Genomic DNA, 72,089 nt, shown 5'->3' with positions numbered 1-72,089 from the left:
CGTGAATTGATGCTCGAGCTCGAGCTCGGCAATTGTCGAGCTGCTCAAGCTCGAGCTCGAGCAGCTCGATTCTTCGAGCTCGAGTTTAGGTTAGAATTTGAGCTCAATTTTGATCTTGAATTTGACCTGTTTGATTTAAAATTTAAACTACTTTGTTTTATGACTTTTATCCATACATAATTATTAAACTATTTTAATTTTCCTCCCCTAATTATTATTTTTATATACTAAATATAATATAATTATATTATATATTATATATTATACAATATATTATAAGGCTCGCGAACGGCTCGTCGAGCTGCGAGCCTACAATACCTAAGCTCGGCTCGTGCTCGTTTAATCCACGAGCTGCTCGAGCTCGAGCCGAGCTCAATTTTGACCGAGTTCGAGCCGAGCGTTGATCGAACTGCTCACGAGCGACTCGTGAGCGGCTCGGCTCATTTACACCCCTAGTCCTACATAGGCGTTTATCACATTTGAACTAAATATTGATACTAGAAATCTATCGTGTTAAAATTGAATGTTATAGTAACAAGATACCCAATTGGATTAGGTGGTTGGTGAGAGATGCCTTATCATTAATGTCCACTCGTAGAAGTGGATTAGGTAAACAAGATGACCTAAAGGCACAAAGACTTGTATTGTTATTGAAAGAGAGAGGGCTTTAATCATATCGCGTGGTTTACTTGCTCCAAGAAGAATGGGAATTACAAAAATGGTAGAGCTATTGCAACATGTTTGGTTAGAGGGAGTTAGAATTTCATTCTCCACTTAATTTGGATGGAGGGAATTAAAATTTCATTTACATATAATTCTGAAGGCAAGCCTTGTTTCGTTAGAATTGTAAATACCTCATTTTCACGAAATTAGAATCTCATGTCTCTCTCTCCTAATATTTTCAATTCGGCTGTTTTTGAAAAGAAAAATAGAAGATACCTTAAAAACAAAATTACTCTTCTTTTTTCTAACCTAAAATTGATGTTTCATTTGCTTGCTATAATAAGTATGAACATTTTGATCTTTATATTACTTATTTCATTTCAATTCTCATGAATACCAAATACTGGAATTAAAATTCTCTGTAATTCTATTCATGCAAACGAAACACTGGAATTTAAATTTTAACTTTATTCGAACACTATACTTTTACTGAATTGCAATTCATTTCTCTCTAATTCTTTCCTTGCAACCAAATGCCCCAACTTGGAATTTAATGGTTGGATTTGGGTTGATGTGCCAAGTCCACTCAACGGGCTTTTTGTTAGTCTATTTTGATACCTCTAATATTATATATATAAACTTCCATGCAATTAGTGAAGTTTGAATCCTGCAGAGCAACTTGTATGGTATACGAGCAAGTTGACTGCCTCAACTTTAGAAAGATAGTAATGATACTAGATGAGAACTAAAAGTTTAGATTAATTAACGAGGGAGAATAATACATATTATATATACAGTACAAGAGTAGAATCCTAATATAACAAGTACAAGAATAGAATCCAGTCTAACACAATAACAGAGTTCTAATCCTAGTATAACAAGTACAAGAATAGAATCCAGTCTAACACAATAAAGGGCAATTTATAAAGATGTAGACATACACAATTTGAAGGGATCAAAGTATTATTATTACAAACAAGGGCTGCAAAAGATTGGTGGAGAGTATCTTTCTTGCTCCGGCCGGCCTCTCCAAGTCAAATACAAGCACTTGCCGTGTCATAACACTCCAATACCAAATAAATATTAGTAGAGCACTATATTCCCACCAAACCCACAATTCTTGAAACCATTCCTCCCCATCCAGCCTCTTCTTCTTCTTCTTCTTCTTCTTCTTCTTCTTCTTCTTCACCTGTTCAACCAAGAAATTAATAATGGAAGGTCTGATTCCACTGGTTTGCAGGAGCATCAAGAGGAGCAAAACTCGGCAGCAATACGAGTTTCTCTCTTCGGGGACTGCTCACACTTTCAACAATCAAGACTTTTACCAGCAGACTGGCGGCTACAATAACCATTCATCACCTGAGAACATGGCTGTGGAGGAGGGTAAAAGGCACCGGCGGCACAAGTCCCTCTGTGCCGAACATGGTGGTGGGTTTTCGCCCGATTTTGCCACTGCTAAGCCTGAAAAACTTGTTAGGTTCAGGAGCCACAGGATGTTCTCATGTGTATCTGGAGCATAAATGCATTACAGAAGCTAAGGCTTAGCTTGTTCAAGAAAGAAAAGTACATGGTGTGTGTTAATTTGTATGTAGTTTGCCTTGTGATTAGAGTTGCAATTTGGGATGAAACTTAAGTCATGCCCTCTCAAAACTGTTAGCATACATTGGAATAGTCCAGCAAGGAGAAATTTGTTATTGTTATTGTCCCATCTCATTAAGGTTCCTATGACTTATACAATTAAGTGAAATTTTGTTGAAAGTTTTTTTTTTTTTTTTTTTTTTTTCAACAGTGATATTTTTTTTTAAATACTAATAATTCTTTACAATTAATTAGTATGTGCTTTATACTTTATCAAGTCTATTTCAACCCAAAGAATCAATGTTCCATGGTTCAATCTTGTGACCACTCATTTGGTGTAGGAATGGTAATTGAAATCAAATCAAATACTTGGTAATAATATATAATTGATTTAAATAGAAGAAGTCTTTTTGTTTGACACTAAATAGGAATTAAAATGCCAACTAGCATGTATTATGATGATATCTCGATTACCATTTCAAATGGGTGGTTATATTCAAACCCTAGTGGGAGCTTAAATTTTTTGGGATGTTTGAGAAATTATAAAACAGATACTACTCCGTAAAATAAAATCTAAATTATTAAGTAATTACATACAATTAAAATAAATAAATATATAAAAAATATAATATATATATATATATATATATATATATATATATATATATATATATATATATGTGTGTGTGTGTGTGTGTGTGTGTGTGTGTGTGTGTGTGTGTGTGTGTATTGAAGTTCTATATTTAATGCATAGACAATGATCTTTTTATTTTTTTCTTTATTTTTTATTCCATTATTCAAAAGTAAGGAATAGATAAGGTAATGTGTTTTATAATTACTAAGGGTGTGTTTAGTTCGAACATGGGAATGAGAATCAAATATCTAATAATGGGAATGAATTTTAGTAAAAGTATTTTGCATGTTTGGTAGTAAAGTGAAGTTTGAATGATTACAAATATTGATGTTTGGTTATGTATGACCCTACAATCAAATAAAGGTTTTAAAAATTAAAAAAAAAAACAAAACAAAACAAAAACAAAAACAAAAGATCAAGACAATTGATTTTAAGAGTCACGATGAAATAAGTAGGGAATGCAGCGAAGAAGTTGATGAAGTGAGGAGAGACGAGTGACGAGGCAATGAGGAGATATAAAGCTAAATTAATGATTTAAATTAGGTAATGAATTTTTTTAGTTATAGAGGTAATTAAATCTTATACATGTGTTTTAAAAAGTTGTCAACCAAATAATGTCTAAACTTTCATTCTATTTGAATGTAATAGTACTATAGTAGGATAGCAAAAGTAGACAAACAATGTAATAGAATCAGTAGCATTAGGTTGAGAAAGTATATTTAAACAGATACTATAATGTAATAGAGTCAATAGCATTAGGTTGAGAAAGTATGTTTGAACATATACTACAATGTAATAGAGTCAGTAGTATTTATTAAAAAAAAAAAAAGAATAGCAAAAGTAGACAAACAATCAATATCAAATATCAAATCTCATAATAAAGTATAAAAATCCCCAACCAAACACAAGTATTTAACATTGTGTATCACTTTCATTTAAAAAGGACCAAAAACACTTCTTCATAGATAATTTAGGAATCAAATGGCCATTTCTCTAAAAGGTAAAACCTAGCAGAAAACCTTACAACAAGAACCAAAAGCTCCACTTCACAAATAAGACCGAATATCAATTTTGGTCCCCACGAGTATTAGCAAAATGATAGTTTTGATTCACATGTTTAATTCTTACCAATTTTCATCCACGATTATTGTTTTAGTATCAATTTTCATCCACGATTATTGTTTTAGTACCAATTTTCATCCACGACAATTGTTTTAGTCTCAAAATTATCACGCCGGTCACGTCTTCGTTTAAGACATACCGAAATATGAAATTATTAAGGGTATTTTCGTCCTGTTCAAATTAAGATCTCAATTTGAATATGAATAAAGGGATTTAAGCCTTAAGATCGATCTCAATTCGCAATTCTCCTCCTCAAATTAAGGTAGGATGAGGAAGAGAACTGCAAACTGAGATCGACCTTAGCACTTGAATCCCTTTATTCAGGCTCAATTTAGGATCTTAAGTTGAAAAAGACAAACATACCCTTAAAATTTTTAGATTTCGGCATGTCTTAAACGGAGGGGTTACTAGCATGATGATTTTGACACTAAAACAATAGTCGTGAATGGAAAATTAGTACTAAAACAATAGTAATGGATGAAAATTGGTAGGAATTAAACATGTAGACTAAAATTGTCATTTTGCTAATACTCGTGGGACTAAAATTGATATTTACTCAATAATTCAGAAATAAAAGATAAACATGCCTATAACTCAAAGGGGTCGTTTGGTTCAAGGAATGTTAGATTACCTTAGAGAATGTTAGATTCATGTGTTTAGTTAAAACTGAGGTATGTAATATAAACCTGTTTGGTTTAGGGGTTATCATTTATGTTATACTAATTTTTTTTACTTTAATACCCTTAACATATTTTTATGTATTTCAATAAACTAGCTTCAAAATTAAAATAAATTAATTAAATAAGACAATGGTAACAAATATAAGTACATGATTTAAAAATAATTAAAACTTGAAATTGAGAAACAAAATTAATTTATAATATAGCATGACGTAATAAGAAATAAAATAAAGGGAAAATGACATTTTTTCCCCCTATGTTATATACTTATAGCACTTTTTCCCCCTCAATTATTTATGTAAGCACATTAGCCCCTTCAATTATTTTAAAAGTGGTGGTTTTTCCCCTGATATATTAAATTGACATTTCTACCCTTATAATAAACATTTTATTTATTTTACTTCTCCAACAAATTATTGCGTATATGTAGCGATGGCCATGGTTTGGTTCGAACTGAACCGGACACTATAGTAATCGAATTAAAAGTTTTTGGTTATGATTCAGATCTAAAACTCAATATTTGGATTTCAATTTATTAAATTTATGAATTAAAAAAAACTGGATACTGAACCGTGAACCGGTGGTTTCGGATCCGGTTCGCGATTTTGAACCGTCTTTATTTTAAAATTTTATTTTTTAATTTTAAAATAGTCTAAATTCAACAAAAAATTTATTTTATTTTTTTCAGTTCGGAACATGAACCGGCCATTCCGGTTCGCGATTTTAATAAACTCTAAATATCGCGTTTTGATTCTAAATTGTAATTGCAATATTTTGGTTTGGTTGCTTTAGTATCTGTTTGGTTTGAACCAAATTATAATAATAATTTGTTGGAGAAGAAAAATAAATAAAATATTTATTTTAAATATTTATTTTAAAGGTAAATATGTCCATTTAACATTTCAGGAGGAAAAAGAACCACTTAAATAATTCAGGGAGAAAAATGCTATAAGTATATAACTTAGGGAGAAAAAATGTCATTTTCCCTAAAATAAATATACAATTACAAAAATAACTAAATATTATATGTATAATAAGCTAACATAAAATATATATTTCATAATAATTATAATTAAAATGGCAAAATAGCAAATGTTCATGGAAATGTTAGATTACCTAAGATTTGTAAGGGAATCACATTCATATCCTTACATCATCTTCATTAGTTACCTCCCAGCCGCAGCGACGGAGATGTTCACAATCAGCCACGCCGCAGAGCAGTAGAAAGCCAAAAATTAATTTTAATTTTTTTTTGTTTCTTAATGCGGAATAAACTTAATTTCCAGCAGCCCAGACATACAATTGCATACAGATATTCAAATACGTATCTCAATTATACAGTGTATACAACATATTCAAATTTTATATATATGCAATTAAACAAACTAGGCAAGAGATTATTTATGGCAACTGATACCAACTGTTAGACTAAATATATCACATGCATCATATAATATGTGATAACAGGACCGACTAACCTCCAGCCATAGTTCTTGAGACAGTTGAGTGATCTGGACTGCTGCAGAGATAACGAGTATTTTGTCTCTCACTTTACTCAGCTCTCTCTAGATGGTGTATGAGGTATGTAGTGTGAGCAGTGAGAGGACTAGTGACCTTATATAACCACTGGGCATCATTGTAATTGATTGTCTTTAGGTCTCCTAAAGACTAACTAGACTCTTAATCATAATGGTAGTCTAGCTATTAGAGTATTAGTGTTGCACCACATATCAAACACTGAATATTATCATAACTTATCCTAATGTTATAATAATAGTAACGGATAAAACGTTACAGAGGATATATTACATTCCTTAGGGAAAGTTGCATTCCCTTAGGAAAGTAAGATAACATGAATCAAACATGGGAATGTGACATTCCAAAGCTCACATTCCCTTGGTTATGTTATATAACTTGAACCAAACACCCCCAAAAGGTATAACCCGGACCAAATATTTTCCCCAAGTATAACTGTCAAAGAAAAATCTTGGGTAGGAATATTTCATTTTCATTATATTTCATCTTAGAACAAATTGCAAGAGGATGGGGATGGGAGATGGTTACCAAACACTTAGAATATAGGAAGCTGAAATGGTCAACAGCCAAACTAACCAAACAAACAGAAGGCAGGGCTGCTAGCTCATTCCAAATCAAAATACAGAACAAGTCAGCCTGAGGCATCCAGAAGAAATCTGGACGACGAATTCTGCAGAAGAATCGAAATGCTGGTAATTGATTAATGCAAGCTAAAGAACTAGAGATGAATATGCAGAGTCTCAAATATCAAAGAGTGGCGAGTCTACAATTTTATGGACTATTTTGTTAAGGAGTTGAGGCAGCATTCTCGACTTCTTCAATTCGGTCCATATGTTTTTTTTTTGGTGACGAGGGAAACCCGCAACCCACTACTCGAGGGTGTACACTAGGTAAACTCCGTCTTGTGACCTTAGCCGGCAAATGACCACAAGAAAGTAAAACCAGCCTAGGTTGGCCATAGCTGATCGGCTCAAACCAAGAAGGCGGGATTTGAACTCGTGACCTTCTGGTTACAAGTTTGTATCCTTAGCCAACTTGGTTGGGGTTACCCCCAATTCGGTCTATCTTAACATTACAGCAAAGCAAGAACTGACAGTTCATAAAGACTAAGCTCAAGCGGATGATAATTCATCTTTTGCTCAGTTGATCTTTTATATAAAAAGCTGTAAGAGAAAAAAAAAAAAAAAAAAAAAAAATCAAGCACACTTGGTCACAAAAATTCCACCTTAGGGAAGGTTATAACAAGCTGTCTTACATCTCAAAATACTTTCCCCTTCTAGCTTACATCCACCCTCTAAAGAACTTCCTTCTTGATAAGCTTTGCTCAGACCACTACACCATGCATAAGGAAACAAATTAGTATGTAATGCGTTGCTAATTTGAGGAAAAGCAAACAAAAAGATTGCCGGTGATCCTTACCTGATACGGGCACCACAAACCGCCCAGAGAAGAAGTAACTCGACCTATAGAGATATGAGAACACGAGCAATATAAAGTGGTTCTCATATGCTCATTACCACCTCTGGCAACACTTAGTATGTCTTGTTTTCAGGCTTTAGTTTCCAGAACATAAACATCTAGCCTTGCTTATTGCTTATTTGAACGGTAGGGATTGTCTCTTCACCATTTCCAGTCACATTCAGAAAAGATGGCTTGGCTGCTCCATAGTAAAAGAATGCCATTATTTTTGACAGCTCATCTGCTGTTCGAAGCGCTACACGCCAATTTGAAAACAATCAGTGAAGAACTAAATTAAGATTCGAAGTTAAAATGAGTCTTGAATGGTTAAATGTATTTCTTTACCTTTTTCACGGTACAAGATCTTCCCAGATTTGGTGAATATGAGCTCAGGGAAAAGAGATACTTTCAGGGCAGACACCAAATCATGCTCAACAATAGCATCAACGGCCACGCACTATTTGGAAAACCATCAATGGAGTGTTCAAGGAAGGGGGAAAGAACACACAGACACACACAAGGAAGAATATCAGAAAGTAAAGTTTCAAATTCAATTACCCGAGGTGAAGGGATTCTGCAGTTCCAGATGATTTGTATAGCTTTCTCCAATTCATCCCGAATCTTCTCATTTTCCTTTGGCCTGCAGAGATTACATACATTCAGTTAAATAATAGTCAATTGATCATCCTTCCTAGAATCACAAGAAATTGTCAGCCAAGATATGGATTATATATTTTGCTAAACAAGGCGCATAAATGACTTATTTCCCCTTCTCTCTTACTAAATACAAATAAAAAGAGTTCCTGACATGAATTTATTCAGCTTTTTAACTTCAGGCCTGAGCCTATTAGTCTGTAAATATGGATTTTTTAGCAGGATTAGGTACCAAATCCTTCTTGAACTAAAGTTTTCAAGTTTAAATCTGGATTTAGTTACTCTGGTTTTTGCCTCTGGATCAAGGGTGTTACAAGTTCCCCCTGCCCCGTGGAACAAAGTCACAAACTTGACCTGATTTATCTCGGCCTAGAAAAAGATTATACCAGAATACTTTTTTTATATCTTAATTTCTTTTTATGGTCATGTATTTTCTTAATTTCAAACAAGTGAAACTAGGTTGGATTTGGATATACGTGTCAAACTAGGATTTCATCCTAGGTTAAATTCACGTAACAACGAAGTTAGGAAAATTAGATCTCTAGACATGTTGCTAAAATGGACCCAATTTCCCATTTGGCCAGTCCCCTACCACTTAGTGTGCTGACCATTGGGACGGAGGATTAGTCTTCTGGCTATCGGCTGGAGGGATACCTTTGGGCAACCAAAAAATGGACCCAATTGCCTACTCGTTATCCAAGTTGCTGAGTAAAAATGAAACTGACAACAATAAATTTTTATCCTTCTTGTAAAGTCTACAACAGGAATCGAGTAGGACTGGTGGTGAGAATAGGAAGTCAGAAACTACTAGATACGTTCTTCAAATCAATTGTCTAAGGGTTCTTATTTACTTATCAGATCGAATCTCGGGGTTCTAGTAGTCTGCAGGAAAGGCAAAAGAACCAGATGAAAAATAACACAAAATGGAGATATAGCACAAGCAAGGAGTAAAGTTCCATAGAATGCTACTCCTTATATCACTAGCAAGTAATAGCTCAGCTCAAGATAATAGTATTCGGGTTATCAAACCAAGAAAAGAGAACTGATAATGAGTGACACGAAACGAAACTGAATACGAGGTATACCTTCTATAACGATTATGAACAAGGACAATCAAGGGACTGAAATCCTTAAACACAGCCTCTTCCCATTCTGCGGTGGTCAAGTCTTTAATTGGACAAATATAGTCATCATCCTGCCACACTATATCATTCTCACTGTCGTAACCCTCACCATCATCGTTATCCTTCTTGACATTCTTAATGGAAATCTTGTTGAAGAACTGGTCGAGCTTGAAACCGCGACCATCTGCATCCTCGGGCCAATTGGGGTCTTCTTCGTCCACGATAAGAGGGTAATCAGCCAAAAGCTTCTCCATTTTTCTCCTCTTCTCAACAGGGTCTACCTCTTCCTCAACCTCAGGACGCATATCCATAACTTCCCTAATCTTTCTCCTCCACTCCAGCCTCTCTTCCTCATCCATTACAAACGAATCATCACCCTCCATTTCATCCCTATCGGATTCAGACCCTTCATCATCATCATCATTTCCATCACGAAATTTAAGCAATTCTTCTACTTTTGAAGCTCTCAATCCACTTTCCCTCAACCTAGCAACCTGATTTCATGACCCAATTTCACAAGGGCTAATTGCAAGACAAACGCACAAGCTAATAATAAGAAACAGAGAGACACAAAAAATCAGATAAGAGAAAAGGGCACACCAGACAAGGAGAGCTGAATAGTGATAGTGATAGTGATAGAGGTGGAGGACAAAAAAGCTGCAACCTTGAAGAAGAAATCATGGGATTAATCGGTTTGTTTCTCCAGAAAGAAGCTGTCGTTGTTGGGGGAGAGTGTGAAAATTGCGTTCTTACAGCGAGCTGCAGTTCCATTTCCTAGACAAGAATCATTCAAATAGACACTGAGACTAAAATGAAAATTACAACAGAAAGAGTAGTAAGTGAAGGAATTGAAATAGAGCAAAGATAGAATAGTAGACTATACTAGCTGCTTGGCTAGGGTCTATCAGATTCCAGTATTCTATAGTTCTACTGGACTAGTTCGCTTATAAAACTCGGCAATAAAGAAAGAGCTGTTATTTTTTAGGGGCGTTTGTAATCGTAGATTACTTGTGAGGTGTGATACGTTACTTTTTTTTTTTTTTTTTTTTTTCAAGTTATGAAATTACTTAATAATGTTATATTATTTTAAAAATTATGTGGTAATAATATTTCAAGATGATGAAATTATTCCATTTTGTTAGGTAATTTTAAATTATTTATATTATTTTAATTTTGTTCTCGTTAACTAATTCTTGTATAATAATAATAATAATAAAGAAATATATATATATATATATATATATATATATATATATATATATATATATATATTTATTTATTTATTTATTTATAAAATCAAATATACATGTATGTGTTAAGGATCTTGTGATCTAATGGCACCAAGTTAATTCATTTAAGTGGGAGGTTGTGAGATAAAGCATTAGTAGAAATGTGTTTTGGTAAGCTTTCAACACCCCCGTGTGCTATTTATAAAAGAGTAATGTTATTCATTCTATATAAATTTTCATCTTAACATGACATTGCTTAATTTGTTACTTTATTTTTTTTTTTTATTAAAAGTTAATAGGGTTAGTCAATTCATGACACCCAAAAATTATAAGTCATGTCATGTAGGAAAGTTAGAAGAGGAAAAATTAGGAGGGGTAAGAAGATTTTTTTTTTTTTTTATATAAAAAAAAAAGGAAAAATGGTAAAATACACCTTTAAACTTTATACGAAAAGCCAATTAAGCCATCAAACTTTTTGAAAGTTGCAATTAAACACGTAAACATGTCAATTTAGTGCATCAAGACCTAAAAACCGGTTAGTTACATGTAATAATAGGTCACTAGGATTCTGACGATGTTCTTGTTACTTTTAGGTGAAAATCGGGGACGAGCGACCAACTGTCCTGAGAAGATACCGCAGTTGGTCGCCTTTTCTAGCGATCCGAGATGGCGACCAAATTGTGACACCTTCTCCAGGTGATGGAGAAGGCGACTAACTGTAACGTTTTCTCTGCCGACCTACTAGTCGTCCATCATCAGTTTTCACCCGAAACTTCGTCAGACAACTGGTGGAACCCTAGTGACTTGTTATTACATGTCATTAACCAATTTTTGGGTCTTGATGCACTAAATTGACTTGCTTATATGCTTATTGCAACTTTCAAAAGTTCGAAGGTCTAATGCACTTCTTATATAAAGTTCGGGGATGTAATTTATCATTTTCTCATAAAAATATTAAAATAAAATATTTTGAATGCAACACATAAAAACTCAAAGAATAACTTCTGAAAATTATTTTTATTTTAACTTTTTCCGTGTTTGGTTATTAACGAAAAATAAAGTAAATATTCAATCCGGTTAAATGAAAATGACCTATTTTGACATAAAATGCATTCAAACTTTTTTACCTGGAAGATATTTTATGGATTCTTATATCATGCTCAGTTCTCTCTTTCTCTCCCATTGAGTGGCAATCGTTATACCCTACACCACGGTGCGCGTAGCACTGTGTGTCGCGCGCCTCCCAAAATGACGTCGTTTTGGAATGCGCGGTAGGAAGTTGCTGTGATTATGTATATTTGTTCATACAATTATGTATTTTTTTATTATGTACATTTTTTATACAATTATGTACATTTTTTATACAATTATGTACATTTTTTTATACAATTATGTACATTCGAATCAGGAAATTTTTGTGTATTATGCTAAGAGTTGATGTGTATTATGTTAAAAGTTTATGTTTATTATGTATTATGTTAGATTATGTGCATTATCTTTTAAAAAACAGTATGTATATTTTGTTATACAATTATGTACATTCATGTATACAATTATGTACATTCATGTATAATATTATGTACATTTTTTAACATGAGATTTAAAAAAAAAAAAAAAATTAACCGTCAAACACTGGGTAGCGAAATTTCAAAAAAAAAAAAAAAAAAAAAAAAAAAAGAAACTGAAACGACGTCGTTTTACATCTGGGCGCACAATGCAACGCGCGCTGTGATGCAGGATATAAATTGCCCATTGGTGTCAAATAGGCAGATTGACCCATCATTTTTTTAGTTATTATTTAAATTAGATTGGATTAGTCCAACTAAAATATGAGTATAATCGAATTGCACAAAACTATAAAAATATTTGACTCACCCATAACCAAAATATTTTTTTTAAAAAAATATTTTTTTTTTATTATAAACGAATTACATTATCACTCAAAAGTAATGAATTCTTTCTTAAAAAGTAATATATATTCACTGGAAAGTCTTACTGAAAATATTACATTTTTCTTAAAATATTTATTTTTTAATTAAAAACTATTACGGAGTACATTTTAACTTAAGATTATTAATTTTTTTTTTTAAAAAAAAATATTACATGTTAACTAAAAAAAAATTACTTTTCTTTTAAATATTAATTGAAAAGTATTATTTTTTAAAAATTATTATTAATTTACATATTTTTATTGTAATTATTATTAATCTAATCATAACTATTGCAAATTTTATTTTATAATTGTATTTTAATATAAATAATAATAATTATTATCATTAAAATAATGAATATTTTATAAATTTTAATTTTATATTAAATTTATATTCATGTTTTTAGAAAAGATTTAAATAGAAAAAATATAAAATTTCTAGTTTTTCGCCAAACAGAAAAAATCTCTTTGTCTCATTTTATCTATCATATTTACTATTTATTTGTCAAACCAACTATTTTTTCTTTACTTATTTTCTTGAATATTTTTTTTATTATTTTAAAATTTGATTTTTGTGTTTAATAGTATTTTTAATTTAGTTTATAAATATATTGATTTTTAAATACTAATATTAAATTTAACATTATGAAAATTTGAATTAAAAATAATTTCAGTAATCATTGTTAATCGAACCATACACCTAAAATAGGACAAATGGAGTACCATTTTATATTTTGATGACTTTAACCAAACACTAAAAGAATAAAAATATTTTTCAAAATATAATTTATTTTCAAAAATACTTTCCGTGCATTAAACGAAACCTAAATATATATATATATATTTTTTGTTGAAAATATATAAGCTAATTCATTAATCATAGGTTTGAAACGTTTACAATAAAGATAGATGAAATGTTTAAACATTCCTTACAGTCAGACATAGAAACAACTTCCGTAGCAATACTCGAGAAAACTTGATTCGCATATTGTTTCACAAATTTTAATGTGGATTCTTTGAAAGGAACTTAAAGCTTCTTTAATGATTTAGTTAAACATATCCAAGACTGACAGTGGTTGAATAGTTTTGCACACCACCTGAGTATCTATTTCCACTATTCTATCCATGGACAATATCTCCATCAGGCAGAACTGCATATCATAATTCAGAGAAGTCCCTTTTCATTATCATGTTTGTCACCCAAGATGAGATTCACATACGCCATGACCAGTTATATTGTTTCACGCTTTATGAAAAAATAACTCACAAAGTAAACAAGCGAAAATAACTCGTCAAAACAACGAGAAAATACAGAAACGACAAATAAAATTAAACGTAAAGAGAAATAGGGCGGGAAATGAAAGAAAAAATGGTGAAGGAATAGAAAACTCAAAAACTCAAATATGATCAAATTAAAACTCAAAAATAATATGTGAAAATATGACAATAGTTACTAGATTAAAAGTGGAATTTGTTTGATATTTTGAAATCGATTGGACGGCGAGGATCAAAATCTCTCCAAAAAAAAAAAATAATAAAAAAAATCCAAGCCTTTGGTATGACCACGTGACCCCACAACATTCACTTCAAAAACCAGATGTAACGGCTAGGCCTCCACTTCCCCAATTTGAAATCTCAAAAAATTTTCCAATCTTTTCTGAGCAGACCCAAAATCCCAGTTTCCGATCAGCCCCACCTCTCTCGCATTCCTCACTCATTGAGATTGTTCGGCGCTTCGAATTTCTCTGGTGATAGATTCTTCTGGATTTTTGGAAGTTCAGTAAAAAAGATGGAGATTTCTCGTGAAACTGATGATTATATTCGAGAATCGATCGAGCACACTCTTGGCCTCCCCGTCTCGACTCAAACTCTTCAATTGAAGCTTCAAGCGTCCGAACAATCACTTCTCCTGCTCCGCAATCACTGTCTTTTCTTGCAATCGAAACTAAAAGAAAAGGATGACGTCGTTGAGCGCACTAGGGTTTGCATATTCTCCTCTTTCGCTTCTCTTTTTTATGGGTCTCTATAGTTTTTTTTTGAAGACTATTCAATTTTTAGGCTGAGGCGAGTATGAATGCGGCTGCGTTGAAGAAGTTCGTGGAGGAGAATCAGAGACTGGCGGTGGAGTGCTCGAATTTGTTGGCGCAGTGCAAGAGATGGGAGAGAGAGTGCTCGTTGTACGACCGTGACCGAGAGGCATTGATGGATTTTGGGAATGAGGCGGACCAGAGGGCCAAGGAGGCCGAGATACGCGTGCGCGAGTTAGAGGAGGAGGTGCAGAAAATGGAGGAGGAATTTCGGTTCTACAAGTACGAGGCCCAACAGGTTACTGGCTGCATTCTCTTCCTTCCTCCCCCTTTTCTGTTTCTAATTTTTTGCAAATTTTATGTGCAATTTGGTGTTGATTTCTGGTTTTGTGCATAATAGCAGTATATAATTGAGTAGAACCTCAGAAGAGTTATTCAATGGCCTAGGATATGAGAGTGCCTTGGCCATCATGAACTGAGAAAATTAGCAATATCTATGCTACCAATTATAAAGGAATACATGTCATAATCAAAACGACTGTAAAAGAAATTGGGTCTCTATAGTTTGGATAAATATTCAGAAATGACTCAAATGAGCGACCGTTTTAACTTTTTTTTTTTTTTTTTTTTTTTTTTTTTTGGTATCACATGCTCTGTTTCTTTGAATAAATAGACTTCAGAAAGGATAGTTAAGAATTAGATAGTTTGTATTTTTTACTACAAACAATGTGTGTTTCCAAGTGATGGAGTTCTGTCTTTTATTTATAGCATATCACTATCTGATGAAAGCTTGGAGAGGAAATTCCCTATCTTTTTATATTATCAACATCAATGGGGGAAGAAAATATATAAGCTGGTCAAGAAATTTCTGTTACTGTGGGGACAACTTCTGTCCTTTTGTTGGCAGTTTTCATTGTTACAACTTATAAGTGGTTATAAATTCTAGTTAAAATGGCAGAATTGTTGGCAGTCACATTACTATTTGACATTGGTCTCCAAATAACTTGTTTGCAGGGCCAAGGGCTATGCTTCCCATCTTCCATTTGTAGGAAAGCAATTGGCCAACTTTTTTTGGTCAACTTGTACATTATTTATGTTACAGAACCAGGAATTCTATCTTCCTTTACTCAGAATTCTGTCTACTTTGAGAACAATAAGAATTCTAGTTATCATTGCAGTGATTTTTTATTCTATAGAGTCTAACAATTCATTAAAAATTATACTCGTGAAGGTTGATACATCTGGAGAGGATGCATCTACAGGACAAGTTTTGCTAGAGTCTTTGTTGGCAAGCATAATGAGCAAAGATGAACTTCAATCAAAAGCACATGGTTTTCTAGAGGCAAATAGCAATGTCGAAGTTTGCCAAGTATTGCTAAAGATGTGGAATAGGTAATGCATAATGCTAATTAATATTGGTTTGTCTCAGTTGATAGATTGTTACTCTGTATTCGTGAAGTCTCCATCCAGCTGAAACTGTTTTTTTGTTTTGTTGTTTTTTCTCATGATAGATTGAGACCATCGGAACACAAGTTTCTTGCATTGGCAGCTGAAGTAAAAACATTGCAGAAAGATAAGGAACACTTATTGATTAACCTTCACAGAGCTGAAGAGGAGGTTTGTAGATTTATGCAATGGTAAAACTATTTCATTCCTGGGAAGCCTGTAGTAATGTACCTTTGGTGTGATTTAGGTGAAAGTATTGTTTGAAGAAAACAATATGTTGGATGAGGAGAACAAGAGGATATTGGAGCTATATCACAGAGATAAGCATAGTTCTAGTTCTGGCGGAAAGAACTCAGGCTGTACTTCCACAAAGGTCAGATAAAAACAACACAACAAAATCTTCTGATTTAAGCCTGTTTTCATGTTCCTCTGTTCTGTGCTTGTTGCATGTGTTATTTAATGCAGTTTTACGGTACTAAATTCTACAATGGTTAGCAGGGAAACAAAAGAAAATTGTGTTCCAAGACCAACAGCTCCTCCATTGAGAGAAAGATTGACTTCAGTAATGTTGATTCGTCGAGGCTGCCATTATCACCGCTAAGGGAGAATTCACCCGAATGTAGAGCTTACAAGAAGTAGCAGGATTTTGGTGAACATCATGTTCAACCATTTTGCTAATCTTTGTGTATCCAGATTATGTTCCTGTTCATCATAACTGTAAGTAACTGATAGTCTGATACTAGTTTCAGAACTCATTTAAGCTGTCAGGTTCACTCATTGATTTATTTTCGATGAAATGGAATAGATTCGAACATGTTCATTTTTCTTCTTTCATGATCCTAATTAAGCTTTCTCTGCTGGCATCCCAGTTATGTGACTTAAACAATATTTGGGGATGTGCTGCTATCGATATTATGAATTGAATAATTAACCTTCAAGTTTTGAACATTAGTAGTCAAATATGTAGCATTCATTGTGATGGGGGAATGATATTAACGAAGGAAAAATTGTATTTTTTATTTTTTATTTTTAAGGAGGGAAGGTTAGACAAATGTTTATTTTTGTGTAGGTTGAAGATGATTTGTGTATGAAGATTTGTATTTTTGTGTTGATCTTAATAAGGGGACGAAGAAGGAATCATTCCAAATAGGATGAAGGATGAGAAATTATTATTAAGACCCTATTTCTAAGAGTCAACTAAGATAATGTTTAACAAAGGACTAAATTGTGTAATACCATCAAAGTTGACTAAATCTATCTATACTTCTATACTATATATAAAAACAAAATCCTGAAATTTTACCTTCCCGCCCAATTCCTAAAAAATCTCTATTCCCAATAAAATATAATGATTTCTACCTTCCTATTTCGTACAATAATTCTGGGGAAAAATTCTATTCTAAAATAGTGTAATACAAATCTCTTTGCACATCTAATCTATATTATATCTATACTATATATATAAAAACAAAATCCTGAAATTTTAACTTTCCGCCCAATTCCTAAAAAATCTCTCTTCCCAATAAAATATATTAATTTCTACTTTTCCTTTCGTACAATAATTCTGGGTAAAAATTCTATTCTAAAATTATAAAATAGTGTAATACAATTCTCTTTGCACATCTAATCTATCTATACTATATATAAAAACAAAATCCTGAAATTTTAACTTCCCGCCCAATTCCTAAAAAATCTCTCTTCCCAATAAAATATATTGATTTCTACTTTCCCATTCGTACAATAATTCTGGGTAAAAATTCTATTCTAAAATTATAAAATAGTGAAATACAATTCTCTTTGTACATCTAATCTAATCTATACTATATATAAAAACAAAATCCTGAAATTTTAACTTCCCGCCCAATTCCTAAAAAAACTCTCTTTCCTATAAAATATATTAATTTCTACTTTCACATTCGTACAATAATTCTGGGTAAAAATTCTATTCTAAAATTTTAAAATAGTGTAATACAATTCTCTTTGCACGTCTAATCTATACTATATATAAAAACAAAATCTTGAAATTTTAACTTCCCGCCCAATTTCTAAAAACTCTCTAATCCCAATAAAATATAATGATTTCTACTTTCCTATTCGTACAATAATTCCGGGTAAAAATTCTACTCTAAAATTAAAAAATAGTGTAATACAATTCTCTTTGCACATCTAATCCATACTATATATAAAAACAAAATCCTGAAATTTTAAATTTCCGCCCTATTCCTAAAAAATCTCTCTTCCCAATAAAATATATTGATTTATACTTTCCCATTCGTACAATAATTCTGGGTAAAAATTATATTCTAAAATTATAAAATCGTGTAATACAATTCTCTTTGCACATCTAATCTATACTATATATAAAAACAAAATCCTGAAATTTTAACTTCCCGCCCAATTCCTAAAAATTCTCTCTTCCCAATAAAATATATTGATTTCTACTTTCCCATTCGTACAATAATTCTGGGTAAAAATTCTATTCTAAAATTTTAAAATAGTGTAACTCAATTCTCTTTGCACGTTTAATCTATACTATATATAAAAACAAAATCTTGAAATTTTAACTTTCCGCCCAATTCCTAAAAAATCTCTCTTCCCAATAAAATATATTGATTTCTACTTTCCCATTCGTACAATAATTCTAGGTAAAAATTCTATTCTAAAATTCTAAAATATTGTAATACAATTCTCTTTGCACATCTAATCTATACTATATATACAAAAGAAAATCCTGAAATTTTAACTTCCCGCCCAATTCCTAAAAAATCCCTCTTCCCAATAAAATATATTGATTTCCACTTTCCCATTCGTACAATAATTCTGGGTAAAAATTCTATTCTAAAATTATAAAATAGTGTAATACAATTCTCTTTGCACATCTAATCTAATCTATACTATATATAAAAACAAAATCCTGAACATCCCCGCCCAATTCCTAAAAAATCTCTATTCCCAATAAAATATAATGATTTCCACTTTCACATTCGTACAATAATTCTGGGTAAAAATTCTATTCTAAAATTTTAAAATAGTGTAATACAATTCTCTTTGCACGTCTAATCTATACTATATATAAAAACAAAATCCTGAAATTTTAACTTCCCGCCCAATTCCTAAAAAATCTCTATTCCCAATAAAATATAATGATTTCTACCTTCCTATTCGTACAATAATTCTGGGTAAAAATTCTATTCTAAAATAGTGTAATACAATTCTCTTTGCACATCTAATCTATACTATATATAAAAACAAAATCCTGAAATTTTAACTTCCCGCCCAATTCCTAAAAAATCTCTATTCCCAATAAAATATAATGATTTCTACTTTCCCATTCGTACAATAATTCTGGGTAAAAATTCTATTCTAAAATTTTAAAATAGTGTAATACAATTCTCTTGGCACGTTTAATCTATACTATATATACAAAACAAAATCCTGAAATTTTAAATTCCCGCCCAATTCCTAAAAAATCCTCTTCCCAATAAAATATATTGATTTCTACTTTCCCATTCGTACAATAATTCTGGGTAAAAATTCTATTCTAAAATTATAAAATAGTGTAATACAATTATGTTTGCACATCTAATCTAATCTATACTATATATAAAAACAAAATCCTGAAATTTTAACTTCCCGCCCAATTCCGAAAAAATCTCTCTTTCCAATAAAGTATATTGATTTCTACTTTCTCATTCGTACAATAATTTAGGATAAATATTATATTCTAAAATTATAAAATTGTATAATACAATTCTCTTTGCACATTTAATCTATACTATATATAAAAACAAAATTCTGAAATTTTAACTTACTGCCAAAATCCTAAAAAATCTCTCTTCCCAATAAAATGTATTTCTACTTTCCATTCGTACAATAATTTTGGGTAAAAGCTGTGAAGTGTCAAAAGTTCGGCAATGCATAAGTTTTGACTCGGTTGTCCGTTTTGGACAAATGTTTTTTGAAATTGTGTATTTTTTCGAGATATATCCACCGCAAACTGCCGGGCGGTTTGGCCCACCAATTTCTAAAAAAAATGCGTTATTAAATAGTTTCTAAGAAAAAAACTATAAGAACTTTATGTTTTATTAATGAATTTTTAAATTTTTTAATTAAAAAATTGTCCCGTGCATTTTTTAATAATCTCTCTTTATAATTGGTCAAATTATTTAATTATAGTAGATTAGGGATAATTAATGATGGTAATAGAAATCCTATAAGCGACCTCTGGTGAAATTAACTCTTAAATAATTATATATCGATTTAAATATTCTTAGTATATTACAATAATTCCATTCCGTGCATCGCACGGGTGAAAATACTAGTCTATACTATATATAAAAACAAAATCCTGAAATTCTAACTTCCCGCCCAATTCCTAAAAAATCTCTATTCCCAATAAAATATAATGATTTCTACTTTCCTATTCGTACAATAATTCTGGGTAAAAATTCTATTCTAAAATTATAAAATAGTGTAATACAATTCTCTTTGCACATCTAATCTATACTATATATAAAAACAAAATCTTGAAATTTTAACTTTTCGCCCAATTCAAAAAAAAATCTCTCTTCCCAATAAAATATAGTGATTTCTACTTTCTCATTCGTACAACAATTCTAGGTAAAAATTCTATTCTAAAATTATAAAATAATGTAATACAAATCTCTTTGCACATCTAATCTATACTATATCTATACTATATATATAAAAACAAAATCCTGAAATTTTAACTTTCCGCCCAATTCCTAAAAAATCTCTCTTCCCAATAAAATATATTGATTTCTACTTTCCCTTTCGTACAATAATTCTGGGTAAAAATTCTATTCTAAAATTATAAAATAGTGTAATACAATTCTCTTTGCACATCTAATCTATCTATACTATATATAAAAACAAAATCCTGAAATTTTAACTTCCCGCCCAATTCCTAAAAAATCTCTCTTCCCAATAAAATATATTGATTTCTACTTTCCCATTCGTACAATAATTCTGGGTAAAAATTCTATTCTAAAATTATAAAATAGTGAAATACAATTCTCTTTGTACATCTAATCTAATCTATACTATATATAAAAACAAAATCCTGAAATTTTAACTTCCCGCCCAATTCCTAAAAAAACTCTCTTTCCTATAAAATATATTAATTTCTACTTTCACATTCGTACAATAATTCTGGGTAAAAATTCTATTCTAAAATTTTAAAATAGTGTAATACAATTCTCTTTGCACGTCTAATCTATACTATATATAAAAACAAAATCTTGAAATTTTAACTTCCCGCCCAATTTCTAAAAAATCTCTAATCCCAATAAAATATAATGATTTCTACTTTCCTATTCGTACAATAATTCCGAGTAAAAATTCTACTCTAAAATTAAAAAATAGTGTAATACAATTCTCTTTGCACATCTAATCCATACTATATATAAAAACAAAATCTTGAAATTTTAAATTTCCGCCCTATTCCTAAAAAATCTCTCTTCCCAATAAAATATATTGATTTATACTTTCCCATTCGTACAATAATTCTGGGTAAAAATTATATTCTAAAATTATAAAATCGTGTAATACAATTCTCTTTGCACATCTAATCTATACTATATATAAAAACAAAATCCTGAAATTTTAACTTCCCGCCCAATTCCTAAAAAATCTCTATTCCCAATAAAATATAATGATTTCTACTTTCCTATTCGTACAATAATTCTGGGTAAAAATTCTATTCTAAAATTTTAAAATAGTGTAACTCAATTCTCTTTGCACGTTTAATCTATACTATATATAAAAACAAAATCTTGAAATTTTAACTTTTCGCCCAATTCAAAAAAAATCTCTCTTCCCAATAAAATATAGTGATTTCTACTTTCTCATTCGTACAATAATTCTAGGTAAAAATTCTATTCTAAAATTCTAAAATATTGTAATACAATTCTCTTTGCACATCTAATCTATACTATATATACAAAACAAAATCCTGAAATTTTATATTTCCGCCCAATTCCTAAAAAATCCCTCTTCCCAATAAAATATATTGATTTCCACTTTCCCATTCGTACAATAATTCTGGGTAAAAATTCTATTCTAAAATTATAAAATAGTGTAATACAATTCTCTTTGCACATCTAATCTAATCTATATACTATATATAAAAACAAAATCGTGAACATCCCCGCCCAATTCCTAAAAAATCTCTATTCCCAATAAAATATAATGATTTCCACTTTCACATTCGTACAATAATTCTGGGTAAAAATTCTATTCTAAAATTTTAAAATAGTGTAATACAATTCTCTTTGCACGTCTAATCTATACTATATATAAAAACAAAATCCTGAAATTTTAACTTCCCGCCCAATTCCTAAAAAATCTCTATTCCAAATAAAATATAATGATTTCTACCTTTCTATTCGTACAATAATTCTGGATAAAAATTCTATTCTAAAATAGTGTAATACAATTCTCTTTGCACATCTAATCTATACTATATATAAAAACAAAATCCTGAAATTTTAACTTCCCGCCCAATTCCTAAAAAATCTCTATTCCCAATAAAATATAATGATTTCTACTTTCCCATTCGTACAATAATTCTGGGTAAAAATTCTATTCTAAAATTTTAAAATAGTGTAATACAATTCTCTTGGCACGTTTAATCTATACTATATATACAAAACAAAATCCTGAAATTTTAAATTTCCGCCCAATTCCTAAAAAATCCCTCTTCCCAATAAAATATATTGATTTCTACTTTCCCATTCGTACAATAATTCTGGGTAAAAATTCTATTCTAAAATTATAAAATAGTGTAATACAATTCTGTTTGCACATCTAATCTAATCTATACTATATATAAAAACAAAATCCTGAAATTTTAACTTCCCGCCCAATTCCTAAAAAATCTCTCTTTCCAATAAAATATATTGATTTCTACTTTCTCATTCGTACAATAATTTAGGGTAAATATTATATTCTAAAATTATAAAATTGTATAATACAATTCTCTTTGCACATTTAATCTATACTATATATAAAAACAAAATTCTGAAATTTTAACTTACTGCCAAAATCCTAAAAAATCTCTCTTCCCAATAAAATGTATTTCTACTTTCCATTCGTACAATAATTTTGGGTAAAAGCTGTGAAGTGTCAAAAGTTCGGCAATGCATAAGTTTTGACTCGGTTGTCCGTTTTGGACAAATGTTTTTTGAAATTGTGTATTTTTTCGAGATATATCCACCGCAAACTGCCGGGCGGTTTGGCCCACCAATTTTTAAAAAAAATGCGTTATTAAATAGTTTCTAAGAAAAAATTATAAGAACTTTATGTTTTATTAATGAATTTTTAAATTTTTTAATTAAAAAATTGTCCCGTGCATTTTTTAATAATCTCTCTTTATAATTGGTCAAATTATTTAATTATAGTAGATTATGGATAATTAATGATGGTAATAGAAATCCTATAAGCGACCTCTGGTGAAATTAACTCTTAAATAATTATATATCGATTTAAATATTCTTAGTATATTACAATAATTCCATTCCGTGCATCGCACGGGTGAAAATACTAGTCTATACTATATATAAAAACAAAATCCTGAAATTCTAACTTCCCGCCCAATTCCTAAAAAATCTCTATTCCCAATAAAATATAATGATTTCTACTTTCCTATTCGTACAATAATTCTGGGTAAAAATTCTATTCTAAAATTATAAAATAGTGTAATACAATTCTCTTTGCACATCTAATCTATACTATATATAAAAACAAAATCTTGAAATTTTAACTTTTCGCCAAATTCAAAAAAAATCTCTCTTCCCAATAAAATATAGTGATTTCTACTTTCTAATTCGTACAATAATTCTAGGTAAAAATTCTATTCTAAAATTATAAAATAATGTAATACAAATCTCTTTGCACATCTAATCTATACTATATATAAAAACAAAATCCTGAAATTTTATATTTCCGCCCAATTCCTAAAAAATCTCTCTTCCAAAAAAAAATATATTGATTTCTACTTTCCCATTCGTACAATAATTCTGGGTAAAAATTCTATTCTAAAATTTTAAAATAGTGTAATACAATTATCTTGGCACGTTTAATCTATACTATCTATACTATATATATAAAAACAAAATCCTGAAATTTTAACTTCCCGCCCAATTCCTAAAAAATCTCCCTTCCCAATAAAATATATTGACTTCTACTTTCCCATTCGTATAATAATTCGGGGTAAAAATTCTATTCTAAAATTCTAAAATAGTGTAATGCAATTCTCTTTGCACATCTAATCTATACTATATATACAAAACAAAATCCTGAAATTTTAACTTCCCGCCCAATTCCTAAAAAATCTCTCTTCCCAATAAAATATATTGATTTCTACTTTCCATTCGTACAATAATTCTGGGTAAAAGCTGTAAAGTGTCAAAAGTTCGGCAATGCATAAGTTTTGACTCGGTCGTCCGTTTTGGACAAATGTTTTTTTGAAATTGTGTATTTTTTCGAGATATATCCACCGCAAACCGCCTACGGCGGTTTGACACACCAATTTCTAAAAAAAAAAAAATGCGTTATTAAATAGTTTTTAAGAAAAAACTATAAGAACTTTATGTTTTATTAATGAATTTTTAAATTTTTTAATTAAAAAATTGTCCCGTGCATTTTTTAATAATTTCTCTATATAATTGGTCAAATTATTTAATTATGGTAGATTAGGGATAATTAATGATGGTAATAGAAATCCTATAAGCGACCTCTGGTGAAATTAACTCTTAAATAATTATATATCGATTTAAATATTCTTAGTATATTACAATAATTCCATTCCGTGCATCGCACGGGTGAAAATACTAGTTGAGTACAAAAAAGTCATTAAGAACTATATTAAGTAAAACCACTATAATCAAGGACTATATTAAGTATTAACACGTAATAAAATCATGAAACTTTCAAACTTGCTGTGCACTTAAAAGGTGGAAGCAATAGAGTCAAAACCCAACATTCTTGTAGAAACACACAACTTTTAGTTTTGATCCCCTGTATACGATGCGTATATTGATTTTACGACTTATGCAATCGAACAATTGAAAAAGCAAGACGGGATTATAAAAACTCTTGTATTGCAATGAAAAGAAAAACATTTTGAATTAGGAAATTAATCTCTTTATTTTGACAACAAAATCACACAGATTGTAGCTTCTAAAATTGGTAAACCTCATCCACATGTTATAGATTGGATTGGTCCGAGATTGACCACAATATAACCTTCGGTCAAGGATGAGCGATGAACCGATCTTCTTCGTAAATACTATACTTTCTTTCATAAGTAATTTTTCAAATCTTAATATTATATTTTTATCATAAATATTATAATTTCCTTCTTAAATTACAACTCATGAATATTATAGTTTCCTTCCTAAATTACAATCAATCAATCAATCTCTAATCCGTTAAAATATACTCAATTCATCTCACGAATAAGAATTTATAAGACTTCTTATAAGAGTCACTAACTTTTAAAATACAAGAATAGATTAATATTAGATCTCATTGAAATAATTATTTTCTTTGTTTGGAAAATAACTCGAATATTATTTTTTTAGAATAAAATTTAACAATATACCAAGTAGGCACCATAGGAAGAAGGAATTTTTCAAAATTTAAACTTAATTATCCGTTATGAGTCTCTTTCACAATTAAGTCTTCCCCATCATAAATACGCGTTAGGGTTTGTAATCACCTCCCACGTGTCATTAACTCGAAATTCATTCGACATTGGAACGGAATCAAATAAAGTGTAGGGTTTAGGGTTAATCTGAGAAAAGGAATAGAATACCAAAAAGAATCTCCGTTAGAAACGCTAATCTCACATCACTTTTTGCGCTCTGCCCCCATAGCACATGGCCTTCTGCAACCCAAAAAAGGCTTACCTACAGCTGTAATCCCATGTGAACCCCCCTTCCTTATCCTCTCCCCTATATAACTCTTTCCTAAAACTACCCATTTACAAACCAACATATTCCAATTCACTCCCTGTCTGCCTGTCTCTCATACTCATCTCTATCAATTTTTCGTAAAACACGATGACTCAATGACTAAACAATGTAAAACACGATGACTCAATGACTAAACAGACATAAATCACGATGACTCAATAACTAAGTAGACATAAATCACGGTAACTCAATAGCTAAACAGACATAAATCACGTAACTCAATAGCTAAACATACATAAATCAGGGATCTCTTCAAACATGATCTCCACATTGTCATTACAAACTATTAATTTTTCATAAATCACAATAACTCAATGACAAAACAGATATAACCAAATGACTATGCACATTACAATAACAAAATGGCTAAACAAACATGACCAAATGACTATACATATAAAAGGACCTATCCAAACATAATCTTCACACTGTCATTACCGAATATCAAATTTTTCATAACTCAATGATTTAATGATTTAGTGACTAAACAATGACCAAATACCCTGCACATAATTATATACAAATATAATCTCTACTCTATCGGTAGTCTCTTGTCCCAAAACCCCATTGTTTTTCTGTTCCAACAGTAAGAGAGATCGAAAGGATAATAAAGCATAAATAAAAATTTTCATCGAAATAATGATAATAAGAATAATATTAATAACAATAGTAATGAACAACCATGAGTCAACAACAAATCAACGCAGATAATGTAATGTAATATGTCCTCAATCTCAATCGCCACCACCGATAAACACCGCCGCCGTCAAAACGCGGAGCAATAAACACGAAAGTAAAAAATAAAAAATATATAACTAAGTAAAATTCCTAAATCATCCAACTCCGGTGAGAATGTGACCGAAAACTCAGTCAACTCGCAGATCGGAGAATTTAGAACAGCAGTGAGGCGGCGAAGAACGCCACAGCGGCGGATCCGGCCAGGGCGACTCTGTTCAAAGCGGCGGCGCTGGGAGGAGAGGCAGGAGACGAGCCGGGAGCCGAAGCGCCAGGAGGAGAGGCGATGGAGGTAGGAGTAGCAGGAGCGCCGGCGGGAGACGAGGCGTCAGTTGGAAGAGCCGGTGGAGAAGACAGCGGTGAGTCGGTAGGGGGGGAAGCGGTCGGAGCCTGAGTAGGAGCGGCGACGGGAGTCGCAGTAGGCGTCGCAACCGACTTCGGAGGAGATGCAACCGGAGAAGGAGATTTCTTCGGCGAAGCAGCCGGCGAGGCTCCCGGAGCCTGAGCCAAAGCTGATCCGGCGACCAAAGCGAAAATCATGGCAAAAATCACCCGTGAGCAAGCCATCTTTCTCCTTTTCTCGCTGTAGACCCAAACACTGGAAGGAAATATAGATACAGATAATTGTATGTATATCTTCAGAAACAAAATGCAGACAGACTGAAATGTTGGGCAGCACAAGATTGGGGCTAGGATGCTATATATAGGCGGGAAAGGAGAGAGAAAATATAAGGATTTTTCAATTTTTATTTTCCAAGGTCGGTTTAGAAATAAGCGTGTGTTTTGTTTATGAGTTTACCTATTAGGAATAATAATCAAAATTATTGTTATTGTTTGGTTGATAAATTTCTATAATCTAGTATCTACTATCTACTATCTACTATATTAATAAGAGTCCAAGAGAGTTAGGCCTATAATGGGTAGAAAAAATGGCGGTCAATTTTTTTTAATCAAATGAATAGCTCAGATGGATCAGATTTTAATTTTTTCTTAAGATTTACTAATTTATCCTCGATGAATATGATTATCCGTTAACTTTTCTGTTAAATATTATCTTTTCCGTTACTTTCTGTTAGTTCACCATTAACTTACTCATTGATTTCAATAAGAAAGGTCATACGTTCGAACCTCATCCTAATCAAAATTGGCATAATTAGTCTTATTAAATTAAATAATAATTTATTAGCTACAAAAAAAAAATACATATGCATTTCTTTAATTTAGAATTATGTGTCTACAATGTCGTTATTCAAAAAAAATTATTCATCATCAATAAATTAAATAAGATAAATAATTTCATTAGTTATATTGTTTTTATTTTTCTCCAATATAAAAATTATTTACATTCAAATTCATGAATTGATTATGTTCGCTACATTGTCCTTACAATGTCTTTACTAAAAAAAATTATTCATTATCAATAAATTAATTAAGAGATATAATTTTATTAGTTCTATTGTCTTTATATTTCTCCAAGTAAAAATTCTTTACATTCAAATTTCAAATTCATCAATTGATTATATTCACTACATTGTCTTTTTTTTTTGTGCACTATTTTTTAATTAAATATCAAAATTATAATACAAAATAATGCTATATAGTTATTTACCAAGTATTTTATTAATACCATGAAATTTTTTAAAAATATTAATAAAGCCAATCATATTAACTATCTGAGGGATTTGTTGACAAAGAGAGTATTCAAATCACACAACAAATTGAAGTGAGAATTATCTCGCAATGTCCTTGTTTTACAATCAGCAGTTAGCGTTAGCGGATTATATTAGCGAATTTGACCAGCGAATTATATCAACGGTTGGTAAAAAGATATTTGAAAAAAATTAGCTGTTGTTTAGATTAACAAGTAAAATGACCTAAGGGTATACATAATAATAATAATAATAATAATAATAATAATAATAATAATAATAATAATAATAATAATAATAATAATAATAATAATAATAATAATAATAATAATAATAATAGTTTTAAAAATATATAATTAAGTCAATCATATTAACTACTTGAGGGATTTATTGAGAAAAAGAGTATTCAAATCACACAACAAATTGAAGTAGGAAACTACCTCGCAATGTCCTTGTTTGGCAATCAGCAATTAACTTTTCAATATTAGTATATATTTAATGTTTTATGCCCTAATTTTAATTTACTTTCCCTTATGTCCCGTATTTGGTTTCAACCATACATATACAATTATTTTATTGACAATTATAATCAATCTTGACTATATTATCTTGCATTTGTAAACTTAGAATTGCCTATTTAAATACGTACATTTAACATTCAATTATCTATGCACGAACAATTTCAATATAATCTTGTCTTGATATACTTTAAAGTACTTATTTTAAAAAATATTGTGCATTACCCCAATCGCGCAATGCGCGTAAAAAACTAGTATTATTATAAGATTTGATTATCTCCTTAATTAGAAAACCAATTTCCTAATAAAATAAGAGTTTTATTTCATTATTCCCCTCCTATTTGGTAATTTAATTTTTAAGTTCGAATTATTGCTTTTAGATTTTTATTTTTATTTTTATTTTTGTGTTCATATTGGTTCTTTGAATGTCTTTATATTAGAATAAATTGTCTTGATTTTTTATTCTTGTATTTTTAAATTTTTTATTCCTATTATATAATCATACATAACCATTGATAATCATTCCAATTCCACCTTACTACCAAACATGCAAAATAATTTTACCAAAACTCATTATCATTACCGGTATTTGATTCCGATTTTGATTTCTATATGTGAACCAAACATACCCTTATTATTTATGTGTAATTAGGTCGCTAACCATTAAAAAAATGTGTAATTAAAATATGTGCAATTGAAATATTTTTCAATTTTGTTAGTAGAATCTGATGATATTACTTACATGTTATGTACTAAGAATCGTCATTTCCTATGTCATATTAGTTGAGATGAAAGGTTGAAACGTTTTCAATTGTACTTATTTTACTTGTTTGATGATTTAATTGCACACTTATTAAGTTTAGTGACCTAATTAAAAAAAAATAAATGTTTATTGAATGCTATGTAGTATATGTTCATATTCTCAACCTACTGAAACACAAAGAGCTAATAACGCCTCCACTGAGACTCGAACTCATAATTTTCCAAATGAAAATCCAACCCAGATATCATTGGACCACATAGTCCTGGTATATGTTAATTGACCTACTTGACATTAGTTTTTAAACTTTTTAAATTCTGTACTGTAGCTAATCATTGGTTGACAACTCAGCAGCGCCGGGTCTACGGTTGACGCCGAGCTGGTCAAGACTCAAGACTTCTTTTCCGTGTCGAGCGGTACTGATTGTCGAGCGTCCACGTATTCTGGAAAGTGATCCAACGGCTGAGTGCGAGCTGGGCAACGCGGTGAGAGATTATATACTCTGATCGTTGTTTAATTTTTTTTTTTGAAAATGATCGTTGTTTAATTTAATTTAATTCAATTAAAAAATTTTCCGGTTACCGTTATGATTTGCACGTTTCGAGTGGGCCATTGTAAAATAGAAAACATAGGATTTTAAATTTTATTTTTTGAATTCTTTTTGGGGACTAATTCTCGGCAATTTATATCTTACTCCACGGCGCGCGTTGCACTGTGCGCCTAGATGCAAAACGACGTCGTTTTAATTTATTTTTTTTGAAATTCTCCGCCACAATGAATGACAGTAATTTTTTCTTTAAAAAAAATCCGCTGTTCAAAAATGTACATAATGTTATACTATAATACACATAATTGTATACATGAATGTACATAATTATATAACAAAATATACATACTCTTTTTAAAAGATAATACACATAATCTAACATAATACATAATAAACATAAACTTTTAACATAATATACATCAACTCTTAACATAATACACACAAATTTTCTGATTCGGATGTACATAATTGTATAAAAAGAATGTACATAATTGTATAAAAATGTATATAACTGTATGAACAAATACACATAATTGTATGAACAAATACACATAATTGTGTAAACAAATACACATAATCCCAGCAACTTCCTACCGCGCCTCCCAAAACGACGTCGTTTTGGGAGGCGCGCGGCGCACAGTGCTATGTGCGCCGTGGTGTAGGGTATAACGATTACTAATTCTCCTATATTAATTTTAAAAAAGTGTTTAGTTTTAATTAAAAATTTAAATGTTTTTTTTTTGAAAACAAAAATTTAAATGTTAGTTAAATTACATATGCAATATTCATATTTATGTCTAACAATTTTAAGTTAATATTGTTGTTGTTGTTGTTATATATATATATATATATATATATATATATATATATATATATATATATGGATGCACTCAGGTGCGAATAAGTGCTCAGGAGGGAAATGCGAACGAATCAGCGCGCGACACGTGTCCAGATCTAATAACTTAAAAAAAAATGCGGTAGCATTTTCGTAAATAATTGAACATCGAAGTGCAAGTAAAATCACTTACAAGTGCACCTACTTTCACCTATAAGTGCATGTAATTTTGCCTTGTTAGCATTCACTTTCCGCAAACATTCATGCACCTGGGTGTGCTTATAACTATATGTGCAACTATTTATAACTATAGGTGCAACTACTTATAACTATAGGTGCACCTACTTTCACCTATAAGTGCATGTAATTTTGCCTTGTTAGCATTCACTTTCCGTAAACATTCATGCACCTGGGTGTGCTTATAACTATATGTGCAACTATTTATAACTATAGGTGCAACTACTTATAACTATAGGTGCACCTACTTTCACCTATCAGTGCATGTAATTTTGCCTTGTTAACATTCATTGATCTGAGTTCAGCGGGTAGTAATACCCCTGAAAACCACTCGCAAACATTCATACACCTAGGTGCAACTACTTATAACTATTTGTGCAACTACTTAGAACTATAGGTGCAACTACTTAGAACTATAGGTGCAACTAAGTATTGATGCTCAGTGTAAATTTTTACTTGCACCTATAATACATTTTACATGCACTTGTAATACATTTTACTTGCACTTCGATGTTCAATTATTTACGAAAATGTCACCGCATTTTTTAAAAAAATTAGTGTTTCTCATCCATTAGATCTGGACATGTGGACGAATAGAATTCATTCCTATTTCGCGCCTGGGCGAAGCATTCGCACCTGAGTGCGATTATATATATATATATATATATATATATATATATATATATATATATATATATATATATATATATATATATATATATATATATATATATATAGAGAGAGAGAGAGAGAGAGAGAGAGAGAGAGAGAGAGAATTTGACAATTTCATCTCTATCTCTAAAAGTAAAATGAAGTAGTGAAAAAAAATTCGCCCAAGTGTGAATACATATTAATAGAAGGAAAAATATTAATAGATTTGTCAGATCATTACTGCAAATGAGAATAGCAATATGAGTGCATTTATTGTGTTCACATTTATTGATAAAGTTTTATATTTAATATACTTTATGTATATATTTATTTAAACCTCAATTATAATTAATTTGACTCCACACACACACACACACACACACATATATATATATATATATATATATATATATATATATATATATATATATATAAATTAGATTTAAAATAAATATAGTTCTCACATAAATAATCCTTTTCAAATGAATAAGTTGTTGGTGGAGATTTTCGACAAATATTGCAGGATATTTTATTTACAAATTTTATTTAAATACGTTAGCTATATAATTAAATTAGTTATTTCAAATTCAAATACAAATAATAATACAAGTAACAATAAACTTTAAAATCAACATCAGCATATAATAATAACATAATTAAACTTTTAAAAATATTAAATATTACATTGTATAATTATACTTACATTTTTAATAAAATTAATTTTGTTTAGTATCATAACATTACAAAAATACTTATAAATTTTTATTCGTGCATTTTCGTGTTTTCAAACACACTCTTACATGGCGTTTGGTTGGAATGATTTTAAATTCTCTTCCCACTTAATTCCCACCTAATTTCAAAGACCATTAAATTCTGTAGTTTGGTTGGAGGGAATTGCAATTCCCCCATTTTCATGGAATTAAAATCCCATGTCCCCCCTGGGATTTTAATTCCTGGAAAAAAAGATTGTGATGAGTCAAAATTATCCCTTCCTTTTTTTAACCTAAAATTAATGTCTAACAACAATAATGGACATTTTGGACTTTATACTACTTATTCCCTTTCAATTCACATGTATACCAAACATTGGAATTGAAATTTCCAGTAATTCTATTTCTGTCAACCAAACACTGAAATTTAAATTTCAACTTTATTTCCAGTAATTCAACTCCCATGAAATTACAATTCATTTCTTACATACTCCCCTCCAACCAAACGCCCTGTTAATGAATTTTAGACACATCATTTATCAATATATAAGGTATAAAGGGAAAGACAGATCATGTGATGATAGATTAGGGTTGGCATGTTTAGTTGAATTAAAGCTAATTATTAGGGTTAGCTTTTTCCAAGGTAGTACATGGTATTCTTAATTTTTTATATGATAAAGTTTAATTAATGACGTAGTTGAAGGGGTCAAGTTTGGAGTGGGTGAGCTTAAAAGTTAAAGAAAGACTCAGACTTGCGTAAAAGCAACCAAGTATACGTTGTGTTTGTCTTTTTGCAGGAAAGAGAAATGAAATTAAAATAAAAGAAAAGAAAATTGGTTGGAATTATTCTCCACACGTTTTACGTTGTATACTATTCAAAGACAAAAGAACATCGTATCAGAAACGGTGAAAAACAAAAAAACAAAAGCAAAAGCAAATTGAGAAAGTAAAAACCTGCTCACACATTATTGGACGACCAAAGAAGAATCTGGAGAAAGCTAGCTGGGGTGAAAATCTTTTGCACCTTCCATATCAGTTCGAATATAAATGTAAAAAGAAATTGTTTTTTTTTTAATAATTTTAAAATTATATCCAATCACGTTATAAAAAATAAATTAATTATAAATTGCATGGCATATGATATAAGAGCAATCTCAATAGTATTAATTTTTGAATTACAGTTGTGTGAGACCGTCTCACGGCTCTCAATTCGTGAAGCGGGTCGAGTCAATATAATTTGGGTCATAGTTTATAGGTAAAATCAATACTTTAAGCATTACCAAACACATCTTATAGCTTATGAGTAGCTTAAAATAAGCTATATAATCTCATAAATAAGCTCTGCCAAAGAGAGCATATGTTTACCGAATGATAGCAGAATTGTTAGCCCGAGTGGTTAAGACAATAGTTGAACCGAATGGTCAATATGAACCTACTCGAGAGGTTGAAGGACCAAGCAGTGAAGCTGCCCCACTAGCTAACATTTTGAGCAATTCTCCAACCACTCGAGAGGTTGAAGAACAGAGTGGTGAATTGCCTCGAGAAGTGGAAGTTGGCAAGTTATGCCCTGGACCCGTGTCCACAATGCATTGTGGACACGAGCCCAAAACGACGTCGTTTTTAAGAAAAATGCGTCATTCCAGTTAATTTTTTTTTATCTTGCCGTTAACGGCGTTAACGACGTTATTCGTTTTTGCCATTATGAATGTACAGTTATGAGATTATGAATGTACAGTTATGGCATTATGAATGTACAGTTATGACATTATGAATGTAAGTTATAAAATTATAAACACAGAATTCTGACAGTATTAACTTACAATTATGAACATATAGTGATAAAATTATGAACATTGAGCTCTAAAATTGTGAACATGGAGCTTCGAAAATTATGATTTTACAATTATTGAATTATGAATGTACAGTTACGGAATTATGAATGTACAGTTATGCAATTATGAATGTACAGTTATGCAATTATGAATATACAGTTATGGAATTATGAACACAGAGCTCTGACATTATGAACTTACAATATGAACATATAGTAATAAAATTATGAACATAGAGCTCTAAAATTGTGAACATAGAGCTTCAAAAATTATGAAGTTACAGTTATTGAATTATGAATGTACAGTTACGGAATTATGAATGTACAGTTATGGAAGTATGAAGGTACAATTATTGAATTATGAACATAGAGCTCTGACATTATGAACTTACAATTATGAACATATACTCCTATAACGAATCTGAAATTAAAAAAAAGGAATAAGGATCGAATAGGCCATTGAACTGCACACTAAAGTGTAATTAGGCCATCGAACTCAAAAACAATGCAATTGGGTCCCTGAACTATACAAAATCATGCAATTAGGTCCAAAATAACTTGTTTACCTGAAATGCAGGTTACCAATTTTAAAAATAATTTATAAATATATTTTAAAATAAAATAATTAATTAAAATTATATAATTTAAAAAAAAAAAACTAAAACTAAAACTAAAACTAAAACTGCCGGAGACGAATCGTCTCCGGCAGTTCTAGTTTTTTTTTTTTTTTTTTTTTTTTTTTTTTTTTTTTTTAATTTTTTTTATTTTTAATTTAACTAATTTTTTATTTAAAATTATATTTAAAATTTATTTTTAAAATTGGTAACCGCCACGTCAGCACAATTTCAGGTCAACAAGTCATTCTAGACCTAATTGCATGATTTTGTGTAGTTTAGGGACCCAATTGCATTATTTTTGAGTTTGATGGCCTAATTGCACTTTGGTGTGCAGTTCAGTGGCCTATTTGACCCTTATTCCTTAAAAATAAAAAAAGAGAGAGAGAGAGAGATAACAATGCCTAACGACACTGTTACCCGTGTCAAGCATGCATGCTGGACACGGGTCCAGAGCATAACGATTGGTGGAAGTTCAAGTAAGCTCACCTCCCACTAGGGCCGGCCCTGAGGGCGGGCAAGATGAGCACCCGCCCTGGGCCCAACGTTGGGAGGGGCCGCTAGCTTTGTTTTTTTTTTTTTTTTTTTTTTTTTTTTTTTGATGAAGTTAAAAAAAAAAATGATTGCATATGCAAAGATTTGAATCCATGACTTCAAAATTATTTATTAATTTTAAATATACTTAATAATTACAACCATTTGATAAACTTAGCTTAGTTAATAGATGTATATTAGCGAACATTGAATTGGTTTATAATTACACTTCATATAGGGGCCCAAAGCTTGAATGGGCACTACTCCAAGACTATTCTAAAATGTTTTTTTAAAAAAAAAAAAAATTAAATAAAATTACATGTTTATAGAAATTCAAAATTATCATTTAATTATTTTCAATTAACCCATACAATCTTTTAACTTCATATATTAAGGACCCTTATTTTTATTTTGCCCAGACCTATAAAATAATAGGACCGACATTGCCTCCCACACCAACCATTTGAGAGGTTGTAGAACCAAATGGTGGAGGAGACCGAACTACCTCCGGTGTACCTGAAGAGTAGTTTGGAGATGAAGGCATCATTCCAGAGTCCGAGTCTGATGACTCATCTAACTCTGGTTGAAACCGAGAAGCACCAATTGGTATGAGTTCTGATAACTTGTTTTTTGTGAACTTTGTACATGTATAAACTCCGAAAGCTTCTCAAGTTCCGAGACACACCTTTGCTGCTATTGCTTCCCAATTCGTTGACTTTGCTAAGGAATAGAAGAGACTCATGCGAAGGGTACGCAAAGTAGTACGTAAATCCGTCAAAGAGACTGCTGAGACTAGATCAATTTTTGTTAATGAAGTAGCTGCTACATGAAAGGTGGCTTATTCGAACAGTCGTTCAACTGAGCCGTCATCTAATGCTGATCAAGAATTTAAAAATTCGATGGTTGAGTCTTTAACCTTCATGGAGATGACGGTGAACAAGATGATGACCAATGTATCTCACATTCTAGAAGACCAAGCACGGATCATCAACAACTAGCGTTTCATTAAAGATGACACAGAAGAAATCAAGGATGATATGCGCGTGGTCACTCAAAGTCTTGGTGATCTGCATGCAAAGGTCTACATATAAAACCATGGAATTTCTTCCCCCCGTTGCTACAACGCAGATAGTGATAATGCCAAAAATATGGGAAAAAGGGGGAAACATGCCAAGGGTTGCTAAGTCAAGAATTGCGAGGTCAAGACTACAACAAAGGAAAATGAGGTAAGACTACCATCACCCCGAGTGGTGAAGTAGTACCATTTGTACCTTACCAGGAAGAAAGTGGTAAAAGGTTTCGAGGCAAAAGCCTTCCTATCTGGATAAGGAAGTGAAGCACCAGAACAAAAGCAAAATACATAGCTAACCGCAACCGAGCCATTGAAGCTCAAAACAAGCTGGATGAAGAGAATGAGCGTGAGAAGAAGAAGATAAAGATAGAAGCTGACAAGGCTGCTAAAAGCTGACAAGGCTGCTAAAGAAATCCAAGAATGCCTGACATCCTACTAGAAGGGCACATGGAAGGACTCGGACGAGAAGCTTAAAGGCATATTATTCAATGTTATGAAGGATAGTGGAATCACCCTTGCATATGGGATGACGAATTCCGAGTGCATTAGATAGTGGATGTTGGTTTCTAGACTTTTGGAAGTCTACCGGGGGTCCAACATAACCAGGAAAGTTGATGAATCACCGAAAAATATAATATAAAAGTAAATAGAAACAAGAATGTTACACAATGATTTTTACGTGGAAACCGAAAAAGAAAAATCACTGGCATTTTTGGACAGTGCCAAGCCTATAAATTCACTATATTTTTGTAGGATAGTTTGTACATGTTGTATGGATGAAGCTATTTTTGTACATAAAGAGGGAGTCTTCTTGTTGAGAGAATGGAAGAGTGATATGTCTTGTGTGAGGAATAGTGATGTGATGAAGATGAATCAGAATGTCCTCATTTCCTTTTGTCTTCCACGTAGCCTTTATAGTAATAAGTTGAGTAGTGTAGGTTCCCTACCATTAATGAGTATGATAATGGAGTTTAATGGAATTTATGAGTGATAATGAGTTTTAATTGGATAGCTAGTGGTTTTTGAGAGGTTTTACGTTAGTTTAATAGGATTTTTAATAGACAATGGAGGTGTAATAGTGAGATAATAAATGAGGTATTTATAGGTAGTTAATTAGGGGTTATGGGTAGTAATGGAAGAATAATGGCTAGTCAATGGGTATTTTAGGGAAATTTAATAGGGTATTTATTTTGGGGGTTATAGAGGGGTTTAGGTGGTCCGACCGGGGCTAGGTGGTTCGACCCGGTTCCCATACTCGGTATCCATCATTAGTCCCTCACTTTCCTGTGTCTCGCGAAGCATGATATAGGAAAGTATTTCGTCTCGCCTCAAAATCAACTTTAACAGTCGAACAAAATTTTGCCGACTCATTTTTCAAGGAGGTACGGTTGATCGAATGCCAACTCTTTTTTCAGGACTCCGGCCAACCCATCCGACTCCAGCCTTATGCCTTCTTTTACCCACTCATTTTTCAAGGAGGCACAGTTGACCGAGTGCCGACTCCTTTTTCTGGACTCCAATCAACCCATCCGACTCCAACCTTATGCCTTCTATTCCCCACTCCTTTTCAAGGAGGCACGGTCAACCGAGTACCGGCTCTTTTTTCAAGACTCCAGTAAACCCATCCGACTCCAACCTTATGCCTTCTTTTCCCAACTCATTTTTCAAGGAGGCACGGTTGACTTAGTGCCGACTCCTTTTTCAGGACTCCAGTCAACCCTAATTCCGACCTTTCTCCTAACTTCTTTTATTTCCTATTTTCAGATGGCCGATTGCTGAATTTTACTACTGAGAAAGAGAAATTTTAAGAAACAAAATAAGAAGCATCTGCACGAGATGCGTACCCTTGAAGGGGTATGGTCCGGACCAGTTAGCAAAATTATCTATTCTAAGTTAGTTGATTGCGTAAAAGTCCCTCCGTGTCTTCCTCCATGTTCTCAAACTTGCATAAATTCAAAGAAAACTAGTAAAAGTTTACCAATTGCCCTGCGTCTGGGGGTGACTGACTACTCAACATGGCTTGCCCCGAGCATCATTTGTTCATTTGAGGGTCGCTCATGACCCCGACTCCTTAGCTTTTTGATAGATGAGTGAGTAGGGTTCGTCCTGAACTCATACTTAGGATTCGCCTTGAACCCATATTTTTGTAGATTTTGGTAGGTCGGCCCTCGACCTAATCCCCTTGGGTTGACGAGGTTTTTTTTTTTTTTTTTTTTTTTTTTTTTTTTTTTTTTTTTTTCTTTTAGTGTTTCAAGTACCATTTGGGGCTGGCTAAACCCGTTTTAGTAGGGTTCGCCCTGAACCCTTATTTTTGTAGATTTTGGTAGGTCGACCCTTGACCTAATTCCCTTGGGTTGCCGGGGTGTTGTGCTTGATTGTTTCAAGTACCACTTGGGACTTGCTAAACCTGATTGACTCGACCGGCTACTTTATTGACCAGGAGATTTTTTATTTTTTATTTTTTTTATTTTTTTTTTTTTTGAATAGGATATGTTTCTTAGAATGTGCATCATAAGATGCTAAGCTACAAAATAAATCACCGAGTTGAGAACACCACTCATATGGTTTTCCCGGAACTCTTTCCGTGAAGCAATCTACCACTGCTCATTATTTCATGCGAGTACACAACCAAGAACTGCTAGAAAAATGCCAAATGATTCATGGCCCTGAATTGAAATTGTCATGCATCAACCCATATTTTACCACGTACTCTAGTGCCTGATGATGTGATTTTGCAAGTGTTCACATAGCTTCTGCTTACTCCATGCCATCACAATTGCATTCTGAAATCTGCTACCCTTGTAGAGATGACAATGTGCCCCGTCCCCGACGGGGATCCCCAATCCCCGCCCCACCCCGTCCCTGATTAATTTTTATAAATATATATATATATATATATATATATATATATATATATATATATATATATATATATATATATTAAAACTTAGATTTTATTTTTAAAATTTAAAATTTTAATTAAGAGTTGACGGGGATGGGGAATCTCGTCCTCGCCTAATTCCCCACGAGGATGGGGATGGGGACTATTTTCAATTCCCCGCCAGGGACGGGGACGGGGTATACTCTCCGCCCCCGCCCCGTTGCCATCCCTATACCCTTGCTATATGCCTTTGTTGCTTACTAAATTTTTGTACATTCCCCTTCAGCTTGCCACGCATAACATTGCATGCAATTTTCCCTATAAAAAACTCCAAAAGATTGCCATTTATAGCTGTGCTTCTAGATGGTTCACATGGGCAATAAAATTTTCATGCTTAAAACTCCATGCATTCTTCCTCAACCTGCCACGTACGCTAAGGTTTTACACTCATCAATTTCTAGTTTCCCACATCCATCCAAGTGCTCATGAATATCAAAACTTTAGCTCGCATGGATGCACCACTTTTCTCACCAAACAAATCAATTTCAAATTTTCCTTGTTTGAGGAATTATTATTTGAGTGCCATATTTCTTTCCATTGGACTTCTACGTACTCAACTCCCATCATCTTTCTTTTAACTTCCTTTTCATATTTATAAGCTTAGTAGAGGATGAGAAATTCAATCAATATAATCCATTTACTTTCCACTTTGCACAACATAAAAATGGAGTCTGGAATTCTTGATTTTGTAGCACGTATAACTTGCTTTTCCTTATTCTATAGAAGACCTTACTGCCAAAGATGGAGTCAAAGTTGAATTCGTAGATGGATTATTCATTGTGGCTGAAGATGAACCTTCTACAATATAAAATGATTCTAAATTAGCAGCTGAGTGTAGGTGGTTGATGGTGGCAGTGGGTAGTCCTTTCCGGCGAATGAGACTCCTCCAGTGATAGACTCACAACTAATGGCTCCACTCCCTGCTTCGTCGCACGCGACTGAACCTTTTTTCGTCACGCATCTTGGGTGGTCAACAGATTCTATTTGTGCGTCACGAGTTGGATGCCCAGAGGTGGAAGTCTACATGCTCATTCTTTACCGACTACGTCCTTGTTGACTGCTGACCTTTCTTTTTTATCAATCCCAGTTTGCATCATAATCGTGAATCGTATTCCGGTCAATCCGACAGCAAGTTGGGATTTTGAAAGCGATCACACCGAGGTTATTACTAACATAGTTGGACGATACCTAATGAGAATTCTCCAGGCCGGTCTGTGAATTTCAAGCAGAAGAGTGGGATCAGCTTGCCAGAGTTTAGATAGATGAAGATGGTAAGCCTATGAAGCTCTTCGATAGCCCAGATGTTGGCTTCTACTTTACTAAGATGGATGATAACTTTTATATCACCAATCCTCAATTGATCTCACTGATTCATTTGAATGTTGGTAAGGTAATGGAGCGGCTGCCCCATATACAGTGTTGGTTTTGAATTTAATTTGTTATGTTTCCATTCGCATGCTGAGGCTGTTGAGTCCCTCAGTTTTGCTAATGGTGTGGTGAACGAGAGAGGAGAGGTCAGAGTGAACGTGAAGGAAACCGTCAAGCGAACTATCACCGACGACAGATTCTTCTTGCTCTTTCTTTTCCGGCAGCTTCTTTCGCATCGCTCGGCTCCAACCCAATTTCTTCCGATTGAAAAGTTTTGACACCGCGTCCGAGTTCGACTCGAGATGAGTCGAAAAGAGACCAATATCTGACTCGCTCTGCTGTGGCGTTTAGCTTAAGGTCGATTGGCGGTCGCTCGGGGTTGCGCCTGTGTCGCGAACGGCACAAGTGCTGCATCACAGCTGCAATGGCGGCTGAGGGAAAGGAATCGACGATTCGGCGGTGGCTGCGTCACTCATTCTCTATCCTCATCTTGTTGACATGTATATTTGAAGATGGTTGTTGATACCTGCTTCATTTTGATAAATTGGTATTTGCATACTGGAGTTACTCACTGCATCATCACTTCAAATTTTTTTAGCATAAAAAATTGACATACAAGTTGTGCCTACATATGAAAATTGGTAGAAATAATTTCGCAAGAATTTGTGCTGGCTTTTTGAAGATCTTCTGTCCTTCACCACAGGCTATCTCGACCGTAGAAGCCAAACTCTGTCCACGGGAGTCGCAACCGCAATGCCAACCGCCAAATCGGGGTGGGGAAACCGCTTATTCAGCGTCCCTCGCCCACTCACTCGTTACATTAATTCCATAGTCGGAGTAGGGGAACCAGTTATTCAGCGTCCCTCGCCCACTCACTCGTTACATTAATTCCATAGTCGGAGTAGGGGAACCAGTTATTCAGCGTCCCTCGCCCACTCACCCGTCACATTAATTCCATAGCCAGGGTGGGGGAACCGCTTATTCAGCATTTCTCGCCCACTCGTCCATTATCTCCTGATCGATCATATTTCTATAGCCGACTTCTTAACCTTCTCGGTCAATTCCCTTAGTCCGACACCGCATCAGTGACTGCCTTCTCTTCTCTTGAATTTTATGAATTTTCCTGTTTTGTCTTGCTAAATTGCTCAACAAAAGAGGAAACGTGACCTTTTGTCAAGTCCCCACAGACGGCGTCAGTGTTGGTTTCTAAACTTTTGGAATCTTACCGGAGGTCCAACACAACCGGGAAAGTTGGTGAATCATCAGGAAATATAATATAAAAGTAAATAGAAACAAGAATGTGACACAAAGATTTTTATGTGAAAACCAAAAGAAAAAACCACGGGCCTTTTTGGGCGGTGCCAAGCCTAGAAATTCACTATATTTTTGTAGGATAGTTTGTACATGTTGTATGGATGAAGCTATTTTTGTACATAGAGAGGGGGTCTTCTGGTTGAGAGAATGGAAGAGTGATATGTCTTGTGTGAGGAAGAGTGATGTGATGAAGATGAATCAGAATGTCCCTCCTTCCTTATGCCTTTCATGTAGCCTTTGTAGTAATAAGTTGAGTAGTGTAGGCTCCCTACCATTAACGGGTATGATAATGAGGTTTAATGGAATTTATGAGTGATAATGAGTTTTAATTGGATATCTTGTGGTTTTTGAGAGGTTTTACGTTAGTTTAATAGGATTTTTAATAGATAATAATGAAGGTGTAATAGTGGGGTAATAAATGAGGTATTTATGGGTAGTTAATTAGGGGTTATGGGTAGTAATGGAATAATAACGGCTAGTCAATGGGTATTTTAAGAAAATTTAATAGGGTATTTATTTTAGGGGTTATGGAGGGGTTTAGGCGGTCCGACAGGAGCTAGGTGGTTCGATCCGGTTCTCATACTTGGTATCCATTAATGGAGATGTGGTATAATTGAAGGCGAAAATGTCCTTGATGCTTTCCATAACTACTACAACTTTAGGATCACTTCTCACTTATGATCATTTGTTACTAGCGGCAAACATTCTAAGCTCAAGGAATCAAATCAACAAAATCTTGGATAGGGTAGCTGAGAAGGCGAAGAAACAGCAAAAACAATGAGGTTTGAAGCTGCACAACTAAAGACTTTTTGCAATATTTATTTACTTATGTTTTTTGCCCATTGAATGTAATTGTAATTCTTTCGAGATTATTAAAAAAAGTTTTTTTTTTTGTTTTTTGTTTTTGTTTTGTTTGTTTGTTTTTTGTTTTTGTTTTGTTTGTTTGTTTTTTTTTTTGTTTTGTTTTTTTGTTTTTTTGTTTTTTGTTTTTTTTTTTTACTGTGGTTTGCGTAGTTTTTTAAATTTGCAATTCTTTAAATTCCTTAGAAATATCTTGTTAAACTCTAATTATGGGCTGAATTGTAATGAAAAATCAATTCAAGTTTAAAAAACAGCCTTATAATATGGGTATATGTTTTGGCATCATAAAAAAAAGGAGGACATTGTTAAGAACATTTGTAATTTAGATTTTGATGATACCAAAAGTTAGGAATTTTAGTCTCCTATTTATTTTATCTTTTAGGCTTAGGTTATTTCTACTCAAATTCGAATAGTCTGAATGATAACTCGGGAAATTATGTTTAGGATAGACAAAACAGTCCGAATGTTAACTCGAGAGATTTGTTCCGGATAAACTCAACAAAGTTTGAATAGTAACTCGAATGGTTACACTTCGATTAGCTTGAGGATGAAGACCTCGAAGAGTTGAAGACTTGAAGAGTTCGAGAAGAATATTCGACATTTCGAAGAGTAGAAGATTCCAATACCGAAAGGTTGTAAAAGCCGAATGGTGGAAGGGCCTACCTTTCGAGTGAAAATGTGGAACAAATGGTAAAGTCAACCATTTGTATCACAGAGGTAGTAGAGTTTTAAGGTTCAAAACGTTAACTCGAATAGTGACAGTTAACCATTGGAAAAGAACTGCTTGAGACATTTTCTAAGCCAACAGTTCGGAACCTTACAATACTAGTGCTTTATGGTAGAATGTGACCAAGGCAAAGAGAGTCCTAGGTTCACATCCCAAGGAAGATTTTTTTAAAAAAACCTAGACATTTTGTGCATAACAAAAACATATGGTCAGTGCAAAATAACTAGTTTAACGGCTGAAAAGTCTTACAAGTCTACCTAACTTTCGGATTACAAACTAGTCGATCTCTACGCACTAGTCAATAGACGTTTGAAACGAGTTTCGCTCCAACGGACACATTTCTAAAACCCCTATAAATACCTTCATCAAGACTGAAAAAGTTGTTGGTCTATTCAAAAATTTGATAAGTGTTCAAAGCGTGTAAAACAATACTTAAGCAAGACCAATGAGAGAGAAAAAATTCAAATTTTTTATCTAGATTCAAGAGACTTGTGCTACGAAGGAAGTTCAAATCCAGATCCAAAGAAACCAAGCTTTTAGTTGGAGATTGAAGAAATCTTATCTTCAACCCTTTGTATCTCTACTCGGTAAAAGTAGAAAGAGGCGGAGTAAATTCGTTGAGGACTTGAAAAACCTGTGGATTTCAAGGCCGGCTTTGTATTCAAGGCTTGAACGTCCCTTTTGTACTAACGTGATCAGGGCCGGTTTTTAGATTTTGGTGGCCCCGTTCGGGTTAATAAATGAGGCCCTACCAAAATCACAATCTTTAAAATCAATACCGTATTTTGGAATAATAATAATAATAATAATAATAATAATAATAATAATAATAAGGTGGTAAAATGTTGATGTGCGCAAAGAAAAAAAACAAAAAACATATTATGGAAAAATAATAATAATAATAATAATAATAATAATAATAATAATAATAATAATAATAATAATAATAATAATAATAATAATAATAGTGTGCGCAAACTCGCAATGCAATAATGATTAAAAAAAGGTAAGTCGCAATGCAAAAATGATTAAAAAAAAAGGTAAGAAACAACTCTAAAGTTTCAATCCTCTAACCTTCAAGTTACAATGCAATAAGTACATGTTCCTACCATTCATTCATAGAGCCTTTTAAGTTTTTGACCTCCAGGCTAAAATACAATAACCAAATGTTCATACCATTCCTCCATGAAACCTTTTAATTTTAATTGAAAACTTTTAATTTTTATTTCTAAACTAGCTAGGTAAAAATTAAATATTAGACCCTCTAAAATTTGGGGGCCCTCTAAAATTTGGAGGCCCTGTGCGGTCGCCCAGCTTGCACAGCCTAAAATCTGGCCCTGAACGTGATAGTGCAAACATCCCTAAGAGTTTTAAGGAGAAGAGTGGAGTAGGTTGAGTTGGCCGAACCATTATAAAAATCTCTCTATATATATCTTTTACATTACTGTTTTACTTATTGCATATAATTCACGCAAACATAAACTTTCAAGAACAAACTACGTGCAAAACTAACTAACAAAGGGTATAAATTATTTCTGATGTGTAAAACTCTCAAATCATTGAAGTTGCAAAGAAGTAACCCTTCAGAGCTTCTTCAATTGAATTGTTAATTTTCAAAAACTGTACAAATTTATTCACACCCCCCCCCCCCCACCCTCTAGACTTGTAACCCGTACCCACCGAGACCAACAGTGGCTGAGGAGATACTAGGAATTGAGGTTAGCAATTTGTATCAAAGCTTCACCAAGTACTGAACCCGTACATCACCCCTCCAAGTCCATTCGTCCTCAAAATCACAAGCAACTGGAATTTTGAGAATAAGCCAACATCTCTACCATTGAATAATTACTTAAGCAAATCCACATCCCAATCCCGCGCCACTAGATCAATAAGTCCTACCACTGAGGCCTCCCCGTGATGTTTAGAAATATCAGAACAAATGAATGGATTTTCATGATCAGGAAGCCATGACGAACCCCAAATCTTTGTATTTCTGCCGTTACCAATTCTACGAACACACCCTTCTTAAAGCAAATTCTGACCCCTCAAAATCGACCTCCAGCATAAATTGGGGTTACTTCCATCTTAAGCCCCAAGAAAAGAGGAGTTAGGAAAATATTTGGCCTTCATTAATCTGGCTGCCAATGAAGAAGTGTTAGTGAGCAAACGCCAACCTTGCTTTGTCAATAATGCTACGTTGAAAAGATTGAGTTTTTTTTTTTTAAAACCAAGGCCTCCAACCTTCTTCGGGGTACACATACGATCCTATGACAGCCAATGCAACCCATTACCTATAGTAGTGGAATAAGAATCCCACTAGTATTTATTACATATCCGCTCAAGCTTCTCACAATAGGAGACTGGGAGATTAGAGGCTTATAGTGTAAGTGGGGATAGCATGTGCAACACTATTGAGTAACATCTCCTTCCCAACTCTTGATAGGATCTTCTTCCCCCACCCCCCATTCTATGGGGTAACTTATTTTCGATTAAAGAAAAAACTTCTCGTTTATTCCTTCCCACTCCCATAGGAAAACCTAGATATTTTCCAATGTCCTGGGCTTGTGGAACCTCCAACAAAGTAGCAATAGAATTTTTGCAATCACTGGCCGTGTTTCTATTGAACATTATACAAGATTTACCAAAATTCGCCGGTTGACCAGACATGACTTCATACCTTTGTAAATAGTCCAACACAATAACTACTTTCGAATTAACAGCCTTAAAGAAAAAAAGACTATCGTCGGCAAAGAAGATGTGTGAGACTACATGTGCCCCTCTAGAAATCTTACAACTAGACCAACGTTGTTGACGTACTACATTATTGATAAGAAAAGAGAGGCATTCTGCACATAGAATAAAAAGATACAGTGATAATGGGTCACCTTATCTCAAACTGCGCAGGGGGGTAATCATTTCCGAGAGCTCTCCATTCACCAAGACCCTCTTCAATAAAACTAACATCAAACCCCATAGCATTCATCACTTCTCTAAGAAAACCCCACTCCATCTTATCGTAGGCTTTCACCATATCTAACTTAGAGCACACCATCTTGTAGATCCCCCGTTCTTCTTGTTAAGACAGTGATTAACCTCAGAGGCAACCAAAACATTGTCAGTAATAAGTCTCCCAGGAAGGAAGACACTTTGGGTTACATCAATAGCAGAATCAAGAGTGATTTTCAGACGATTAGCAATCATTTTTGCCATGATTTTGTAAATGACATTACAAAGAGTGATAGGACGCAAGTCTTACTTACAAACCCGAGAGATGACTTTTTTGGAACCAAACAGATTGTGGCATTATTCAAGTCAGTTGGAAAGCTACGAAAGTGTAAAGAATGAAGCACAAAATTTGATACATCATTACCAACTTCATCCCAGATGTGTTAAAAGAATGCGAGATTAAAGCCATCGGGGCCAGGTGCTTTATTCGGGGACATCGAGAATACTGCATCCTTGACTTCCTCAAATGTATATGGCTTAGTGAGTAGTGAGAGCCACATTGGCCTCCATAGTAATATTCTGGCCAAAGCCGAATAAACCATCACTAACCTAAGAGCTTCTAGTAGTAAAAATACCTTTGTAGTAATTTGTAATCAAAAGAGTCAAATTATCTTTCTCCTACCACAATCCATAAACATCTTTTAATCTCAAAATTTTGTTCTTCCATTTTCTACCGGAAGCAAAATGATGAAAAAATTTGGTGTTGCGATCACCCCAACTAAGCTAGTGTTTGTTTAGCACATTGCTTCCAGAACATATGTTGTTGACCAAAAAGGAGTCTAAGCTCGACATCCACTTTACAAAACTCCTCCAATGACGATGGTTCACGCTTTCCACGCAGGAGGCGCATCGATACTGGCATGTTTTAATTCTCTTTGACATCGAAAAAGAGAAGATCACAACTATTCTAAAGCTCAGAGACGTAATAATGGCACTCTAGAAAGGTAATGAAGTCAAAAACTTGCTTTTCATTTTTTATATTTAAAAAAAATGAACACGTCGCAAACACACGATTGGATGAACGTTGCTGCGACCGTTTCTTTTCATTAAAAGAAACGACGCCATTTTAGACCATGGTTCACTGTATAATAATTATGTACCTTTAGTTTATTTATCAATACATAATTTGTTAACTTAAAAGTACATAATATGTTAATTGTATGTACATAATATGAATGTCGTTTTAGACCAAGATCCACAATGTAATGTAGACCCTAGTCCATGATATAATTTGCGTATAAAGGCAAAAAAATAACAAAATTTTTAGAATGGAGTACATACATGCAATTAGGGACAAAAATGTAATACCTCATGGAATGTGACATCAGGCCACAACCCACAATCTTCTATATCTGCACTTGTGTGATTGCACATCCACACAAACTCACAACAATCATCATTTTCTACATCACAATAATATAACAAAGGGCAAATAAATGTGTAAATGACACAAAATTATTCTCGAGTTCAGCGTCTTCCATCATTTCATACATTATCTGTCACAGTAAATAAAAACAAAAGCCGCATGACACACTCCTGTTTCTAAACTATATGCAAATATTTTGATTTGATGAATATAAGAATCACAAAAACTTCCATGTCTTTCCTTGTTCAAAACTCGTATAGAAAACGCATTATATCTCAGTAAATCCTTTCAGTTTTCTCTTCCGCCAATCAGCATGTCTATATAATAATTACCAGCACTAAGCACAACTTTACAAATCCAAAAGGCCACCTGCAAAACAACTACAATAATGTTTAATAAAGAAAAAGGTTAGGCACTTGATACTATGAGAAGAACTTGTAAAACTAAATATAGAATTTACGGGGTAACCCCATCCAAGATGGCTAAGGATACAAACTTGTAACAATAAGGTCACAAGTTTGAATCCCAACTCTGTTAGTTTGAGCCGGTCAGCTATGAGAAACCTAGGCTGATTTACCTCCTTGTGGTCCTTTGCCGACTATGGTCACAAGGCGGAATTTAACCAGTGCATACCGTCGGGTAGTAGCTGGGATTTCCCTCGTTACCGAAAAAATATAGAATTTACTAATTACTATGAAACACCTGATAGATGACTGAGCTTTAACTTCTCTGATTAGAGCACTACGGAGCATGGCAACAATTAAAATTTCATTATTTACCTCGGCATCTTTTCATCATGTCAACCAACCCATAAACAGTGAAGTCAACAATCATCAAGTGAGTACTCTGCCGAAGCAAATAATAGCCTACTTCTGTAGGTATATTGAGAGGACAACCCCTATCTAAGATGACCAAATAAGATTCCAGGGATAGCACTATTGAACTGCAGAATTTACTGATGCTGCTGAGGCTTCGGCAATCAAAAAGGCAGGTTGACGAGCCTGCAAACAAGCACCTATGTCGAAAGGACACAACTCAAATCCATCAAATAGAAGATTGACTCCAGGATGAATTACTTCTTTACTCTCAGCATCATCTGACTCCATCTTAACAGTACTTGTTGAGGAGGAATCTTCAATTACTCCAGCCTCATAAACAGGAGTTAGAGCATAAGATCTGCAAGATCAATTCGTAACCTTGGTAGCTCAGATAATTAACACCGTTTGTATAATAGTTGAAATGTTGTAGACATGTGTGTGTAACATAACTATTAACCCAAAAAAAAAATCACAAAAACAAAGAAAAGCAGGATACAGTTGTTTCAAACAATCTTATATGAAATGAAGAACATTGTATTTCCTAATAACCTGCCCAGCATTCTATCCAGGGACAGACACATTAGGATGAAGTTACTAAAGTTGCACTCAAATCAATCATGGAAGATATAGGCCCAGTTTGGATAGCTGGCTTAAAATAAGTGATTGAGTAATGCTATTCACCTCTCAAAAGATTTCCCCGTCTAATTTCACCTCCTGACATGGCACTATTTGATTTGATACATTAATCTTTTATTAAAAGTTGGTGGGTCAGCCAATTCATAACACCCAATAAATATAAGCCACGTCAGGAGAGGAAATTAGGAGGGGTAAAAAAAAATTTCCTAAGTGAATTTATGATAAGCACTTTTCACAAAACAATTTTTAATAAGCTCAAAACAACTTAGTCTGATAAGCCATTTGAAACAGCTTAAATGGCCTTTGAAAAAACTCTTTCCAACTTTTCCTGATAAGCCATTTGAAACAGCTTACAGAAATAAGGTAAAAAATAGCTTTTCAAAAGTTATAAGCTATTTTAGAAAATTTATCAAAAACAAAGTAAAAAATAGATTAAGTGCTTTACAGAGGTCTACTACAATTGTTGCATAAATGAAATATATCTTACAAAAGAAGTCAGCATAGAACACAAAGTTTCATGAACTAATCATGATTAAGGTGCTATAAAGACAAATGAATAGGGTGTACTGTACATAGTGGTTCAATTGGGCCAGCCCATTCGGTTTCAAACCAGTCTACTTGGGTCATCAAGCTTATTGGTTTCTGATTAGTCGGGCTAGAATTTTTTGGCCCAAACCTTAATGCCTTCGGCCTTTGGACTTTTTGGTCGGGCTCAATTAAAACTTTTTAACATTTTAAAATTGACATCCGAAACTTTCAGTTTTAACAAACTTGCCCGTTTACATTAATATAATAAATAAATATAATAAACATAAAACATCATTCAATCAATCCAAATCTCCAATTCCAAATTCCAACTCAAAAACATAATGTAACAATTATGCATATTTGTATAAAATAATATAAATATTATATTAGTGAATTTTTGTTTAAAATTTTAACAAATAAAAAATTAATTTATTCACATTTATAATATAATATATAATATATAATAATTATAATATGTTTTTACTTTTCGTTGTTTATTTTCATAAATAATTATTTATTTTGTAGTAAATTTATTAAAATTTTATTTATAAACTTAATAAAAATAAAATAAAATTACAAGACTAAAGAAGAGCTTACGTACAGGTTCCCTGTATATTTATTTCCATAACACTCATGAAACAAAGAATAACGTTGAGAAGCTCGGACCATTGTATTTATTAGTTTCAGGCTTTCAGGCTGATTTTCTTGTTGGGTTCAATTTTTTTTGCCCTAATCCATTAATTTTTCAGTCTTTTCAAGGCAGTCCATTGTTTCAGGCTAAGATTGGCATCCCTAACTTTAATGATAGAAAGGCGATTATATGCTCTATGCATCAAATAAAGCAAGTAAACAGAAATTATAAGACCCACCTCAATATCTTGCCATCAAAGCTCAAAACCTCTGTTCGACAACGGCTTCTGCAAGCAAGTTTTAACCTCTGATGTTCACTCGTGGTTCCAGAAATGGGAGAGGAAGGATCCACAAGAGGGTTCCACCTTCCACTTGCATAAGTCATAAGCTTCCGAGATGATTGTTCCTTGGATTGCTCTTTTTGGTAAAGTAGCCTTGCTGCTGGACCTGTTGTCCGGTATTCATCGCATACATTACGCAAACTCTTTCGTAACTCTTGCATGGCATCGTGATGCTCAGTAAATAAGTCCATTTGGAGTAATTGTGATGAAACGACCCTCTTACATATGTAACTGCATAACTTCGGACTAAATAGTGGAATACCAAATTCTACACTCACTGGAACCCATTCATACTGAGCATTCTGTGCAAAACTTTCTGCAACATTTGCTTTGAAAAGTCTTATTAAGCGAATATAACCGATGCTCCAAATGTTCAATGTATTTGCAAGATCAGTTAATAGAGAGTTCAAATTGAAAATTACATCAGGGTGCAGTCCCATTTCCTCCCCTATGTTAGCCGTTGAACCATCGGAGTTCATCAACGGTAAGGGAATCTCCAAAGTAACAATTCTTCCACCCTCATCAAGGTCATATCTGCTGAGGGGCTGGACAAGCACAGCTGAATATTTGATAAGGGAATTTAAACAATGCAAAAGTACACTCCCTTTAACTAAATTTCCCTCAGATTTCCCCCCTAACCCACCAATAGAAGATCCATCCCATGACCATACAAGGGCCTTCTCACAGCCTGCTAATGGTGCAGGAAGCGTCCTTAAGCACTGCCCTTTCATTAAAACAACTGATAGAGGTCCACTACCCATAGTTGAATACAGGCTCAATTTCATCCAGGGTGTCATAGAGGAATAGGAGGGAGGTCCAAAATGAAGAGGACCTTTTGGTCCAGGCAAAACTGCTGAAGTAGGAAGCGGAACCATGGATACAACAATGTCATAGTCATGCAGAAATAGACGATCCAAAGTTGCTGGGGAGAGAGCAGCCAGGCTTTCACAGCGGAGAACATCAACACGATATCTTCTCTGTGTCATTGTTCCCTTCCCAACATCTACACTTTCATTAGTTACCATTTTTTCCTCAAGTTGGGAAGTAAGCTCTGATCTAGAATCCCCAGCAAAATTATCATTCTCGTCAGTCGTAGTCTCCAATGGATTATCACCAGCAACACTTCCAGCTGTAGATTGATAGGCATCAGGAGTCTCTTTGGGTGATCCAGTAGAAGCATAATCATCAGCAGTTAGCTCAGATACACACGTACCGAAATCCCCTGATCTGATGGTTGAAGGAGTCCCTGCCACCAAGGAAGTGGCCTCAGGGTTGATACAAGACGGAATGCCATCCTTGACTCCATCATCAGTTTTAACCCCACCTGATGTTAAGCACTCCAAGACACACCGGAGACTAAATGCATGATTGGCAAACTCCTGCAGTTCTCCTTCGAATTTTGCTCCCTCTAGTGTGCTCAAATCCTTACAAAGATCTGCAATGCTATCATGGCCAAGTTTTCCTGCTTCATATAGTGTCACTGCATGAGATTTTAGACCTGCAAGAAAAATTGAGCATCAAAATATGTATACAAAAAGCACAAGCTCCATTAGTTAATTGAATCAGATCCTAAACATAACATGAATTGACACTGTTAAGAGTCCCACATTGATAAAATAAGAGAGAACATTTGGGTTTATAAGGCCATGAGTTAGACTAGCTAATTGGTTGGATTCAATCTTTTAGTGTGGTTTGGCCCATGGCTATTATAGCCCAATCTTAGTTGATAACAGACACAAACTGTGTTCCCAAAGATGAAGCATTTACTAGGATTCAGCCACAGATATTGGAGTTCAAGAATTAAGAGCTGTATGACTAATCCATAAATACACACATAATAATAATATGGGTGCTTTGAAAAATGAAGTAATGCTGAAGAATGCAGGTCAAATGACCTAAGGAACCAAGTGCTTTGAAAACCTTGGACTTAATGTGTAAGGAGATGATACTAAAAAGCAATGATAAATTCCATTCACCATTTTTCAAGAAGAGAAGCCAATATCTTTTAAAATAACTCAAATTATGCATTTTATCATCATGGCAGAACTAATGGAACCATTAACATGCTTTAAAATGAAACAAACTGTGTGGCAATTAAAATGCTATGACCTTTATAAGTTTGGATGCCTGTAAAGGGTTACACTTCTAGAAGTACAATTCTCCCTGCACAGTTGAGAAAAAATCTAAAAGCTCCCAAAATTATATATAGGTAGTGAAGCTGCACAATGCAACATGCCCCCTAAATATAGTTGAAAAGAGAGCCAGATAATACCACACAGTTTTAAAAAGTTGTATAGACTAGGAAGTGCAATCAAAAGAACGAAGGAAATCAGGAAACATGATGATTTGTTTTGTACTCATACAGCATATCAGCATATGTATCATGTAAAGTTACCCCACCATACAGGTAATAAATTACAGGTGGGTGTCATATTGCTTTTCAAGGATACAGAAATACTGATGACTGATTAGATTGGAGAACTTCCAAGGGTAATGATTTGACAGAGCCCAGGAAGGCCAGTTTTAGACCAAAAAGATACAAATCAACCCTGCTAGTTTTGCCATTTGAGGATTAAGAAACAATGATGTGACTGATTGGGCCAGAGAACTTCAGAGGGTAATGATTAGACTGCTGCCCAGAAAGGCTTGTTTGAGATATAACTGATACAAATAAACCCCAATCTATCACCAATTCACCATCATCTACTTCTTTTGAAAAAAATCATAACTACAAGACTTCAAGTAATAGAAGCATTGCATAATATATTAAGAAAACAGTAAAATTCATTCTATACACCAGTTGTAGCCTGTAGCAAAGACCCAGATGACCAGACTAGCAAAAAACCAAATAGTTCCATAATAACTATCATGATTTGCGGTAACTTACAATTCCATCAGTTTAACAGTCAAAGGTTATTTTCAATTTGACAAAATTACAGTAACCATATAGTAGGAAAATACTGCAGATTTTAGGACAAGCAAAAACTTGTTCCTCGTCATTAGATGACAGTGAGAAAACTGCTAATTCACAGAATAAATCCCACAAGACTTCAGCAATTAGTAACATCCAAACACAATAAAAGATCTAAAAGTAAAAATGAAAGAAGAAAATGAAGCAAGGTGACGAATAAATTAATAACCTACCCATAGTAAAAAACTTAATGCCCTACAAACGTGACAGACGAGTTTCATCTCTTTCCATCTTCTTTCTAGATAAAAAGAAATGACAAAATTATTTATAAGAGGGGGAAATGAGAAAGTGGAGAAACCTGGTGAAACAGATCCCATCATAAGATATGATGTAATATTAGCATCCACAAGAAAGGCAACACGGGTATAACCAGAAGTGGCACATTGATTTTCTGTCCAGGGAATGTCTCCGTGCATGAAGCCACTGCCATCAGTGGGCATATTTGCAGAGCTTAGAGAAGCACGAGAACCATCTTCCTCATCATTAATGCTACTTTTGGGTGAGCCAACTGTACTGGTGTCTTGCAGAATAGATCCTGGATCTAGTAGTTTTATAGCCCACCCCAATCGGCAAGCAAAAGAAGAAGCTGCCTGAAGCTGAGAAAGGTCGGCCTGTAAAGTTGCAGCTAATTCAGCAACAGTTGAATTCTCACTCAACACCACAAAAACAGCATAGAGCAACCTGAATACAGGAGTAGAAAAATAAAATTTACTTTGCTCTATGGGTACAATAGTTAATGAAAGAATTCTTCTGTTCAGTACAAGTGCCTTACTCCTCAATAGGATCTTCATAGGACTGCTCCCTGTTTGAAACGAAACCTTCAAGTCTGGAAACTGAAATATTGTGTGTATCAACATCCCAAACATTTAATAATTATTAATAGTGAGCAGCTTTTTCAAAAAAAAAAAGGGCAAATATTTAAACAAAAGATAGAAACCTCCCCCTTACTGAATTATGCTTATATGTTCTACTTTTAAGAGAATATATATCAAGATGTGGGCTGATCTCCATACTCTGGTTTATCTCAGTAGTCAATAGATATTCAGAATAAATCTTTTGAATCCCTACAAAAGTCATTCTCTTTCAAACACACAGACACTAAACAAACAAACAAACAAACAAAAAAAAACCCTCAAGCCCTTATGCTCTATGTCAGAGAGACTTGACATCCTTAATGGACATGCAAGAGACTCCAAGGAGTTTGGCCTACAAAGGTTCATATACTGGGAAACTGCAACAGGTTGGTTATGAATTGCTAATGTTTACACTTTACAAATTATAACAATAGATTAAGCAACAGATTTTGCCACATAGATACTCTTTTCTTCAGGTGATTGAAAATGCAGTAGGATAGAAAATAATAGGAGGCCCATCATAATCCAAAGTTGACTAAATTGATAGATGCTGATTTAAAACCAGAAATGTCAAGGAAACATTAGCATGCATAGTCAAGCAACAAATGATTGCCTAAGAAACCTTTCCAACATCAAAATTAGTACAGTTTATCTAAAGAAGAGAACAATGTGAATCAGACAGCCAAAGAGCTAAGATTGCCTAACCTTCAGTGTCAAACTATAAGACACACGAATTACCTTTAAAACGATCATCAGGATATACAGGAACATCAAAGTAGACCAGTCCACGTCGAAAAAGTCCCTTTACCACTTCAGGGTCAAAAAGAAGGAATGAATTCACTTCCTCCTTACAAATTTTATCAATTGTTGCCATTTCTTCTTCTGTCAGTTTCTGCAGAAAAGTGGAGCAATGAGCAAGACTATGGCTTCTAATTACTGATAAATGTTAAGAATATTTACTTATTTGAGAGGGATACAATTATTCAAGACCTAACCTTAAATTCTTCCAAAGTGAAGTTGACAAGACAAACACCCCACCATGGCTCAATTACAAAGTCCACTGGTTGTGTAGGCAATAGTTCTTTTGCAATTGATTTGTTCAGCTTCCACATAATTTTCTGCCAAGCTCCAAAACCATTCGGACTAAGTTAGACAAATAAGAAAAAGCCATCAATCTCTTGGCACAGTGCTACATGAACAGAAAAATATGAAAAAAATCAATTGTAAACACATCCATCTCATCACATCAGAAGGGCATACTTTTTGTGAAGGCCAAAGCTTTCAACAACCATCAATGGGATGAGCAGATATCGCCCTATGGTCATTTGAAGATGTGGGCAGCTTATGTAGTCAGGAAAAATATGTCTCAAACTCAATGGTGGAAAAATGAAATCAGAAGTGCAAAGAGGAGGAATACGTTAAAGATTTAAGAATAGCCATGAATCCCCCCCTCTCACCGCCCCTCCCCCACCCCCACCCCCTCTCCTTCTTCCCCATATATGAATTATATCAAAGTTTTGGTCAGTCTATCGTAAATATAAGAATGCCGCAGCTATGCAGGCTTCCAAATGTAGTTGCTCAACAATGAATAATGTACCTATTAATTGGTTTAATATCAAGTATTTTAAGAATTACTTATTTATACTTATCCCAGTAAGTGTTATACAAAATAACCTACAAGATTTTCTCAGACCCTACCTTAGATCTACACTTATTCATAATGTCAATGAATTCATTTCTTCCAATACCAGCGAGACGCAGTGCATCTGCAGCACTAAAATTTGGGATGCTGTCATAAGGTTGCTCTGCACACAATACAACAGAATGAAAGAAGAATGACTGAATTCGTTACAGAAAAATATAGCATATAAAATGTCGCATGAGAAAGCTAAACTACACAAAAATAATTAATCAGAACAAAATTGGATACATACAGAAATATGAGGAAACTGATCAACTAATGAATTCATTTAGGAATCCAAAATGAGTACAAACTGAAGAGGAAGTAAATATTGTTCACCCAAAGCATACATCAGCTAGACTGCTTTCTTGAACTAGATCATTAGGGAATCAAGGTCATGTAAAGCATCATACGAGGACTTACTTATCAAGGATATAAGCATGATATTTGAAAGCTAAGCAAAATAAACATAATTAACATAACCCTAAGAGCTGCTAGTGGATTGCGATTTTCCTTAACATTAAACATTTAAACTATAGATCTGCTTGTTCCAAAAAAAAAAGAAAAAAAAAAAACCTACAGATCTACTACCCTCAGTAAAACTCCTGTGACTGAAAGAGGTTTCTTTTCCCCTGAGAAAACCCAAAATAGGAAAGAGAATAGTTATTATGGGACTGAAGAAGTGATTATTTTGTCAACTAAACAATCGATCATATAGCTGCATCATGAAACCTTTGGGTGCATTGTCCAAGCTAAGGGGTCTGACTGACTATTAAGCTATAAAATCTTGTGCATATAAGATATATGGCAGAAAGTACTGCCATACTGGATATGAGTAACAGATTTAGAATGTATGTAAATGACACAAGGCATTTAAAATTATAATCTAAGAGGTATTATGACAGGTAATCAGGTAATACCATTTTTCATAACTTCAAATAACATATCACAGTAGTATCTGAAAGGAGACACCCGCATCACACGGCAAATGTACTCAGCAAGATGATACGGAAACAACTGCAAGCAGCCAAGCAGAATATAAGAATATGGATTGCTAGAGTTTAACACCAAAAGATAATTCTGTTGTAAACATCAAATCAAATATAACTTACTTAGAAATTTAAAGAATTGAGGTAGTTGATCGTTTAGTTATGGACTAGGTCTTTTTTAGATTCTATTCTTTTAAGTAGTAAAGGGAATTTTGTAACTTAGCAAATTCTTCCCATTGTTATGTCTGCATCCAAACACAGCATATTCCAAAGATAGACATTCCAACAGCTAAAAGTATTTCATTTCTTCAACAAGAGAGGTCAGCACATAGATTCACATGCCACAGAAAAATATAATCGTAAGTTGTTTTCTCTTATACAAGAACATTGGAGCTTAACTATGCTACAAGAAGCAGTAAAGTAAATCATCATTTCTATCACTTCCTATCACAGAGAAATAATAATTAAGCCTTAACCACAATATAATTACAGTTGGCTAGCTGGATTTAAATTATAAACCTAACAAGCACTCAATCCATTGAAGCAGCAAAACAAATTATATCTTTCTTAATAGCTTCTATCCAAGTACCTTTTGTTCTACCTCTTCATCTCTTATCTCCTATGATTACTATCTTGTATATTATAATTCCTCCTAAGAAGTGCATCAATAGGTTCAGGGTTGGACATGTCTGGAAAATCAGAAAGTAAGTAATAGAGTGACATTCATGAGCATACACATCTACTTTGGAATGAGAAGCAGAGTGAGATTATAAAAACACAAGAATATCATTAGTTGATAACATCCCAACTCAAGCAGTAACTCAATTGTAGTTTTGGTGGATGCATTAAACTGCAATAGTAGTTATAGTTTTCAAATTACAAAAGAAAACTTCCCCTTCATACATACCGCTAAATTCCTTCGGAGATACCGCATCATTTCTTCATAGTATTCACCTTCTTTGCATACTTTACGAGCAAAACAACTGTTCCATTGGAGTCTCCTCTTTAAGCAATGGTCGATTATCCTGTATGACAAGCTAGTAGGTGAATATATCACAGGGGAACAACCAATTGGACTATTGAAGAATGCTAGAAAAAGGAGTCATCATGAATATGTGTGCGTGTTTAAGTACACACAGAAGCATACACATACACACATACACACCAAACATGTCATAGGAAGCTGACTTACGAAACATCTGAAACTAATATTAAAAGGTTGAACTCAGGGTTTAAGTCTCCCTCATCGAATAAAGTCAGGAAAGGAAGACGAATGTGAGATTGCTTATATCTTCAAAGACATTCTCCACAGCTTGAAATCAACCTAACAGTCCAGGTCACTACTCCTAGCAAACACTACATATGCAAAATTATTTTGTGTATTATAAAGTTCCTAATAAAACCATAGTGTCAATAGCAACTACATTCTACATCACTGCATAGTTTAATCCCTAAACCCCGAACTCTTGCAATGGTACTTGTATCTCAGTAAATAATTGTCAGAATCAAGGCCCATGTTTCTCAGAGACTGGACAATGTATGGTTTCCATGTAAATTAAATGCATGACAAGTCCTTTCCTTAATTTCATGTTACTGACCAAAAAGGTTAATTTCCTGCTGATTATATCCAACAGTTTAGTCCAACTAATTCAGACAATATGAGTAGACATTATAGATAAAATCTACTTGCATCAGTATAATTAATATCTCAAAGGAAATAGCAAGTTCATTTCAATAGTTTGCCCAATAAAATTCAGACAAGGGAAGCTCAGATTTTCACCATAAACATATATACACTAGTTATGCACAGTAAAGCAAACCTTCTGTGCCATTCTTCCGTGGAATTCAAAGTAGCTTGAAGCCGCTTTGGAAGGTTTTCCCAAGGGCATTCTTCCTTGATCGCTTTTAGTATAAGCTGGTCTTCTAAAGTCGTCGGAGCGTGGTGCATTTTAAAATCCTCAGCAGATCACTCAAATATCTACACTACACAACCGCATAGTCCCTGCAAATGATCTTGAAAAACCGAATAATTCAATACCATCTAGGAATATCTCATATCCAATCATAGGAAATTGGAACGGAAATGAAATTCCAATCCTGGATCGCACTGCATTTCGATTTTTTTTTCTCCGAATTTTCTACGGCTACAGGAATTGACTGAACAGAAAGAACACAGTTAAAATAAAAAACTTCACCGGAATTTCGGAATCGAGTAGAGCCGTTCCGGCGATGATTAGAGGTTTGTCTTTGAGCTTGAATCTTCAATTGTACTGTACGAGAGATCTTGTCCGATCAAGATCTGGATAAATGGAGGCTAATTTTGGTTTGAATGATCAGAGGGACGAGACCCGCGTTGTTCTGTCCTGTTTCCGTTTTCGCTCCGGTGCGACCGTTAATACGCCGTTATTGGGATTGCCTAAAATTGCCTTTCCGGAATTCCGGGTTTAGAAAAACGGGTAATTCTAAATGGAATGTTTCCATTTTATCATCTCCGGCTGGAAATCCTTTTTTTTTTTTTTTTTTTTTTTTTTTTTTTTTTTTAAATTTTAAATAATATTTTTTAATAATTATTTTTTAAAATATAATTTAAATTTGGGATTACCGGTTGGAAACTTGCAAATTTGAAGAATGAAATGAAATTGATTAGTCTAGGGATCTAATTGTAAGTTTTAAAGGTTCATTGGTCTAATTGCATTATTGTGTGCAGTTCGATGGTCTACTTGACCCTTATTCCTATTAATAATAAAGATTTGATGAACAATTCACAATGAATATACATTTCAATTTACAACATGTTATCAACATGATTGTTCTCCATTAATTTTCGGTGAACATATGATCGACATGATGGAGAGAATTGTTCAAATTAGATTTTCTACGACTCTAGTTCTAGAGCCCAGTGATGAAGTCTAAGGTTCAGCAGTGCAAGAAATTGAAATGGCTTTTATATTACTGTCATTATCTCCATTGATATGGAGGAGCTAGCATACATGCCAATAACCTCTTGGAGCTTATCATCTCACAACTTTCTTGCTTTATGGTATTTTTGTGATTGAACATTTTGTATTTTGATTTTATTTAATTTTTCCTTCAAATTATTGAGAGTTTTCAATTCCTCAATTATCTAGTGATTATCATTCTTCAATCGTAGTTCTAGACCTTTAAAATAGTATGAGCTTTGAGAATGCTTTCAAAATCATTTGACATTTGTAAGAATTTTTCATAGTGATCCCTAGTTAAAATTAGGGGTGTCAAAGTGGGCCAAAGCCCGCGGGTTAGCCCGCACTCGCCCTGCAATGGGGCGGGTTAGGGCCGCAAGAAATTAGGCTCGCGAAAATGCGGGCCTAACGGGCATGGTCCGCGGAGGACCAGAGCCCGCGCGGGCAAATCCGCGCGGGTTGCGGGCTAGCCCGCGGGTCAGGCCATATTTTAAAAATAAATAAATAAATTATATATATAATATCTTTTTTTTTAAAAAATCATATATATAATATCTTAATTCTTAGGCAATGTGTAGATCTAACTATCTAAGAGTACGCAGAAGGGGAGAAATCCAATAATTCAATAATCCTTCGCCAATTCTTAATTCAATAATTCCTAGAGTACGTAGTTCTTCGGTTCTCCCGTCTCCATCCGCCTCCAACTCTATCAAATAATTACTAAATCTAAATCATCAATTCATACATATTTATGAATTACTAAATCGCCTCTAAGGCAAGCAAACATACATATTTATATATGTATTATACACAGACGGGAATTGTAGAGGGAAAATCTGAAGCCGAGAGAGAAATCGAGTGTGCTGTTGAACCCTAGCTTTGATTACCCTTCTACAGTTCTGCTGAACGCGCGGTATCGATCCAGGATATTTGGGTGAGGTTTATGGATTTTATGGAAGTTTCCGGTGCCATATTTCAAGCGGTTTTAACATGTTTATATACTATTTAATGTTTTTTTTTTAAATTTAAGTGATGGCCCGCGAGACCCGCAAACCCGCATGGGGCGGGCTTGGATTGTATAGTTCCAAGCTCGCGGGCTTCGCGGGCCGGCCCGCCAAAGCCCGCCAAATAAAAAGCCCGCGGTGGGGTGGGCCTAATGAGGCGGGCCGGCCCGTATTGACACCCCTAGTTAAAATTGGTTGTGAAAAATTAAAAGAATAGCTAGAGGAAGAAAAAGTTACCTTATGCTAATCGTTGCTAATGGACATGAAGCATTATGAGTTTCAACCACTTTTGTTCGACTAACATCATCGATAGAGGTTTGTTGCTTATGTCAGTCGATTCTCTAGAAAACTTTATCAAATATCTCCTTGTAGCTTTTTGAATGCTTTCAAAATCACTTGTGTAAGAATTTTTCATAGTAAACTCAGGTTGTACAAAATTAAAAGAATAGCTAGAGGAAGAAAAAGTCACTTTATGCTCATCGTTGTCCATGGACATGAAGCACTATGAGTCAACCATTTCTATTTGACAGACATCATCTATAAAATTTGTTGCTTGTGTCTGTCGATTCTCTAAAAGACTTTACCGAATTATCTCCTTGTAGTTTGGCCATAGATGCAACAATGCTCCCTCATCATAAAGCAAAAAGCAGTTGTCTTTTGAAGAGTTATTTTCTTCCAAACTCTTCTCTCTTGATTCTTCATTGAGCGACACATTTCTTATGCTTTTTAATCTTTTTCTTCTTTCGCTCCTCCATTTTGGGGTTTTTTTCATGGTTGTCCTCTATTGGATATCATCAATCAACCTTCAAGTTTCCTCTTCTATTGCAATTATAGCAAACATTTTCAAATTGCTCTTCAAAATATTTAGGGGTCGTTTACTTCATTTCTCTGTTTTTCCATTTTCAGTTTTCCATTTTTCCGTTTCTCCAGTTTTCCTTAATAATAATAATAATAATAATAATAATAATAATAATAATAATAATAATAATAAGCATTTGTACATTTCTAATAATAATAATAATAATAATAATAATAATAATAATAATAATAATAATAATAAATGGGGGAAGAATGAAAATATATGGGAAAAAAAAGGGGAAGAAAGAATAAAGAAAGAGAAGAAGAAGAATAATGGGGAACAAATAAATGAATAACTGAATGAAGGGAAAACGCAAGGGTGAAAAAGAAGTTGGCTCATGGATTCAACCCTGAGACCTCAAACAAAGAAAGCACTATTCACCCACTTTATCCATTTCTCCAAATAGAGAATGCTAATTTTGCTTTCTCCAAAAGTCTACATAAACGGAAGAAACGGAGATAGAAAACAAAATTGAAGAAAGAAATTTAGTAAACAACTTCTCCATTTTTCATTTTTTTCACTTTTTAATTTTTCTAAATTTTTTAAAAATCCTTCATTTTTTCAAGTTGGTAAACGACCCCTAAAGTGTGAAAGCATTTATTGTATTCACAATACTTTATAAATTCATGTAATTTTAATTACAAATCAAATTAACATCAACATAATTATTAAATTAGTCAACATAACATGTCTATATCATTAATTTATAAAATATTGCATATATTATATCTCTTCTTTTCTCTTCTCTTCTCTCTCTCTCTCTATCTCTCTCTCTCTCTCTCTCTCTCTCTATATATATATATATATATATATATATATATATATATATATATATATATATATATATATATATATATATATATATATTAAAGCAAAATGATTAGGAAAAAATGTTCCCTAATCATAATCATCATAAATAATTAAATAAAGATGAAAAGAAAATCAAAGTGACTAATAAGCAAAAAGATTTTAGTGGATAGGAGAGTGATTCACAAAATTAATTTGAGTAATAATTGTTGATCCATAATTGAGAATTAAAATTTCAATAATTATGTTATGTTTCTAACATTAATTGATTGGAGATAAATTTAAAATTCAGAATCAATATTTACATGAACATCTACACCTACTTCAACACTATAAATAAATCATCATCCATAAGACCACAACTAATACTACAATTATGTTTTGGTCGTTGCTGGAATTGGGAGGATGGTTGTGGCTAGAATAGGGGGAAGGATTTCATGGGAGTTTAGATCTCTTATAGAGCTTCATACCGTGTGAACTGGGGAAGATGAATCAAGAAATGCGCAGTAGACATGAAGAAAAAGCTGATGATAAAAATCATACCTTACTTCTGAACCTGGGGCTTCGATTCTTGGAGCTGTTCTTTCTTGGAAGCAGAGGCAACTGTTAGCCGTAGCTCATGAACGGGAAGAAGAAACAGCTTACGTAAAAAGACTATTTTGCCCTAATGAATAAAGAATTTAAAAAGGTTTAAGTTTCTCCAGCCAATTTTCACCGGTGATTTGACCGGAAGGACCAAATTTGCTAAAAAAATATAGTTAAAGGACTAAATTATTAGTTTTAAAAGTCATGGAGCAAAATTAACACGCCCCCTTTAGTCATAAGATCAAAAGTATAATTTGCTCATTTATTAAATTAATAATAGTCCGTGCATCGCACATGACACTTACTACTTATCATTATAAAACTAGTGTCTAGTCAAGCTCTCTTTTGATTGAGATATGTTATACTTGATGAATTTTTTGAATTTCCTCATTAACAACACCATTTCTTCCCAGCTCTATGTTATGGTTTTCCAATTTATGCCACAAATGGTCTTTTTGTAACGTTTTATCCGTTACTATCTCCTATATATATATATATATATATATATATATATATATATATATATATATATATATATATATATAGTAAAGCAGAATTTAGCCACAAAATTTTCTCTCCAAAGTGTGAATGCATTTTGATAGAAACAAGATTAGCATGTATGAATGCATTAATTGTGTGGGTAGATATATTCATACATATTTTTTTGAAGTTATTATGGGTATTTATATTTTATAAATTATATTTTATTATTATAGCTCTCTCTCTCTCTCTCTCTCTCTCTCTCTATATATATATATATATATATATATATATATATATATATATATATATATATAAAAGCATAATGAAGTATGAAAAAAAGTTTATTGTGTTCAAATTTATTGGTAAAGTTTTATATTTAATATAATTTGTGTATATATTCATTTAAATCATAATTATAATTAATTTGACTCCACATATATAAAGAGGAGAAATATATATATATATATATATATATATATATATATATATATATATATATATATATATATATATATATAATAAATATAGTTCTTACATAAATAATCTTTGGTGGAGATTTTCAACAAATATCGCCTGTTATTTTATTTACAAGGTTTATTTAAATACGTTAGTTATATAATTAAAATAATTATTTCAATTAAGTGGCTTGTAGTCCATTGGTACTTGATTGTTCCCTTAAGTGGGAGGTGATAAGTTCAAACTTCACTTGAGGTAAATAGTGTGTGGATATAAGGTATCCCCCTTCATTATAAAAAAAAAAAAAAGTAGTTATTTCAAATTCAAATTTAACATAATAATAGCATAATTAAAATTTTAAAAATATTAAATATTACATTGTATAGTTATACTTACATTTTTAATTAAACTAATTCTGAGCTCAAGAACTCAAGTACGTTTTTCTGTTTCCACAACCATTATTATTATTATTATTTTTTTTTTTGCTAATTTAGAGGATGTCAAAAAATTAATTAGTAAATTTGTTAAATTAATAATAGTTCGTGCATCGCACGAGACAATTACTAGTTATTATAACATTAGGAGATAAGTTAATAATAATAAGTATTTGATGTGTGGTGCAACACTAATAACCGACTTAAAGACATACAACCATAATGATGGCCAGTGGTTATATAAGGTCACTAGTCCTCTCACTGCTCACACGTACCTCATACACCATCAAGAGAGAGCTGAGTAGAAGTGAGATTCAAAGCTCTGCAGCAGACCGGATCGTTCAATACAAGAAGTAATGGCTGGAAGTTAGTATGATCCTGTTATCACATATTAAATGATGCATGTGATATATTTAATTTTAACAATTGGCATCTGAGCCCTATATAATCTCCACCTAGTTCGTTTAATTGCATCTATATTATATTTGAATATGTTGTATACATTGTATAATTGAGATACATATTTAAATATTTAGGTGCAATTGTATGTCTGGAAAATTAAGTTTTTTTTTTCATCATTAAGAAACAAAAAATAAAATAAAATTTGGATATTTAATTTTGGCTTCGTGCTGCTTCGCCATTTTTTTCTTGCCCGGAATTTTGCTCGCCGGTGGTGTTTGGAGCTTGACCTCCGGTTTGTCTTGTCGGCGGCCGTTCCGATGGTGGAGACGAATCAACGGCGACGATGGTGGCTGGTTTGCGTTGCGGCAGTGGGCAGAATGGCGACGCGGCTGAGTGCGACGGTTGACGACAACGTTGGGTTGCATCGCGTTGAGGCTAGGCGGCAGCGGCGAAGGAGCTGGACAGCTGGTTTACCCGGCGACGATGCTGCTCTATTATTAAATTATTATTATTCAACTTTGAATAATTATTCAGTTTTAATTTTTCAGTTGAATTTTAATTTAATAATGTTTTTCAGATTAAATTGTAAGTATTGCAATTTAATTGTGGAGTATTCGTGAGTAATATGCATAATCTGAGCATGTTATTTATTTTTTTATTGCAATAATTATTTGACTGTTATAATTATGCATGTAGAAAAGCATGTTCATTAAGAATAAATTTAAAACCTTTTAGGTCTGAATTATATGTTCGTTATGCATGATTTGTGCCTTTTAGGTGAATTAGTGACTTTCAAGTTAGATTACGCATATTATTACTCTACTCTTCAGTTATTACTCCACTCGTGCTCTTATAAAGATTCTAAAGCACATAAAATAATTTGTATTTTACCCTATTCAAAGCCTTATCCATACGTGAAACTACACTCTTTAGATCTCTTAAAGAGATTTTACTTCAAATGTGAGAACACATGAATTAGAAAAGTTTATTGGGGAGAAATACTAGTTCTATGGCCCTTGCTTAAAAGCATGTTGCTACTAGTCCCCTTGCGACGCTACTCTGTCTAAGGAGTTAGTTTTTAACCGAGCTTCTTGTCGACGAACTTTCTTGGAAGTATACCTAAGGAATGTCAATCATATTTTGGTTTAATCTGTTTGTTTATTAGGCTTTCTTGCTATTGTGATTATGTTGTTTGGTCAATTAAAGAGTAACAACAACATCTTTAATTTACTGAAATTACATATTAAGTTTTACTCACATAAAATTTAGGCAAAAATATAGTAATTCACTTTGCGTGATATGATAAAATTTAGCCCACAGGCAATTTTGTTATATTTGTAGGGTTAATCAGGATGAAATACCATACTATGATTATAATTTGCCCACAGGAATTATGTATCGGCACATAGTTTTGGTAGTTTTGTCATTAAGGGTGGAAAAACTCAAATCGCACCCATTCCGTTTCCCCCATACAGTTTTGATAGATTCATTATGCGTAAAAAATTAGCCCACATGCAATTTTTATGGCATCCAAATTTATCTTTTGCATAATTTTACATTGGTAATATTATGTACTTCAGTATTTCTCTATATTTTTTGTGCCTCGAAAATTCTAACCAAGGTTTCAATTTTCTTTTTACAGTCACTCTTCCAATCACTCAATCAATAACTATTGATATTCCTATCCTTAATGATGATAATCACAAAGAGTGAAAAGATGCTATTCTATTGAATTTGGGAATATTAGGGTTTGATTATTCTATCCGCAATGAGAAGCATACTGAGGAAAGCACTAAGGAACAAAAAACGCTATACGAGCGATGAGAAACAGCCAATCGCTTAGGCGTGTTCCTAATTAAGTCAAAAATTGCGAAAGAAATTCTAGTCCCGTCGATGAAATTATGGAAATTAAGCCATTACTTAAGGCCATCGATGAGCAATTTGTTGACACGAACAAATCTTTGGCAAGTACCCTGATAATGAAGTTTATCAATATGCGTCTTTCCACTGTCAAGGGCACGCGGAAACACATCATGCAAGTAAGGGATATTGCTGCTCAGTTAAAGAAGTTGAAAATTATTCTTCCAGATGCTTTTGTGGTGCATTTTGCATTAAATACCCTATCTTAGGAATATAGCGCATTTAAAATTTTATGTGTATTATAGGAAATTTTAAATGCGCTATATTCTTGAGATAGGGTATTTAATGCAAAATGCACCACAAAAGCATCTAGAAGAATAATATTCAACTTCTTTAACTAAGACGCAATGTCCCTGACTTGCATGATGTGTTTCCGCGTGCCCTTGACAGTGGAAAGACGCATATTGATAAACTTCATTATCAGGGTACTTGCTAAAGATTTGTTCGCGTCAACAAATTGCTCATCGATGGCCTTAAGTAATGGCTTAATTTCCATAATTTCATCGACGGGACTACGAATCTCTTTCGCAATTTTTGACTAAATTAGGAACACGCCTAAGCGATTGGCTGTTTCTCATCGTTCGTATAGCGTTTTTTGTTCCTTAGTGCTTTCCTCAGTATGCTTCTCAGTGCAGATAGAATAATCAAACCCTAATATTCCCAAATTCAATAGAATAGCATCTTTCCAATCTTTGTGATTATCATCATTAAGGATAGGAATATCAATAGTTATTGATTGAGTTATTGGAAGAGTGACTGTAAAAAGAAAATTGAAACCTTGATTAGAATTTTCGAGGCACAAAAAATATAGAGAAATACTGAAGTACATAATATTACCAATGTAAAATTATGCAAAAGATAAATTCGGATGCCATAAAAATTGCATGTAGGCTAAATTTTTACGCATAATGAATCTATCAAAACTGTATGGTGAAAACGGAATGGGTGCGATTTGAGTTTTTCCACCCTTATTGACAAAACTACCAAAACTATGTGCCGATACATAATCCATGTGGGCAAATTATGATCATAGTATGTTATTTCATCCTAATTAACCCTACACATATAACAAAATTCCCTATGAGCTAAATTTTGCCATATCACGCAGAGTGAATTACAATATTCTTGCCTAAACTTTATGTGATTAAAACTTAATATGTAATTTCGGTAAATTAAAGATGCTGTGGCTACTCTTTAATTGACCAAAGAACATAATCACATTAGCAAGAAAGCCTAATAAACAAACAGATTAAACCAAAATATGATAGACAATCCTTATGTATACTCCCAGGAAAGTTAGTCAAGACGAGCTCGGTTAAAAACTAACTCCTTAGACAGAGTAACGTCGCAAGGGGATTAGTAGCAACAAGACTTTTAAGTCAGAGCCATGGAACTAGTATTCCTCCCCAAGAAACTTTCCTAATTCATGTGTTCTCACATTTGAAGTAAAATCGTTGGAGAAACGAGTGTAGTTTGACCTATGGATAAGGCTTTGAATATGGTAAACTACAAGTTATTATGTACTTTATGTGCTTTAGAATCTTTAGTGGAGTAATAACGGAAGAGTAGAGTAATAATATGCGTAATCTAACCTGAAAGGCACTAATTCACCTAAAAGGCACTCAATCATGCATAATGAGCATATAATTCAGACTTAAAAGGTTCTAAATTTATTCTTAATGAACATGTTTTTCTACAGGCATAATTATAACAGTCAAATAAAGGCATAAGTATAACAGTCAAATAATTATTGCAATAAAGAGATATATAGCATGCTCAAATTATGCATATTATTCACGAATACTCCACAATTAAATTGCAAATATAATTCAGACCTAAAAAGACTCTAAATTTATTGTTAATGAACATGCTTTTCTACTGCCATAATTATAACAGTCAAATAATTATTGCAATAAAGAGATATATAGCATGTTCAAATTATGCATATTACTCACGGATACTCCACAATTAAATTTCAATACTTAAGACAATTTAATCTAAAAAATATTATTAAACTAAAATTCAATTAAAAAACTAAAATTGAATAATTATTCAAATTTGAATAATAATATAATTTAATAATAAACTTAATAAAAAAATTTAATTGAATAATTAATGTAGAAGAAGTCCATATATGATGAAGATATTAAACTGAAAGAATTGATAGAAGTGTTTTCAAAAAAAAAAAAAGAAGAAGAAAGAATTGATAGAAGTCCAAATATCAATTCAAATCTAGCCTAATACCAAAACAGGCCCAGTAATTTATATATTTATATTTATTTATTTATTTAAGGAGTCCAGGTCTGGCCCAATTAGGCCAGACCCGGCCCAAACTTTCATCATCTTCTTCACGCTGCCTTCGCCTAGCAGCTGCGCCGAACATCAGCCATGGACCAGAAGCAGTGAAAAGGTCGCCGGCGTCGCCTGCAGGAGGAGAAGACATCAACATCGTCACCGGGGAATCCCAGCTCCGCCACCGCCGCCGCCATTGATGCAACGCCAACGCCACCGCCCGCCGTCCGCCGCTGCCGCAACGCGAACCGGTCCAGCCGAACCCTTTGCGTCGCCGTCATTGCGTCTCTATCACCGGAACGGCCGCCGGCGAGACAAAAATGGCGAAGCAGCAGGCCAGTAGCAATAAATATCCAATTTTTTTAATTTTTTTAATTTTTTTTTTTTGATTTCTTAATACGGAATAGACCAAATTTCCAGCAGCGCAGACAATATAATTGCAAACTAAAGAATATTCACCATATGTAATTCAATTATACAAATATATATACAAAATATGCAAATATTATATGCAATTAAAAAAGAACGAGTAGAGATTTTACAGGCAACTGATACCAACCGTTAGAATTAAATATATCACATGTATCATATAATATGTGATAATAGGATCATACTAACCTCCAGCTATTAGTTCTTGTATTGAGCGATCTGGTCTGCTGTAGAGCTTTGTCTCAGCTCTCTTTAAATAGTGTATGAGGTATGTAATGTGAGACTAGTGACCTTATATAACCACTGACTATCATTGTGATTGTATGTCTTTAAATCTGCTAAACCCTAAGTAGACTCCTAATCATAATAGTAGTCTAGTTATTAAGTTATTAGTGTTGCACCATACATCAAATAGTTAATATTATCATAACTTCTATGAGTGACTTCCTTCTTTTCAAGTTAGTCCATCTAGTATTTGAGATCCCAAATTATTAGCATCTTGGTAGTGGTGGTGGTTGCAAACTCCTTATTTCTTTTAATGTTTACCACATTTGCACGCTAATCCCTTAGTAGCAGTTGTAAAACCTTCATATTTATTTCCCTATGCGTGTATTGTTTGTGCAAAAGGGACAACTCACTAAAAATATTTGTAAAACATGATTCCATTCATTCTATGGTCTCAATAATTAACATTTGTAATGCTTCAAACTTTTGAACAACAATAAAAAGTTTGTTCTCCCTGATTTGTTTCATATGGATGGACAACTCAATGAGTTTATCCCATATTTGCTTTGCAATGGTAGTGTGGACATTGATTTTTGAGAATGTAAACTTTCCAATCGTCTTCAATATCTCACAATTGGTTTGATTGTTAAAGCTTGCCACCACACATGATCTTCTCGCATCCATTCCTCAATTGGTTCATCGACATATTCTAGCTAACGGTGTTGCATTGTTTACCTTTCTAATTGGCTATGACCCATGATCTATCATTGGCCACAAGCTACTTTGTATCGAAAGAGGTGAATCTACATGCGAATACGCCACTCGTCAAATTCTTCTTATGAATACATTGGAATGTGATCTATATCTAGTTGCATTTTTAAACTAAGATTATAAATGAAAATAAGTTGCAATGATTTTATGAAAGTTTCAAGATTTACTTAGTAGATAAAAAAAAAACTAATTGATCGATTGAGCAACTATTCAAATATCAGTTATTGGTCTCAAACAAGTTAAAAGTTTTTTTTTTTTTTTTTTTTTTTTTGAGGGGGGGGGGGGGGGGGGGGGGGGTTGATTGAATAAACTTTTTTAAACATTTTTCTATTTTCAATGATTGCACAGAGTATGTGTATTGGAAGCCTTTTGCTTGCGTTTTAGACATACATTGTAGTTTGGCTATGCATTTTCTGTGGTAATATATTGAGTTTGAGTATTATACTATTAGGGGGCGTTTGGTTCAGGTTATATAACATAACCAAGGGAATGTGACATTTCAAAGCTAATATTCCTCTGTTTGGTTCATATTATCTCAGGGAATTTAACATTCCCATGGAATGTCACATTCCCTCCACATAGGATTTTGAAGGGAATGTGATTCCCTTCAATTTCTAAGGTTATGTTAATTTATTATACACACACACACACACACACACACACACACACACACACACACA

General features: G+C 33.2%; 5 protein-coding genes across 11 annotated transcripts; 2 read left to right on the top strand and 3 right to left on the bottom strand.

Moving 5' to 3' along the window:
* Positions 1–1,874: 1,874 nt before the first annotated feature.
* Positions 1,875–2,183, top strand: LOC109184743. The gene has a single exon (XM_019334780.1). The coding sequence runs from the start codon at positions 1,875–1,877 to the stop codon at positions 2,181–2,183; it is 309 nt and encodes a 102-aa protein (XP_019190325.1).
* Positions 2,184–7,340: 5,157 nt separating this feature from the next.
* On the bottom strand, positions 7,341–10,423 carry LOC109184863. Of its 2 annotated transcripts, none has more exons than XM_019334926.1 (7): positions 10,333–10,423; positions 10,050–10,223; positions 9,411–9,943; positions 8,230–8,311; positions 8,017–8,128; positions 7,633–7,927; positions 7,341–7,545 (listed from the first exon to the last, which is right to left on the bottom strand). In XM_019334926.1, the coding sequence occupies exons 2-6, from the start codon at positions 10,218–10,220 to the stop codon at positions 7,791–7,793; spliced, it is 1,035 nt and encodes a 344-aa protein (XP_019190471.1). In that variant the 5' UTR covers positions 10,221–10,223; positions 10,333–10,423; the 3' UTR covers positions 7,341–7,545; positions 7,633–7,790. The 2 variants fall into 2 exon arrangements, with proteins under 2 accessions (XP_019190471.1, XP_019190472.1); XM_019334927.1 differs by having other exon boundaries at positions 10,328–10,411.
* Positions 10,424–14,230: 3,807 nt separating this feature from the next.
* LOC109184843 (centlein-like) lies at positions 14,231–16,907 on the top strand. Its single transcript, XM_019334894.1, has 6 exons — positions 14,231–14,589; positions 14,667–14,933; positions 15,867–16,027; positions 16,147–16,252; positions 16,329–16,454; positions 16,580–16,907. Exons 1-6 carry the CDS (start codon positions 14,398–14,400, stop codon positions 16,718–16,720), a joined length of 993 nt encoding a protein of 330 aa, XP_019190439.1. The 5' UTR covers positions 14,231–14,397; the 3' UTR covers positions 16,721–16,907.
* Positions 16,908–26,716: 9,809 nt separating this feature from the next.
* Positions 26,717–27,501, bottom strand: LOC109184844 (classical arabinogalactan protein 5-like). Its single transcript, XM_019334895.1, has one exon. It carries the CDS (start codon positions 27,379–27,381, stop codon positions 26,971–26,973), a length of 411 nt encoding a protein of 136 aa, XP_019190440.1. The 5' UTR covers positions 27,382–27,501; the 3' UTR covers positions 26,717–26,970.
* A 20,812-nt stretch (positions 27,502–48,313) lies between these two features.
* LOC109184846 (protein FAM91A1-like) lies at positions 48,314–60,270 on the bottom strand. Of its 6 annotated transcripts, none has more exons than XM_019334902.1 (12): positions 59,624–60,270; positions 58,711–58,828; positions 57,735–57,831; positions 56,832–56,938; positions 56,129–56,251; positions 55,872–56,025; positions 55,052–55,112; positions 54,578–54,960; positions 52,522–52,806; positions 51,207–52,437; positions 49,135–49,531; positions 48,314–48,735 (listed from the first exon to the last, which is right to left on the bottom strand). In XM_019334902.1, exons 1-11 carry the CDS (start codon positions 59,749–59,751, stop codon positions 49,291–49,293), a joined length of 2,928 nt encoding a protein of 975 aa, XP_019190447.1. In that variant the 5' UTR covers positions 59,752–60,270; the 3' UTR covers positions 48,314–48,735; positions 49,135–49,290. The 6 variants fall into 6 exon arrangements, with proteins under 6 accessions (XP_019190447.1, XP_019190444.1, XP_019190445.1 ...); XM_019334899.1 differs by having other exon boundaries at positions 51,207–52,806; positions 59,624–59,816; positions 59,999–60,270; XM_019334900.1 differs by having other exon boundaries at positions 51,207–52,806; positions 59,624–59,805; positions 59,999–60,270.
* Positions 60,271–72,089: the final 11,819 nt, after the last annotated feature.

The sequence above is a fragment of the Ipomoea nil genome, unplaced genomic scaffold (genome assembly GCF_001879475.1).
Source record: "Ipomoea nil cultivar Tokyo-kokei standard unplaced genomic scaffold, Asagao_1.1 scaffold1286, whole genome shotgun sequence".
Taxonomy (NCBI): domain Eukaryota; kingdom Viridiplantae; phylum Streptophyta; class Magnoliopsida; order Solanales; family Convolvulaceae; genus Ipomoea; species Ipomoea nil.
This window is presented reverse-complemented; position numbering and strand designations above follow the sequence as displayed.

Coding starts and splice junctions, on each gene's coding strand:
- LOC109184743 (XM_019334780.1), top strand. CDS start 1,875: ATGGAAGGTCTGATTCCACTGGTTTGCAGGAGCATCAAGAGGAGCAAA.
- LOC109184863 (XM_019334926.1), bottom strand. CDS start 10,220: ATGGAACTGCAGCTCGCTGTAAGAACGCAATTTTCACACTCTCCCCCA. Junction 8,129..8,229: donor GCAGAATCCCTTCACCTCGG/GTAATTGAATTT, acceptor TTTTCCAAATAG/TGCGTGGCCGTTGATGCTAT. Junction 7,928..8,016: donor GATCTTGTACCGTGAAAAAG/GTAAAGAAATAC, acceptor ATTGGCGTGTAG/CGCTTCGAACAGCAGATGAG.
- LOC109184843 (XM_019334894.1), top strand. CDS start 14,398: ATGGAGATTTCTCGTGAAACTGATGATTATATTCGAGAATCGATCGAG. Junction 14,934..15,866: donor ACAAGTACGAGGCCCAACAG/GTTACTGGCTGC, acceptor ATACTCGTGAAG/GTTGATACATCTGGAGAGGA. Junction 16,253..16,328: donor TTCACAGAGCTGAAGAGGAG/GTTTGTAGATTT, acceptor GGTGTGATTTAG/GTGAAAGTATTGTTTGAAGA.
- LOC109184844 (XM_019334895.1), bottom strand. CDS start 27,381: ATGGCTTGCTCACGGGTGATTTTTGCCATGATTTTCGCTTTGGTCGCC.
- LOC109184846 (XM_019334898.1), bottom strand. CDS start 59,751: ATGCACCACGCTCCGACGACTTTAGAAGACCAGCTTATACTAAAAGCG. Junction 58,829..59,623: donor ACGGAAGAATGGCACAGAAG/GTTTGCTTTACT, acceptor CTTGTCATACAG/GATAATCGACCATTGCTTAA. Junction 56,939..57,734: donor ATTTGAAGTTATGAAAAATG/GTATTACCTGAT, acceptor TATTGTGTGCAG/AGCAACCTTATGACAGCATC.